At 37.2% G+C, this 71,135-nt stretch overlaps 7 protein-coding genes across 9 annotated transcripts; 4 read left to right on the forward strand and 3 right to left on the reverse strand.

The window, feature by feature from the left end:
* Positions 1-25,004: 25,004 nt before the first annotated feature.
* Positions 25,005-26,120, reverse strand: LOC137244420 (ATP synthase mitochondrial F1 complex assembly factor 1). The gene is made up of 3 exons (XM_067773412.1): positions 25,769-26,120; positions 25,393-25,717; positions 25,005-25,325 (listed from the first exon to the last, which is right to left on the reverse strand). Exons 1-3 carry the CDS (start codon positions 26,005-26,007, stop codon positions 25,062-25,064), a joined length of 828 nt encoding a protein of 275 aa, XP_067629513.1. The 5' UTR covers positions 26,008-26,120; the 3' UTR covers positions 25,005-25,061.
* A 7,086-nt stretch (positions 26,121-33,206) lies between these two features.
* Positions 33,207-35,882, forward strand: CCT1 (chaperonin containing TCP1 subunit 1). Its single transcript, XM_067762289.1, has 7 exons — positions 33,207-33,404; positions 33,739-33,892; positions 33,973-34,060; positions 34,112-34,345; positions 34,406-34,974; positions 35,032-35,212; positions 35,286-35,882. Exons 1-7 carry the CDS (start codon positions 33,332-33,334, stop codon positions 35,658-35,660), a joined length of 1,674 nt encoding a protein of 557 aa, XP_067618390.1. The 5' UTR covers positions 33,207-33,331; the 3' UTR covers positions 35,661-35,882.
* A 127-nt stretch (positions 35,883-36,009) lies between these two features.
* Positions 36,010-37,153, forward strand: LOC137237921 (tropomyosin alpha-1 chain). The gene is made up of 3 exons (XM_067762290.1): positions 36,010-36,339; positions 36,400-36,822; positions 36,888-37,153. The coding sequence occupies exons 1-3, from the start codon at positions 36,139-36,141 to the stop codon at positions 36,957-36,959; spliced, it is 696 nt and encodes a 231-aa protein (XP_067618391.1). The 5' UTR covers positions 36,010-36,138; the 3' UTR covers positions 36,960-37,153.
* Positions 37,047-39,131, reverse strand: Pfdn5 (prefoldin 5). Its single transcript, XM_067762291.1, has 3 exons — positions 38,932-39,131; positions 37,565-37,774; positions 37,047-37,491 (listed from the first exon to the last, which is right to left on the reverse strand). Exons 1-3 carry the CDS (start codon positions 39,025-39,027, stop codon positions 37,315-37,317), a joined length of 483 nt encoding a protein of 160 aa, XP_067618392.1. The 5' UTR covers positions 39,028-39,131; the 3' UTR covers positions 37,047-37,314.
* A 7,954-nt stretch (positions 39,132-47,085) lies between these two features.
* Positions 47,086-49,703, forward strand: udt (protein undicht). The gene is made up of 6 exons (XM_067773420.1): positions 47,086-47,262; positions 47,376-47,633; positions 47,704-47,861; positions 47,939-48,908; positions 48,980-49,129; positions 49,202-49,703. Exons 1-6 carry the CDS (start codon positions 47,217-47,219, stop codon positions 49,462-49,464), a joined length of 1,845 nt encoding a protein of 614 aa, XP_067629521.1. The 5' UTR covers positions 47,086-47,216; the 3' UTR covers positions 49,465-49,703.
* Positions 49,704-59,435: 9,732 nt separating this feature from the next.
* On the forward strand, positions 59,436-60,517 carry SdhD (succinate dehydrogenase, subunit D). The gene is made up of 5 exons (XM_067762295.1): positions 59,436-59,527; positions 59,600-59,655; positions 59,720-59,835; positions 59,908-60,095; positions 60,164-60,517. The coding sequence occupies exons 2-5, from the start codon at positions 59,613-59,615 to the stop codon at positions 60,384-60,386; spliced, it is 570 nt and encodes a 189-aa protein (XP_067618396.1). The 5' UTR covers positions 59,436-59,527; positions 59,600-59,612; the 3' UTR covers positions 60,387-60,517.
* PTPMT1 (protein tyrosine phosphatase, mitochondrial 1) lies at positions 60,384-62,536 on the reverse strand. Of its 3 annotated transcripts, XM_067762293.1 has the most exons (5): positions 62,474-62,536; positions 62,310-62,416; positions 61,923-62,066; positions 61,522-61,839; positions 60,384-61,021 (listed from the first exon to the last, which is right to left on the reverse strand). In XM_067762293.1, exons 2-5 carry the CDS (start codon positions 62,319-62,321, stop codon positions 60,878-60,880), a joined length of 618 nt encoding a protein of 205 aa, XP_067618394.1. In that variant the 5' UTR covers positions 62,322-62,416; positions 62,474-62,536; the 3' UTR covers positions 60,384-60,877. The 3 variants fall into 3 exon arrangements, with proteins under 3 accessions (XP_067618394.1, XP_067618393.1, XP_067618395.1); XM_067762292.1 differs by having other exon boundaries at positions 62,310-62,501; XM_067762294.1 differs by lacking the exons at positions 62,310-62,416; positions 62,474-62,536 and adding an exon at positions 62,130-62,271.
* Between the last annotated feature and the right edge of the window lie 8,599 nt (positions 62,537-71,135).

Below are 71,135 nucleotides of genomic sequence, written 5' to 3' on the forward strand. Positions count from 1 at the left end.
ATATTTAAAGGAATCGAGATAGATATAGACTTCCATATATCAAAATAATCAGGATCGAAAAAAAATTTGATTGAGCCATGTCCGTCCGTCCGTCCATCCGTCCGTCTGTTAACACGATAACTTGAGTAAATTTTGAGGTATCTTGATGAAAGTTGGTATGTAGGTTCCTGAGCGCCCATCTCAGATCGCTATTTAAAATGAACGATATCGGACTATAACCACGCCCACTTTTTCGATATCGAAAATTTCGAAAAATCGAAAAAGTGCGATAATTCATTACCAAAGACAGATAAAGCGACAAAACTTGGTAGATGAGTTGAATTTATGACGCAGAATAGAAAATTAGTAAAATTTTTACAATGGGCGTGGCACAGCCCACTTTTAAAAGAAGGTTATTTAAAATTTTTTCAAGCTGTAATTTGTCCGTCGTTGAAGATATGATAATGAAATTTGGCAGGGACGTTACTCCTATTACTATATGTACGCCTAATAAAAATTAGCAAAATCGGAGAAGGACCACGCCCACTTTTAAAAAAAAATTTTTTTAAGTAAAATTTTAACAAAAAATTTAATATCTTTACAGTATATAAGTAAATTATGTCAACATTCAACTCCAGTAATGATATGGTGCAACAAAATACAAAAATAAAAGAAAATTTCAAAATGGGCGTGGCTCCGCCCTTTTTCATTTAATTTGTCTAGGATACTTTTAACGCCATAAGTCGACCAAAAATTAACCAATCCTTTTGAAATTTGGTAGAGGCATAGATTCTATGATGCTAACTGTTTTCTGTGAAAACGGGCGAAATCGGTTAATGCCACGCCCAGTTTTTATACACAGTCGTTCGTCTGTCCTTCCGCATGGCCGTTAACACGATAACTTGAGCAAAAATCGACATATCATTAATGAACTTAGTTCACGTACTTACTTGAACTCACTTTATCTTGCTATGAAAAATGAACGAAATCCGACAATGACCACGCCCACTTTTACGATATCGAAAATTACGAAAAATGAAAAAAATGCCTTAATTCTATACCAAATATGAAAAAAGGGATGAAACATGGTGAGGTAATTGGATTGGTTTATTGACGCGAAATATAACTTTAGAAAAAACTTTATAAAATGGTTGTGACACCTACCATATTAAGTAGAAGAAAATGAAAAAGTTCTGCAGGGCGAAATAAAAAACCCTTAAAATCTTGGCAGGTATTACATATATAAATAAATTAGCGGTATCCAACAGATGATGTTCTGGATCACCCTGGTCCACATTTTGGTCGATATCTGGAAAACGCCTTCACATATACTACTACCACCACTCCCTTTTAAAATTCTCATTAATACCTTTAATTTGATACCCACATCGTACAAACACATTCTAGAGTCACCCCTGGTCCACCTTTATGGCGATATTTCGAAACGGCGTCCACCTATAGAACTAAGGCCCACTCCCTTTTAAAATACTCATTAACACCTTTCGTTTGATGCCCATATTGTACAAACAAGTTCTAGGGTCACCCCTGGTTCACCTTTATGGCGATATCTCGAAACGGCGTCCACCTATGGAACTAAGGACTACTCCCTTTTAAAATACTCATTAACACCTTTCTTTTGATACCCATATTGTACAAACAAATTCTAGGGTCACCCCTGGTCCACCTTTATGGCGATATCTCGAAACGGCGTCCACCTATGGAACTAAGGATTACTCGCTTTTAAAATACTCATTAACACCTTTCATTTGATACCCATATCGTACAAACGCATTCTAGAGTTACCCCTGGTCCACCTTTATGGCGATATCTCGAAAAGGGACCACCTGTGGAACTAAGCATCACTCCCTTTTAAAATACCCATTAATACCTTTCTTTTGATACCCATATTGTGCAAACAAATTCTAGGGTCACCCCTGGTCCACCTTTATGGCGATATCTCGAAAAGGCGACCACCTATACAACTATCACCACTCCCTTTTTGAAACCCTCATTAATACCTTTAATTTGATACCCATATCGTACAAACACATTCTAGAGTCACCCCTGGTCCACCTTTGTGGCGATATTTCGAAACGGCGTCCACCTATAGAACTAAGGCCCACTCCCTTTTAAAATACTCATTAACAACCTTCGTTTGATGCCCATATTGTACAAACAAATTCTAGGGTCACCCCTGGTCCAACTTTGTGGCGATATCTCGAAACTGCGTACACCTATGGAACTAAGGATTACTCCCTTTTAAAATACTCATTAACACCTTTCATTTGATACCCATATCGTACAAACGCATTCTAGATTCACCCCTGGTCCACCTTTATGGCGATATCTCGAAAGGGCGACCACCTATACAACTAAGCATCACTCCCTTTTAAAATACTCATTAACACCTTTCTTTTGATACCCATATTGTACAAACAAATTCTAGGGTCACCCTTGGTCCACCTTTATGTCGATATCTCGAAACGGCGTCCACCTATGGAACTAAGGATTACTCCCTTTTAAAATACTCATTAACACCTTTCATTTGATACCCATATCGTACAAACGCATTCTAGAGTTACCCCTGGTCCACCTTTATGGCGATATCTCGAAAAGGGACCACCTGTGGAACTAAGCATCACTTCCTTTTAAAATACTCATTAATACCTTTCTTTTGATACCCATATTGTGCAAACAAATTCTAGGGTCACCCCTGGTCCACCTTTATGGCGATATCTCGAAACGGCGTCCACCTGCGGAATTAAGCATCACTCCCTTTTAAAATACTCATTAACACCTTTCTTTTGATACCCATATAGTACAAACAAATTCTAGGGTCACCCCTGGTCCACCTTTATGGCGATATCTCGAAACGGCGTCCACCTATGGAACTAAGGATTACTCCCTTTTAAAATACTCATTAACACCTTTCTATTGATACTCATATTGTACAAACAAATTCAAGGGTCACCCCTGGTCCACCTTTATGGCGATATCTCGAAACGGCGTCCACCTATGGAACTAAGGATTACTCCCTTTTAAAATACTCATTAACATCTTCCGTTTGATACCCATATTGTACAAACGCATTCTAGGGTCACACCTGGTCCACCTTTATGGCGATATCTCGAAACGGCGTCCACCTGCGGAACTAAGCATCACTCCCTTTTAAAATACTCATTAACACCTTTCTTTTGATACCCATATAGTACAAACAAATTCTAGGGTCACCCCTGGTCCACCTTTATGGCGATATCTCGAAACGGCGTCCACCTATGGAACTAAGGATTACTCCCTTTTAAAATACTCATTAACACCTTTCTATTGATACTCATATTGTACAAACAAATTCTAGGGTCACCCCTGGTCCACCTTTATGGCGATATCTCGAAACGGCGTCCACCTATGGAACTAAGGATTACTCCCTTTTAAAATACTCATTAACACCTTTCATTTGATACCCATATCGTACAAACGCATTCTAGAGTTACCCCTGGTCCACCTTTATGGCGATATCTCGAAAAGGCGACCACCTGTGGAACTAAGCATCACTCCCTTTTAAAATACTTATTAATACCTTTCTTTTGATACCCATATTGTGCAAACAAATTCTAGGGTCACCCCTGGTCCACCTTTATGGCGATATCTCGAAACGGCGTCCACCTATGGAACTAAGGATTACTCCCTTTTAAAATACTCATTAACATCTTTCGTTTGATACCCATATTGTACAAACGCATTCTAAGGTCACACCTGGTCCACCTTTATGGCGATATCTCGAAACGGCGTCCACCTGTGGAACTAAGCATCACTCCCTTTTAAAATACTCATTAACACCTTTCTTTTGTTACCCATATTGTACAAACAAATTCTAGGGTCACCCCTGGTCCACCTTTATGGCGATATCTCGAAACGGCGCCCCCTATGGAACTAAGGATTACTCGCTTTTAAAAAACTCATTAACACCTTTCATTTGATACCCATATCGTACAAACGCATTCTAGAGTCACCCCTGGTCCACCTTTATGGCGATATCTCGAAAAGGCGACCACCTATACAACTACCACCACTCCCTTTTAAAACCCTCATTAATACCTTTAATTTGATACCCATATCGTACAAACACATTCTAGAGTCACCCCTGGTCCACCTTTATGGCGATATTTCGGAACGGCGTCTACCTATAGAACTAAGGCCCACTCCCTTTTAAAATACTCATTAACACCATTCGTTTGATGCCCATTTTGTACAAACAAATTCTAGGGTCACCCCTGGTCCACCTTTGTGGCGATATCTCGAAACGGAGTCCACCTATGGAACTAAGGATTACTCCCTTTTAAAATACTCATTAACACCTTTCTTTTGATACCCATATTGTACAAACAAATTCTAGGGTCACCCCTGGTCCACCTTTATGGCGATATCTCGAAACTGCGTCCACCTATGAAACTAAGGATTACTCCCTTTTAAAATACCCATTAACATCTTTCATTTGATACCCATATCGTACAAACGCATTCTAGAGTCACCCCTGGTCCACCTTTATGGCGATATCTCTAAAAGGCGACCACCTATACAACTACCACCACTCCCTTTTAAAACCCACAGTAATACCTTTAATTTGATACCCATATTGTACAAACAAATTCTAGGGTCACCCCTGGTCCACCTTTATGGCGATATCTCGAAACGGCGTCCACCTATGGAACTAAGGATTACTCCCTTTTAAAATACTCATTAACACCTTTCATTTGATACCCATATCGTACAAACGCATTCTAGAGTTACCCCTGGTCCACCTTTATGGCGATATCTCGAAAAGGCGACCACCTATGGAACTAAGGATTACTCCGTTTTAAAATACTCATTAACATCTTTCGTTTGATACCCATATTGTACAAACGCATTCTAGAGTCACCCCTGGTCCACCTTTATGGCGATATCTCGAAAAGGCGACCACCTATACAACTACCACCACTCGCTTTTAAAACCCTCATTAATACCTTTAATTTGATACCCATATCGTACAAACACATTCTAGAGTCACCCCTGGTCCACCTTTATGGCGATATTTCGAAACGGCGTCTACCTATAGAACTAAGGCCCACTCCCTTTTAAAATACTCATTAACACCATTCGTTTGATGCCCATTTTGTACAAACAAATTCTAGGGTCACCCCTGGTCCACCTTTGTGGCGATATCTCGAAACGGAGTCCACCTATGGAACTAAGGATTACTCCCTTTTAAAATACTCATTAACACCTTTCTTTTGATACCCATATTGTACAAACAAATTCTAGGGTCACCCCTGGTCCACCTTTATGGCGATATCTCGAAACTGCGTCCACCTATGAAACTAAGGATTACTCCCTTTTAAAATACTTATTAACATCTTTCATTTGATACCCATATCGTACAAACGCATTCTAGAGTCACCCCTGGTCCACCTTTATGGCGATATCTCGAAAAGGCGACCACCTATACAACTACCACCACTCCCTTTTAAAACCCACAGTAATACCTTTAATTTGATACCCATATTGTACAAACAAATTCTAGGGTCACCCCTGGTCCACCTTTATGGGGATATCTCGAAACGGCGTCCACCTATGGAACTAAGGATTACTCCCTTTTAAAATACTCATTAACACCTTTCATTTGATACCCATATCGTACAAACGCATTCTAGAGTTACCCCTGGTCCACCTTTATGGCGATATCTCGAAAAGGCGACCACCTGTGGAACTAAGCATCACTCCCTTTTAAAATACTCATTAATACCTTTCTTTTGATACCCATATTGTGCAAACAAATTCTAGGGTCACCCCTGGTCCACCTTTATGGCGATATCTCGAAACGGCGTCCACCTATGGAACTAAGGATTACTCCCTTTTAAAATACTCATTAACATCTTTCGTTTGATACCCATATTGTACAAACGCATTCTAAGGTCACACCTGGTCCACCTTTATGGCGATATCTCGAAACGGCGTCCACCTGTGGAACTAAGCATCACTCCCTTTTAAAATACTCATTAATACCTTTCTTTTGATACCCATATTGTGCAAACAAATTCTATGGTCACCCCTGGTCCACCTTTATGGCGATATCTCGAAACGGCTTCCACCTATGGAACTAAGGATTACTCCGTTTTAAAATACTCATTAACATCTTTCGTTTGATACCCATATTGTACAAACGCATTCTAGAGTCACCCCTGGTCCACCTTTATGGCGATATCTCGAAAAGGCGACCACCTATACAACTACCACCACTCCCTTTTAAAACCCTCATTAATACCTTTAATTTGATACCCATATCGTACAAACACATTCTAGAGTCACCCCTGGTCCACCTTTATGGCGATATCTCGAAAAGGCGACCACCTATACAACTACCACCACTCCCTTTTAAAACCCTCATTAATACCTTTAATTTGATACCCATATCGTACAAACACATTCTAGAGTCACCCCTGGTCCACCTTTATGGCGATATCTCGAAACGGAGTCTACCTATGGAACTAAGGATTACTCCCTTTTAAAATACTCATTAACACCTTTCTTTTGATACCCATATTGTACAAACAAATTCTAGGGTCACCCCTGGTCCACCTTTATGGCGATATCTCGAAACTGCGTCCACCTATGAAACTAAGGATTACTCCCTTTTAAAATACTCATTAACACCTTTCATTTGATACCCATATCGTACAAACGCATTCTAGAGTTACCCCTGGTCCACCTTTATGGCGATATCTCGAAAAGGCGACCACCTGTGGAACTAAGCATCACTCCATTAATACCTTTCTTTTGATACCCATATTGTGCAAACAAATTCTATGGTCACCCCTGGTCCACCTTTATGGCGATATCTCGAAACGGCGTCCACCTATGGAACTAAGGATTACTCCCTTTTAAAATACTCATTAACATCTTTCGTTTGATACCCATATTGTACAAACGCATTCTAGGGTCACACCTGGTCCACCTTTATGGCGATATCTCGAAACGGCGTCCACCTGTGGAACTAAGTATCACTCCCTTTTAAAATACTCATTAACACATTTCTTTTGATACCCATATTGTACAAACAAATTCTAGGGTCACCCCTGGTCCACCTTTATGGCGATATCTCGAAAAGGCGTCCACCTATGGAACTAAGGATTACTCCCTTTTAAAATACTCATTAACAGCTTTCTTTTGATACCCATATTGTACAAACGCATTCTAGGGTCACACCTGGTCCACCTTTATGGCGATATCTCGAAACGGCGTCCACCTGTGGAACTAAGTATCACTCCTTTTTAAAATACTCATTAACACCTTTCTTTTGATACCCATATTGTACAACCAAATTCTAGGGTCACCCCTGGTCCACCTTTATGGCGATATCTCGAAACGGCGTCCACCTATGGAACTAAGGAGATTACTCCTTTTTAAAATACTCATTAACACTTTTCATTTGATACCCATATCATACAAACGCATTCTAGAGTCAACCCTTATCCACCTTTATGGCTATATCTCGAAAAGGCGACCACCTATACAACTATGGCCCACTCCCTCATAAAATACTCTTTAACACCTTTCATTTGATACCCATATTGTACAAACAAATTCTAGAGTCAACCCTGATCCACCTTTATGGCGATATCCTTAAATGGCGTCCACCTATAGAACTATGACCCACTCCTTCATAAAATACTCTTTAATGCCTTTCATTTGATACCCATGTCATACAAACACATTCCATGGTTACCCTAGGTTCATTTTCCTACATGGTGATTTTCCCTTATGTTGTCATCATAGCTCTCAGCTGAGTATGTAATGTTCGGTTACACCCGTACTTAACCTTCCTTACTTGTTTTATTTCCTTTTGATAATGGATTGTTTCGCAAACTGTGATGGCACTATTACACTTTTATTCTTAGTTTGTTGCTCCCATATGAGTGTATGATTTCTTATGTCCTTGAACCAGATCGCAACACCGTTAGCCCTAAAATAAAATTATACATGAAAACTCTAAAATTTTTATTCGAGATCAACTCCGACTTACACTAAAACCAATCCAAACATGACAATACAAGTATAGAAAAATCGTTTAACGAAAGGATTTTGAAATAACGGTACCACTTCTCTAGTCATCGTGCGCAAAATACTACATAAACCAATTTGAAAGTTAATATACATTGATCGGGGTTATTTACATTAATACTACTTTGGGTGGCTTTCAGCATTTGTTTTTAGTAAAGGTCTCATACTTGTAACACCAAAGGATTGCAAATCCTTCCCATTATTATTAACACGACATAACCAATTTAGTTCTTTCCAACATTCTTCGTCGCGATGTATCATCAGTAGAAATTTTGGACTTTCTGGCAAATATAAAAGAGATAATAGGCTTATCCAACCAGGTGCTCAGAAGAGCATTCCAAGTATACGCCAAGAACGTATAACCAAGTTACCAATTATGGGTTCGTAAATCTTATGTTTGACCATCATTTGTGCGAGGCCTAAAAATTTAAATCATTAATATATTACAAAGATTACCAATCGTTAGCGATACGTATAACATAGATACTTAAAATGAGCCTATTAAATAAAAACCTGGATAAAAAACCATGGCGATACCGTTAAACATGCACATGTAGTTAATGATGGCCGCACGATTTGTTGATGTGCAAAATTCACCGAGATATGTGAGAGCAGCAGCATAACATGAAATATTTTCATGGTCCATATGGAAATAATTTATTTTAACTCTCACCAAAGTCCAGTCATGAACCGTAAAGCTAGGAAAACCCAAAAATTTTTCATCAACATGGAAGAAAAAGAGCAAACTATTGCCATTGCAGAGCTGCGCAAAAGCACCGTTCTTCTTCCAATTTTGTTGCATTAATAGCCCCACACATAGGATGAGGTGACCATACCTAAATCAGTAAACTTGTCTGAGTAAGTACACATAAAGATATTGTAAGCGAAGTAGTTTTTAAAATGATATTACCAGAGCTGGGCAAAAGGAGTTTCGTTGGATTTATCTAAAGTTGTTTTATTAAATTTAATTGCAGAAGAATAAAATTTCCAAGCCAAGATCATGTCGATCGTAAAATATCTTTACGCAAGAAATTAAAGTATCTAAAGAAACTCCTAAACCATAAAATAAAACAAAAAAAAATAAAAATTAAAAAACTAAAAATAAAATGAAAACGAAATAACATAAAACAAAAAAAAATAGATTACAATAAAATAAAAAAAACAAACAGATTTAATTGAAAAAAATAAAATAAATATAAATAAATAAAATTAAATTAAAAAATATAATAAAATCAACTAAAATAAAAGTAAGTGCGATACAAAATTTTTACAATGAACCAATCGAGACAGGAAATTATAAATGTGCTCACTGAAGCGCATGTGAATTTTCCACAATCGGCCACCACAACTCAATTACGCAAATTCCTGGCCAGTATTGTGCACAATGAGGATGCCGTCGAGACCGCTACCACTGCCAATGTTGGAAAAAATTTCGAAGCTGCCACTAACGCTGATGCCGTAATTAATGCCAGTACTACCACAAACGCCGATGCCGTCACTAACGCCTCTGCCGCCACCAATGCTGATGCCGCCATTAATGCCGCTGCCGCTACCAATGCCGATGCCGTCACCAATGCCGATGACTTTACTCCTAATGGTATTACAAATGTGAATACTACTGACGCTGGGAAAATGATATTGGGTAGAAAAGAGTAGAAATGCTGAAATTAATGCAACAGATCAAGGAATTGCAAAATTACACCTCGGTAAAAATTAAACGCAGATTAGATCTTGCTGACATTGAGCATACGTTGCCGAAATTTAATGGAGACGATGTGGCATACCCTGTCCACCACTTCATGCGGGACTTAGAGGAGATCCTCGATTCAACCTCTGGAAACGACGAAAATTTCAAATTACTTGCCCTTTGACGTTGCATGATCGGCACGGCACGAGTGTTTCTGAACACTACAATGGCATTGAGCTACGATGACTTAAAAAGCGCAGTTATGAAAGAATTTAATTTTTCCGTCACGCGACAAGAAACATATAAAATGCTGTCCCAAAGGAAATGACGCAAAACGGACGAAACATTGCATTGCTATGTCCTTCATATGCAAGCCATTGCCAAACGAGCCAACATCTCAGAAGAAGAAATAATTGACTTTGTCATCGATGGCATTGGGAATGCAGTGCCAAATGCTAACCTCTTGCTGACGGCTCGAAGTATTGAAGAGCTAAAAGGACTCATAAACCGCTATCAAAATAAATATTTTGTCCAGAGCGGCCCGCAAACTACAAAAATGCACATAAGAGCCAAACAAGAGAAGCGGCAAGGCAAAAAAGTGAAGTGAAATCATTATGTTTCGACTGCTCTCAACATGGGCACATAAAACCTAACTGCATATTTCCGCTAAGACCAGACGGGTCATGCTTCAAATGCTGGAAGGTGGGACACGACCATCGAGCTTGCCCGAACCCCAAAAAGGTACTCAAACGAAAAAACCAAATGGCTGCAGTAGCTGAAGCTGGTATCGATGCTGATGAGGAATTTGCCACGGTTGCTGCATATAATTACATAAGAGTCATGTTTAAGTTAAATGAAAGGGTAGAAACTAATAATTTATTTTGTCTCTTTGATTTCCGGTTAGGTTTATAAGGAAATCTGTGGACCCAAAACAGCTGATAAAAAGGAAGACGGAAATAAAATCCAAATATAAAGCGATCGGTGGAAATCTAATTAAATATCTTTGTAATATTAAATATAATATTAAATTTCATGATAAAATAAAAGAAATTGACTATCTGATGAACACATTAATCTGCCGGTTATTTTGGTATGTGATTTCTTAGACTTATTTAACATCAAATTAATTAGTGTCAATAAGCAACACATAAGTGAAAACAAGTAAGGAAGGTTAAGTTCGGGTGTAGCCGAACATTACATACTCAGCTGAGAGCTTTGGAGACAAAATAAGGAAAAATCAACATGTAGGAAAATTAACCTAGGGTAACCCTGGAATGTGTTTGTATGACATGGGTATCAAATGGACGGTATTAAAGAGTATTTTAAAAGGGAGTGGACCATAGTTCTGTAGGTGGACGCCATTCGGGATATTGCCATAAAGGTGGACCAGTGGTGACTCTAGAATGTGTTTGTACGATATGGGTATCAAACTAAAGGTATTAATGAGGGTTTTAAAAGGAAGTGGCCCTTAGTTGTATATGTGAAGGCGTTTTCGAGATATCGACCAAAATGTGGACCAGGGTGACTCAGAACATCATCTGTCGGGTACCGCTAATTTATTTATATATGTAATACCACGAACAGTATTCCTGCCAAGATTCCAAGGGCTTTTGATTGCGCCTTGCAGAACTTTTTCATTTTCTTCTACTTAATATGGTAGGTGTCACACCCTTTTTACAAAGTTTTTTCTAAAGTTATTTTTTTGCGTCAATAAACCAATCAAATTACCATGTTTCATTCCTTTTTTCATATTTGGTATAGAATTATGGCATTTTTTTTCATTTTTCGTAATTTTCGATTTCGAAAAAGTGGGCGCGGTTATAGTCGGATTTCGGCCATTTTTTGTACCAAGATAAAGTGAGTTCAGATAAGTACGCGAACTGAGTTTAGTAAGGTGCTCAATAAAACTTAGAAAAATCGGATGAAGAACACGCCCACTTTTAAAAAAAAATTTTTTTTAAAGTCAAATTTTAACAAAAAATGGAGTATCTTTACTTATTCCATTTTTTGTTAAAATTTGAGTTTTAAAAAATTTTTTTTTTAAAGTGGGCGTGCTCTTCATCCGATTTTTCTAATTTTTATTAAGCACATACATATATAGTAATGGTAGTAACGTTCCTGCCAAATTTTATCATGATATCTTCAATGACTGCTAAATTACAGCTTGCAAAACTTTTAAATTACCTTCTTTTAAAAGTGGGCGGTGCCACGCCCATTGTCCAAAATTTTACTAATTTTCTATTCTGCGTCATAAGGTCAACCCACCTACCAAGTTTCATCTCTTTATCCGTCTTTGGCAATGAATTATCCCAATTTTTCGGGTTTTCGAAATTTTCGATATCGAAAAAGTGGGCGTGGTTATAGTCCGATATCGTTCATTTTAAATAGCGATCTGAGATGAGTGCCCAGAAATTTACATACCAAATTTCATCAAGATACCTCAAAATTTACTCAAGTTATCGTGTTAACGGACAGACGGACGGACTGACGGACGGACATGGCTCAATCAAATTTTGTTTCGATACTGATGATTTTGATATATGGAAGTCTATATCTATCTCGATTCCTTTATACCTGTACAACCAACCGTTATCCAATCAAACTTAATATACTCTGTGGGCTCTGCTCAATTGAGTATAAAAAGCAATTGTTGTCAGGTTACGATATCCGCCCAATTCTCAACAAGCAAAGAAATATTACTAATGCCTTCAATGTACCAAATGCTGCGGCGTCTGGGTGTATGCAATATTAAGACTAGTAACCCCTTATGTAGTATGGTACCTGTTGATACTGACATTCCAGATATTTTTAGTATAGATCCGGATATAACAATAGATAATAACTGTCTTGATATAAATCCTAAACTTTCAAAGAAAGAATATAGTTGCATGAAACTATTAATTGAGAATAGCTATGTTAAGAATAACGTTGAGGTCGAACCACTTAAATACCACATGAAAATTCATCTGACAACAGATGTGCCATTCCATTGTGCTCCTCGACGTCTGTCTTATGCTGAAGGAAATAACGTGCAATCAATAGTAAATGAATTGCATACGGAAGGAACAATAAGACCAAGAAATTCGCCATACACCTCCGCTATAGTCCTGGTACGAAAGAAAAACGGAAAGACTCGTATGTGTGTGGATTATCGACAACTACCCATTGCCCCTTATTCGAGTTCTTAGAAAATAAAAAATATTTCTCCGTACTAGACTTAAAAAGCGGGTTTCACCAAGTGGAAATGTCACCCGAATCCATTCCATACACTGCCTTTGTGACCCCTAATGGGTTTAAAGAATGCCCCTGCCGTATTCCAACGATTTATTAATACAGTGTTCCGAGATTTAATATACATGGATGACATTGTTATCGCCACGGTCGATTTTGAAGAGCACAGGACCCTATTGAAAACCGTTTTGGAAAGATTGTCTTTGAGAGGACTAAAACTTAACCTATATAAAAGCAAATTTGGATACCGGGAAATTGATTATCTCGGGTATGAAGTGACCCAATCGGGAATCCGGCGAAATGGATCCCATATCCGAAGCATCGCTAACTTCCCAATACCTAGCAATCAAAAGCAGCTGCTGTCTTGTATAGGATTATTTTCATATTTTCGACGTTTTGTACCGTCATTTTCTCAGATTGCTAAACCCCTACAGAATCTGCTGAAAAGAAACACTGACTTTAATTTTGACAAAAACTGCCTTAATGCCTTTAATGAATTGAAGAATCGCCTGACTAATAGCCCAGTATTAGCTATTTATCACCGAGGGAAGGAAACTGAGTTACATTGTGACGCAAGTTCCATTGGATTTGGTGCAGTTCTCTTACAGCGACAGGATGACAAAAAATTTCACCCTATATCTTACTTTTCAAAAACTGCTTCCAGTGCCGAATCCAGATACCATAGCTTTCAGCTTGAGACTCAAGCAATAATTTATGCCCTAAGGAGATTTACAACCTATCTTGAGGGTATGCAGTTCAAAATTATTACAGATTGTAATTCGTTAACCATGACTCTTGAAAAGAAACAACTTAACCCTAGAATTGCTAGATGGGCTCTCGAACTTGAGAACTATAACTATAAAATACAACATAGGAAGGGCATGTCTATAGCACATGTCGATGCTCTGAGTAGAGCGCAAATTGCACACATCCTTAACATTGAGGAAGTTGAATTTCAAGTTCAGATCGCCCAGGAACGCGATGAAAATATAAGTCTTCTTCGAAACCGTCTTGAAAATGGTTCAGTGATGGACCATGAGCTGATTGACGGCCTTGTATACAAATGGAAGCCTAATGGAAGGAAAACGTTGTTTATTCCAGGCGAAATGGAATCTAATCTAATACGGCTGATTCACGAAAAATTAGGTCACCAGTCAGTCGATATGACTATTGAAAAGCTAGTAACGTATTACTGGTTTCCCCCAATATGCGAACGAAGGTAGAAATATTTATCCGAAATTACTTAAAGTGCCTTATGTATGCTACCCCTCCTCGCTCCAAGGAGAGGAATTTATATCCCATCCCTAAATCTCCCTTGCCGTTCGATACGCTCCATATTGACCACTTCGGCCCCCTGCCGTCTATAAATTCAAAACGAAAACATATTCTAGTTGTGGTCGACGCTTTTACCAAGTTTGTGAAACTGTACCCAACTAATTCGACCAGCACACGAGCAGTAACTTGTGCCCTCGAAAAATGTATCAGCTATTACATCCCTATAGTTTAGTGATTTTATGTCTAAGCGAAATATCGCTCACGTGAGAGTAGCCACCGCCTCTCCTCAAGCGAATGGCCAAGTGGAGCGGGTTAATAGAACCCTCAAGACGATGTTAGGTAAAATTACCGATCCGATTAACCATGCCGACTGGTGTAAGAGGTTACAAGAAGTAGAATATGCTGTGAATAATTCCGTACATAGCACGTGTCGAGATACTCCTAGCCGACTTTTGTTTGGAGTTGAACAACGGGGTTGTATAGTCGATGAGTTTACTGAATATTTTCAAGAAAAGTTATGTCCTGATGATGATCGAAATTTAGCATCCATCCGTGCACAAGCATCAGCCGCTATCAAAGCCCGACAGGATTACGACTCGAAACGACAGCTCGAGGATGGAACTATTTGTAAGAAATATGAGGTAGGCGATTATGTGATGATAAGAAATATAGATACGTCTGCCGGAGTCAATAAGAAATTTATACCTAAATACAAGGGACCGTACGCTATTCATAAAGTCGTATGCCCCTATTACGGTATACAACTCAACTTAGTTGGGTTGTAATTAAAACAACTCAACTATCAGACAACTCAACTCCTATTTGGTATTACGAATTACAACTTATTTCAGTTGAAGTTGAATTGGTGTTGTCAACCTAGGAAAGTGATGATTTGACAGATAAATGAACAGCTGATCAATTTATGGCAGAAATTTAAGCATTTGCAAAAGTGATTTTATTATTACAAGATATTATATGATATGAAATCTATTTTATAATGGCGAAAATGTTGGTGATTGACATGTCGCGAATACGGAAAACATTCGCGTGATCATTCCCATCCCTTGAAACTACCAAGCACCAAGTAAGAAAATGTTTAAGTGACAAATGATGAGCTTCTAATGAAGTTATTTTTGCAGATTTGAAAGGAAGCATTTTGCTCATTACTAAACAAAATTAAGGACCATTTCCGCAAATGCTTTCGAGGGAAGGCTTGTACCTACCCCTATTTTAAAATTATGCGCCACACTCAGCTTCCCTGCTGATGGCAGCTATCAAAAATGCTGTGGAAATGATTTTGGTGTTGGACTGGTTTTAGATATTATTGAGGAGCATATTTGTGCGAAGTGCTTTAAAACCCAAAGAGCAAAAATTGCATTTTACTCTAAAACAGGATTCCCAGGAGGACTCATATTCGCATAATTTCACCTATTTTGGCTGCATCCGAACAGCCTCGTTCAACTTCGGAATGTCGCTATAAATGTGTACAAAATTGTTGATTATTGTTTGATTAAAAAAGGTTAAAGTACCAGCTTTAAATTTTTTGTTTTTTTTTTTTTTTTTTGGTAACGTTTTATGAGCCCGTGCACCATCTAACTCTTGCTCGTAGATCTTTCAAAGTTCTATCAGGTGCTTCCAATGATTTCTTGTGTGCCATAGTACACTCTTCACATACGACGAGCTTACATACTTTAAGAAGTTTTGCCGTTCCAGATGTTATCGAAATATTACATATTGGTTTTTCATTTACCTGCATATTCAAAGGCAACTTTAATGCGGAATGTGCTGTGCGACCGCCGCATATTCCGGAAGAAGCGAGTGCCAATGCAACGTTATTATCTGACCGAATTGTTGCTAATTTGCTTTTTTTTTTTTTTTTTTATATCATAAACATGACCAACAGCAACGGTCATTAAATTTCGTTAAATTTGATGTTACAAATGTGTTTAATCCATCACAATCATAATGGTATTCACGCTCCAGTTCTCGATTGAACATATCATGCTTGGATTGGCATGCCCAATTGTACTAACGATTTTTTTGACATCGACAAACAAATGTCGTCAATCCTTATCAATGTTTCATTGTAAATTTGCAATGTGAATTCCAATTCATAATTTGCAGTATTTCGACGCATTTGGTTTAAAATATCATCTGTATATAATCTTTGAAATTATTCCATAATTCCAATGGATTACAATTATTATCGAAAATAATGTTCGTATTTGATATGGACTGGCTATTACAGCTGAAACGGCAAGCGTATCTTCCCAATGCTTATCATCCTCTAACAAATTTAATTGTTGACATCCTTCACGATATGTAGCGCACAATTCACCATTGATTGTTCTTAAAGCTTGAAATGATGTTAGTGCACGAAAATTAATTAACAACAATCGGTAAAAACACTCAACATTATGATGGAACTGCATAAATGCGTCCTAATGCATCTGTTGATAACACATTAGGATGACCTTGAACTGGTTTTCCTTGTTTTCGCCTTTGAAATGTTTTCCTGGATTTATCCCATGTGAAATATTGTGGCACTTCTGCATATAGCAATGTTCTTGCAAAATCGTCCGATTGACATAAATGAAAAAAAGCAGTCAGAGTTGTAGACGGTGCACTTGTTGCTCTAAGCGCTGCATTTTCAGGAGTAAAACAAACGCGTTGGCCAATTTCAAGGTGCGTTTGTGTATGTGTGCTGCAGCATCTCTCATAAACAATGTACAAACCTCGGTGTTTATGTTTACGCCCCTTCGAAAAAAATTTGCAACACAGCAGCACGACACAAATCGAAAAATTCGTTATTTTTATTCAAAAAATCTTGTACACATGAAATGATCTTGAGACGCTCGTCACCCAGAGAAAAATTACCACTCATTAGCACAGATTCCTTGTGATACCCATATTGAAGTATTCATTAACAGCTTCCATTTGATACCCATAATGTAAAAACACATCCTAAGGTTATTCTGATCCACGTTTTGGGCAATATCTCGAGACCCTACCCTGCAAAAATTGTTGGATTACGTGTTCCATTTTCTTCATGTTGGAGTACTCTAAGAATACTCATTTGCAATGCGTTTGCGGACCACCATCAGCCGATCATTGCTCGTTTTTTAACGACCGTGATTACGACACGATGACGATCGAACAGAGTTGCCAAAAGTAAAACATTGCATACAAATAACTGATAATAATATTTTACTATGGCAACTCTGATAAAATGCAACCGCGCATTGGTTTTATGTATACATTAGGGTGGGTCGATTTAAAAATCGCTCATTGCTCTATGAAAACCGTATTCTAGGGATCAAAATAAGAAACTTTGCTGAAGGAACCATACCTCTAAAACGAATTCTGGTGTCCCCCAATTTGGGTCGAATTTTTGGGTAGGGGCAAATTTTGAAAAATCCCACTTTGCTCCACTCGAGTCCAAATGTATGACCGACCCACCGATGGCAGTGGCACACCCCCTGGAACCCCCCTGGGGGTTCACCATACAAACATTTCAAATTATTTTATTGGAAATTTTTTTTATTTGTTTATACGTAATAATAAAATGCTACGTATACGCAGTGGTCCACCTCTTTTCAGTTGGTATGGATATGTTTGTGCTGATTTTTTCATGTAAAGTGTAAAACCGGCGATTTTTTGAAATGTTTATATGGTGAACCCCCTGGGGGGTTCCAGGGGGTGTTAGTGGGGGTCGGTCATACATTTGGACTCGATTGAAGCACTCTAAATGGGTCAAAGTGGGATTTTTCAAAATTTGCCCCTACCCAAAAGTTCGACCCAAATTGGGGGACACCAGAATTCGTTTTAGAGGTATGGTTCCTTCGGCAAAGTTTCTTATTTTGATCCCTAGAATACGATTTTCACAGAGCAATGAGCGGTTTTTAAATCGACCCGCCCTAATAACCGTGGCTACCGCCACGGTGATGCACAATTTTTTTGATGGGTACAAACACAACAACAACCACATGAAAATCGCCAAATTCAACTGCAAATATCTCCGGACAGAGATAAAATTTTTCTTTTCCGCCATCGGATAATTGTTCTCGAGATTAATACGCGTCTTTTGACACCTCTCTCGATATTTTTGGTAGCGTATTGGCAGTCGACCTCTCAACTAGACTATTACCTTAAATTCACTCCGATAATTCTTTCCGACACAATTCCTCTTTAGTACATTGGCAAATGATCCTCTGTGCGTGCTCCATGGAGTACTACAGTGAAAGTACTTTGGAAAGTACTCTCACGTATGTACTCTATAGAATACTCACAAACAAAGCGAGAGTGGGATCACCTACTCCTCTCCTAGGACATCGCAATGTTAATTGGAGCACATTTTTTGTATGAATACAGATTATTTTTGGAATACTCCTATACTCCCAAAGGAGTATTCCTTACATTATTTATGGAGTACTCGCGTTTTTTGAAGGGTAGTCACCCAGATGTATGAAATTTACCCTCTGCTAAAGAACTCTTCAACAGCTTCCATTTTGTACCCATATTATACAAACACATCGTAGGGTTATCCGGGTCCACGTTTTGACCTATATCTCAAGACCCTATAAATTTTTTAAATTTTTTTTTGCTAAAAACCTCCCCTTTTGATTCCTATAATACGAAAAAAGAACGAATAAAATTGGCTTCGTATCGGCCCCAAAACATGGACAGGAACGAACATCATTTCATTTTTATATATATAGATAAAACAAAATAAATTATTTCTCCCGCGACGAGTATCTCTTCTGTCTCCAGGAGTGCTCGCGAATTTTTCCATAAACACTCAGATTATTCAAGGGAGTAATGCAAATCCTCCTAATAAAAGACATGCTTCTACGTTTCGATGAGTGAATCTCATATCGAGACTATACGTGGTCGAACTTAGAATTTAGGACAAGGATTAAACTATGGATACCTGGGTTGGTGTTGCATTATCATTCACTTACTCTTATTTACCAAGATTACTTGAAACACAAACCTCCTTCCTCTGCTTCAAAATACGGGTGCCTATAGAAATACTTTCTGAGCATTAAAGGGCCTAACCAGCGCAGGCTACGGGCTTTTGCTCTTCGGAAGAATTTTTTTTGGAATATTTTAAGTACTATTCCATCTTCTTTAGACAGTGTTTATGATGCTGAGCCGTATACAAGGTTAGGTATTATAAGTGATTTTTGTTCATCGAGGAAGAATATTATTTGTCTAATTACCCGTTTAGACGGTTAAGCGCCAATTAAGTAAGTAAGTAATTATCCTTTTGAAATTTACATCACTTGTTGGCAAGGGTGATTGTGCGTTTGATTTCTTATTTCCGATTGATATCCTTCAGCTGAGACGTGACTGGCGCGAATTCGGTTCTTTTTATGACAACAAGTATTCATCTTCATCTCGTTCGGCGCAATGTCCACCTTTTAGTCCATTCATGCTGTCAGCAATCGCCAGAATTTGTACTCTCTTATGTCGCCAGAATCAGCTTAAGGAAATCGGATGATAGGAAGCCGCGTTTTGAAATCCAAATTTGGCAGGGAAGTCAAACTTTGCATTGCAGCATAAAAGCATTTATTTGTCGGCTGTCAAAAGCTAATTTCAAGACGGCAAAAAATTTGGTGAACATTTGGCCGACAGAAGATCAACCACATCTGAAGACGCGCTGAGAGTTGTCCATCAACTCGTTGACTTTCGCAGACGGATTCGAGGCCTCTTTTCACAGATTTTATGATCGTCTTTAGATTGGCTGATTTTTAATCTGTAGGCATGCCTTCCTCCTACCATATTCCACCAATATGTTGATGCATGTTCTTTATCAACTCTTCTTCTCCGTGTTTAAAGAGATCGACAGGTAGCTCGACCATAACCCGCACCGTAGCCGGCATCCCATGACAATTTGCGGGAGGAACCCAACAAATTAATGACGATTTGATACGGATAGTGGCGTTACGCTCTTTAACAGCCGTTTAGTATTTTCCTTATCACAAAACCAACATCAAGGCTGCGAATAAGCTTACCTTGTAATGGCCACTACGGTAGGCCAGGTTAGGCGGTATTTTCCTTGTGCCTTAATCCTTGCCTTCTTCTGCAATAGTTCGGAAATTCGAGCTACATATCCTGTTGTTGTTGGTGAAGCAGTGCTTCGCCCCACCTAACAGCCGTGACCGATCACAAATTGTCATCAATATCCTCTAACGGGAGTCCAAGGAAACTTGCTGTTTCAACAGGGGTGGACCATAAGGAAAGTGGTGTAAGAGGCGTTGGTTCCACATTACAATTAAAGAGATGGTTGGTGTAATGTGGGGACACATTGCAAGCGGGACATACATTTTGTATGTCGGGGTTGATTCTGGATAGGTAAGAGTTTAACCTGTTACAGTATCCAGAACGAAGTTGAGCAAGAGTGACACGCGTTTCCTTGGGGAGTATGCGTTCCTCTTCCGCGAGTTTTGGGTACTTTTCTTTGAGTACTGGATTCACCGGGCAATTCCCGGTGCCTGTTTGTGGAGTTCACCAAGGACCTGCTTATATTTTTTCGCTTCATACGGCTGGGTTCTCAGGTGCCGTATTTCCTCAAAATGCTTACGGAGATGACTCCTTAAGCCCCTAGACGGTGCTGGTTCATCAATCAGATGTCTGTCGGGATGCTCAGGTTTCTGGGTATTCAACAGGAACTGTTTGGTCAGCATCTCATTTCTCTCCCTGATGGGGAGTATTCTCGCCTCATTATGCAGATGGTGTTCTGGGGACATAAGAAGACAGCCCGTGGCAATTCTGAGAGCAGTATTTTGGAAGGCCTGTAGCTTCTTCCAGTGGGTAATTTTTAGGCTTGGCGACCATATGGGTGACGCGTAGCACGTAATCGGCTGGCTAATTGCTTTGTATGTAGTCATGAGCGTTTCTTTATCTTTTCTTCAGGTACTGCCAGCGAGGGATTTGAGGATTTGGTTACGGCTCTGAATTCTCGGAACAATTGCGGCTGCGTGCTCACCAAAATGTAGATCCTGATCAAACGTCACACCCAAGATTTTGGGGTGTAGGACAGTCGGTAGCGTAGTGCCATCGACGTGGATGTTCAAAATGGTCGACATTTGGGACGTCCATGTTGTAAATAAGGTCGCGGAAGATTTAGTCGGTGATAATGCCAGGTTTCGCGAGGCGAAAAAACTGGAGAGATCAGGGAGGTAGCCGTTTATTTTATTGCATAGCTCATCGATCTTTGGGCCTGGGCCTGTGGCCATTATTGTGCAGTCATCGGCGTAGGAAACGATTGTGACTCCTTCCGGTGGTGAAGGTAGCTTAGATATGTAGAAATTAAACAAAAGTGGGGATAGGACCCCACCCTGTAGCACCCCTTGTTTAATTCTCCTTGGTTTTGATGTTTCGTTTCTAAATTGCACCGATGCCTGCCGACCACCCAGATAATTTGCGGTCCACCTTTTAAGACATGGGGGAAGGGTAGACCCTTCTAGGTCTTGCAGTAACGAGCCATGGTTGACCGTATCAAAAGCTTTTGATAGGTCTAGCGCTACGAGTACTGTTCTATGGTGGGGGTATTGATTTAAACCGCAATTTATCTGGGTGCTAATGGCATTTAGCGCGGTGGTAGTGCTATGGAGTTTTCTAAAGCCATGCTGATGAGAGGCTAGCTGCAAATTTGCTTGGAAATAAGGGAGCAAAATGGCTTCAAGCGTCTTTGCTACTGGCGATAGGAGAGATATCGGGCGATACGACTCTCCTATGTTAGCTGGTTTCCCAGGCTTTAGTAGCGGGACCACCTTGGCCATCTTCCATTTCTCGGGTATGACAAAGGTGGAAAGAGACAGTTTGAAGACATGCGCTAAATATTTGAAACCCTCTTTCCCTAGGCTTTTAAGCATCGGCATGGCTATGCCGTCTGGGCCCACTGCTTTGGATGGTTTAGCGCGACTAATGGCGTCCTCAACCTCTTTAGCGGTGATGGTGATTGGTGACGCGCTGAATTTGTGTTTATGTGCGTGTCAGTTGGTCCTCCGTCTATCTTTGTCGACCGTAGAATGCATTATATATTGTCGGCAGAAAGCGGTCACGCATTTTTTCGCATCCGACAGCACTTTGACGCCAAAGGCGATGGAAACTTTGTCTTTGTGCTTAGTCGGATTCGATAGGGACTTTACGGTGGACCAAAGTTTACCCACACCGGTAGAGAGGTTACAACCTCTTAGGTGCTCCTAGCCCGCTTGTGTTCATCCACAAGCAATCTGATGTGTTGGTTTATATCCCTTATTTGGAGGTCGCCTGGATCAAGCTGTCTTATAAGGTCACGTTCTCTCGCTAAGTTTGCGGCCTCCGCCGGGAAGTGGGCCTGATTTCGGGAATTCTCCCGGCGGGAATGAAACGTGCCGAGGCGGATTCAATGACCTTGCGGAAGGCACGCTCCCCTTGGCGGGCATCAGTCGGCCTAGGGAGGGCAGCAAAGCGGTTGTCTGTAAAAGATTTATATTCTTCCCACTTTCCTTTTTTGAAGTTTATGAAAGTGCGTTTTTCGGTGACGATGAAGTCGGCGGTACGCTCGAGCGAAATAAGTATAGGCAGGTGGTCGGATGCCAATGTTACCATCGGCTTCCAATTGACGCAGTTTACGAGTTCTGCGCTCATGATTGAGATATCTGGCGAACTGTGACAGCTTCCTACCATACGTGTGGGGGCGTCTCCATTTATTGTGCAGAACGTCGTTTCTTCTATTTGATCCGCCAACATCTCACTACTACTGTCCGCCCGCAAATTTGAATGCCATAGATCGTGATGGGCATTGAAATCGCCTAAGATAAAGCGATTGTTGCCAGTGAGTAAGGCTCTGATATTAGGGCGGTATCCACTGGGGCAACAGATGGCAGGAGGGATGTAGATGTTGATGATTTCTAGGTTTGCATCACCTGACCGGACAGATAGGCCTTGACGTTCTAAGACATTGTCCCTGCGGTCGATGCCAGGATCAAAAATATAATATTGCACAGAGTGGTGTATGGCCGCCTCCATTTCCGCTCTCGCGGTCTTTTCTGTGGACATTATACCCAGAGCAGGTCTGCAATGCAGATCTTGCTGTGAGTTTAGTCTCTTGAATCGCAGCAATGCGGATGTTGTGCCGCTTCATGAAATCGACTATCTCCGCTTAGGCGTAGACTACGGGACGCCCTTGGGCGTGAACAGCAAGGAGCCTTTAGGAGATTTATAAAAGTTACGTGGACGTCGGGTTTTGGGATCAAGCCCAGAACAACCTGTCCGATGCAACCATCCCTTACACGAGACACACTGAACAGAGTATGACCGTCCTAAAAAGATTCTTTTCCGGCAGATGCAGCAAAACCATTTCTCAGGACCGGGGTCAGGAGACGGACGCGGATTGGATTCGATACCTTCCCGGAGCAAGAGAATATGGAGCAGTCCTGCTGCAAGGAGCTGCTGGGAGGATGACAATTTGTGGGAGGGACGCAACAAATTAAATGGGGTTACACTGAAAACTCAGTCCTTGGTCGGGAAAAATCCCGAGTCGCTCCGGTACATAGAACCGACTGCCTTGGGAAGCTACATATCCTCAAATCTTATTTTGTACAGCTTCTGGCGTAGTCGTCATAAAGAAACACATCTCACCCGTGCCTTGCTTTTTAATTAGTACTGTGTTTTAAAAGACTCGTTCCAAGCCCAGCACACCCCATATAAGGAATCTACCACACATGCGAACAATTTTTTGTTCTTATTGCTCGGGTTATCTTTTCCTATATCAGTCTTCCAATCCTAACAGAACTGATGGTTTTGCTCAATGTAATTTGTCCCAGTTCTATAACCTAACAATCCTTATTGCCGCGAATAAGAGAACCAACAAAATTAATCACTAACCAATAACACCAGCGGGTTAGGGGGTTAGAATATACCCGCGGTAGGTATACTTGTTGTTGTTGTTGTTGTTATTGTAGCGATAAGGTTGCTCCCCGAAGGCTTTGGGGAGTGTTATCGATGTGATGGTCCTTTGCCGGATACAGATCCGGTACGCTCCGGTACCACAGCACCATTAAGGTGCTAGCCCGACCATCTCGGGAACGATTTATGTGGCCACATTAAACCTTCAGGCCATCCCCTCCCTCCCCACCCCCAAGTTCCACGAGGAGCTTGGGGTCGCCAGAGCCTCGTCTGTTAGTGAAACAGGATTCGCCGCGGATAGGTGAGGTTGACAATTGGGTTTGGAGAAGATATATATTACGCTGGCAACCTGAAGGGTTGCGCTACACACCCCTTGAATCTGGTATTTTAGTCGCCTCTACGACAGGCATACCTACCGCGGGTATATTCTGACCCTTTATCCGCTGGGGGAGGTATACTTGTCGTAAGAGGCGACTAAAATACCAGATTCAAGGGGCTGTGTAGCGCAAACCTTCAGGTTGCCAGCGAAATATATATCTCCTCCAAACCCGATTGTCAACCTCACCTATCCGCGGCGAATCCTGTTTCACTAACAGACGAGGCTCTGGCGACCCCAAGCTCCTCATGGAACACTGGGATTTTAATTAAGCCGCTGGTTATTAATTCCTCATTATCAAATGTTATGATATGCATGTTCTTCGACTTGGTTCTGAGCCGCCTGGGCAACTTAGTGAGACCCCAAAGACACCAAGAACATATTTGCCGTTAAAGCTGGAGTCATGACCTTTTTTTAGCAGAGAATGTCTTTAATTCCCTTATTTATACTTATTGCGAAATGTTTGTGTTTTATAAATAATAAATTATTTTATTTTAAATTTTTAAATAAGGCATGGTTCTAGACCAACTGAATATTTTCTACTTCTTTAATTAGATCCATATGTTTAAATTCGTTTGGATTTTTATTAAACTTTTCTAAGAGCTTCAGTTTATTTTCATCGCTCTTGTAGTAAAACATTTGCAATTCATTGGCCAAACATTGTGCTTCCTTTCCAGTCAATACGTTTGCATCATATTCACCACGCATCAGTACTAGCCCTTTGTCTTTAAACTCTGTATAATGAACCAATGTTAAGCATTCGGGGGCATTTTCAGCGTGCACCTATAAAATTAGTTTGCATTTTTAAGTTATATTAAAAAACAGTTATATCAATCCACTATCTATCTACCTGATAAGCAAGCAGTGGTGTGAAATGCACTGCATTCGCTGCAAATTGTAGCATAATAAACTCAAATCCTTCGCTACGTGGTAAGGGGAGCAGGAACACCGGGTATTTCTTAGCATGTTCCATAAGTATTTCAAATTGAGTTACAGTCAAGGTAGCCGCCAGCACATCTTTAGTCTTATGGTATTCGAACCAAATTTTGGAAATTTCTTCAGCGCTCTTATCTTCGATTAGGTCTAGTTTCATAATATCCGCAAGCTTTTTATATGGTATTTCATTTATTTCTTCTTTAAGTGGTTGTTTAGGATTCAAAAGTTCTGAATATGTCCTGTATATGAATTTTTAATGTGATCGTTTGATGACTTAAAAAAGCTCCTACCTTGCTTGACTTTTGCCTTCCTTAATAGGATTCACAACTTTGTCTACACGACTAAGAAACTCCTCGGGTGATGTTTTCTGAAGTTTTGCTATTTTTTCTGCATACTTATCAAGATAGGGATTTTTCTCCTTCATTTGATCCAGCGCCTCTTTGGCGCGCCTCATTGCTGACATGCTTATGGTTCTTGTTATAATATTATTGACTGGAACAAGATGCAAGCTACTGCGAATGCAGGCCATAACACGCGCTGAAGATTATGAGAAGATGAAATGCACTCAGTCGAAAAAATTTGAGTAAATCCAAAAAATGGTATATAAAAATCTTTTGCTGTCAGTTATTCAATAATCAGCTCTTTTTCGGAACTTCGAAGTTCGAAAGCCATTGTTAGCAGTGTCTTAGTTAAAGGCCCAATTAATGGAGACTTATAACCATAGAATCATAACCAGATAAAACAGCTGATCGAACCTACCTTATGGAAATCAATTTAATCGATTAATGGTGCCATACCATAACGCTAACGCCATAACCATACCACAGCCAACCAATTGGTTTTTGGTTTATCGCCATATCCATAACCTAAAAATATTTGAGTTGGTGAATTTAACTACTTTTTGTAGATTTTATTCATTGTTTTGGATACGTTATGACTAAGATACTTATTTTTGGTGGAATGTGTTCGTAATTATTTGCTTTTTCTTCATTTTTATGGAATTTGCACGATTTTTAGGCTAAGGCACCATTAATCGATCACAGTGGAGATGATTACAGATATGGGTATGGCTACGACTATGGCGTTAGGGTTATTGAATTTTAATTAGCCCTTAAAGGATACGAAGCGAACTTTTTGAGCTTGGACTGCAAGTAAAGCAAGTGGCAGTAGAGGCTTTGTCAGAAAACAAATTGCCGCCGTACTTCACATTTACAACTTTGGCAGAGGAAATATAAGCCGTCATCCAGTGAGTTTTACAGCTCCGGAATGCTCTGGATTATTGAAAGACTTGAGAAGCAGAGGTCGTGATATTTTCGCACAGGTGAAATGTGATAGGTAGATGTCGCCGCTGTTTTTCATTTATTATTATTATTATTTATTTATTACGGCCTAAAGACTAGTTCGTAAATTAGAATATATTACAGTTTTTTATCTTATAGCTAAGGTTTTACAATATTCATATAAATTAAATAAAATTAAATACTGTTATTTGATGGCAACTTTTTCAGTTCTAAAAAACGGTAATTTGAAATTATGTTTCTTCCTCGTATTTATGTTGTGATTTTGCTCATATTTTTATTTAAATATTCAGGTACATTTCCATGTTTGATATTAAATATGAATTTCATGGAGTGGAACAAATATTTTGTTTCACACTTAACCATACGGCGAAAGGCTAAGCAGCGGCATCTATTTTTGAAAAAGTAGGTTTGTTAAAGGCAGCGTTGCCAAACTAAAGACAAGTAATTAACAAATTAGCTGGTTCACAAATTGAACCAGACTTCTATCTGGATTTATCTGGCTGAAATCGTTGTTGTTGCATTTACATGCAAAATTATTTATCTGGCTCAGGATATTGCCACTGGATGATGGCTATAAAATATGAAACATCACCATATTTCAGAATTTGATTTAAAAACAACGTATCTCAGACTTTGGTTGTAGAACGCCCTACGTCAGATTTTTTCCATGAACGCCACAGCTAATGTTAAAATAGTCGTGTTTTCTTATTTACACGCGTATACGTTTACGTTTGCGCGTTAAAATGCGCTTATCCTCTCTTAGATAAAGCTTAGGCGGTCCATCTAGTGGCAAATAGCTACACAGCATGTTGTACCGAAAAGCGAAGACACAAACCTCTTTTGTATGGCTGTGTATAACCTATAGCTGAATCGGTTGCGGTGAATGGTGAAGACATACCATTTATAGAGGTAATACATAGAGATGAAACATAGTCAATTATTTCAGGTGCATCTAAGTATAATGCGTATTGAAATTTAAGCTGCAGACCGTGGTGCTTTATCGGTAACCGTATCGGTAACAGAGCTGTAAAAAGATTGAATCAATTGAGTGTGCATTCTCTCAGCATTCTAAAGTGTGTGTGTTATTGAATGGAAAATATAATTCAATATAGAGTGGGAATATAGGAACCATTCCCAATCTTTAATGAATGTAAACTTGAAATGAATGCATACTTCTTTTTCCATTCAGTACTAAATACTTTTTCCCTATGGTTCTTTTTTTGTATACTTTCATTGCAATCAGATATGTTAAATCAATTTAGAAGTTTTGTAGCCAAAAATTTATCAATAGAAATAATAGCCCCTTCTAATTATTCAAGTAGTTTAATATTTAAGAATTCATGAGCTTAACACCGGCTTATAATAATTGAATATTCAATCATTATTTTTGAAAAGAAAGAGAAATTTACTGGCATACTGCGATTTTAACATTTCGAATACCGCCACATAATCATCATCAGTCAATTTCGAATGTTATCAAAGGCTTCACTGATATTCGAACCGTGAATCACACGGTGAAACTGCAGTTGCCTTAAATCATCGAAATATGCCAGTAAATGTTTCTTTCTTTTCAGTTTCTCTTTAAACTTCGCAAAGACAATCAATTGCTTTTTTGTTATATGTGAAAATGGTTCTATATGTTCTACTTATTTTGCGGTTGTAGTAAAGTGGATATTGTAAACACATTGTGCATTCACCAAAAAGAATAATTTGTGGATATTTTTTGCCGATAATACAAGAAAAACAGATACTTGAGTTTAAGTCGTTTAAATTTAAATACATCAAAGTACATAGATCTATCAGCGATTTCGTTGGAGCTTACTAATTCCGAGAATTTGATAAATATATGTCTAATTCCATGGCATCGTCCTACAGGGATTCAGGCTTTTTCTATTCACTTGAGTCACCTTCCCAGTTTTCCTTCATATGTGCCACGAAAAAAAAATGTTTCATTGGGAGAAACTCTTCAGAGGTTATTAATTTCCCTCCCCACAAAGAGATTGACTGGCTCCATCGGATTACAGTTTTTTACAGCTTAAGATGACAGTGTTTGACGGAATATAAATATAGACCCGAGTGATTAGTCTCTCTGCCTATTTGCGTGACATTTTTAGGTTGAATTCTATCTTACTTGAGCAGATTTCTATTCAAAGTTAATTTTCTTTTCTATCAACAAAGCTACAACTACCTATAGAGCCTACTTTAAATGACTGTAATTACAAACTATTGTGTTTAGAAGAATATTTTTCGTAGAAAATAGAGAAAAATAGTATATTGCTGTTGCAATTTGGAAACCCACAAACCATTTTCTATACAGTATTTGGCCATAAACCGCTAGGAAGAATATTTGAAATAACTTGAGAGCTTTTATAATATATATCTTTCAATTGTTTAATCAACAATTGAGGACGTTCAAATGTAGATTAGTACTTTTCCCTGCAAGCCTTTTATATGCCACATTGGCAACATTTATTTAGAACGATGACAACTTTCGGAACGGGATGTTGAAATATTTGTAACTTGCTTTTTTTATTATTAACAAGTAAGGAAGGTTAAGTTCGGGTGTAACCGAACATTACATACTCAGTTGAGAGCTATGGTGACAACATAAGGGAAAATAACCATGTAGGAAAATGAACCGAGGGAAACCCTGGAATGTGTTTGTATGACATGTGTATCAAATGAAAGGCATTAAAGAGTATTTTATCAGGGAGTGCGCCATAGTTCTATAGGTGGACGCCATTTAGGGATATAGCCATAAAGGTGGGTCAGGGTTGACCCTAGAATGCGTTTGTACGATATGGGTATCAAATGAAAGGTATTAATGAGTATTTTAAAAGGGCGTGGACCTAAGTTCTATAGATGGACGCCTTTTCGAGATATCGCCGTAAAGATGGACCAGGGGTGACTCTAGAATGCGTTTGCACAATATGGGCATCAAACGAAAGGTGTTAATGAGTATTTTAAAAGGGAGTGGGCCTTAGTTCTATAGGTGGACGCCGTTTCGAGATATCGTCATAAAGGTGGACCAGGGGTGACTCTAGAATGCGTTTGTACGATATGGGTATCAAATGAAAGGTGTTAATGAGTATTTTAAAAGGGAGTAATCCTTAGTTCCATAGGTGGACGCCATTTCGAGATATCGCCATAAAGGTGGACCAGGGGTGACCCTAGAATTTGTTTGTACAATATGGGCATCAAACGAATGGTGTTAATGAGTATTTTAAAAGGGAGTGGGCCTTAGTTCAATAGGTGGTAGCCTTTTCGAAATATCGCCATAAATGTGGACCAGGGGTGACTCTAGAATGCGTTTGTACGATATGGATATCAAATTAAAGGTATTAATGAGTATTTTAAAACGGAGTAATCCTTAGTTCCATAGGTGGACGCCGTTTCGAGATATCGCCATAAAGGTGGACCAGGGGTGACCCTAGAATTTGTTTGTACAATATGGGTATCAAAAGAAAGGTGTTAATGAGTATTTTAAAAGGGTGTGGGGCTTAGTTCTATAGGTGGACACCTTTTCGGAATATCGCCACAAAGGTGGACCAGGGGTGACTCTAGAATGTGTTTGTACGATATTGGTATCAAATTAAAGGTATTAATGAGGGTTTTAAAAGGGAGTGGTGGTTGTTGTATAGGTGGTCGCATTTTCGAGATATCGCCATAAAGGTGGACCAGGGGTGACCCTAGAATTTGTTTGTACAATATGGGCATCAAAAGAAAGGTGATAATGAGTATTTTAAAAGGGAGTATTCCTTAGTTCCATAGGTGGACGCCATTTCGAGATATCGCCATAAAGGTGGAGCAGGGGTGACCCTAGAATTTGTTTGTACAATATGGGTATCAAAAGAAAGGTGTTAATGAGTATTTTAAAAGGGTGTGGGGCTTAGTTCTATAGGTGGACGCCTTTTCGAGATATCGCCATAAAGGTGGACCAGGGGTGACTCTAGAATGAGTTTGTACGATATGGGTATCAAATTAAAGGTATTAATGAGAGTTTTAAAAGGGAGTGGTGGTAGTTGTATATGTGAAGGCGTTTTCCAGATATCGACCAAAATGTGGACTAGGGTGACCCAGAACATTATCGGTTGGATACCGCTAATTTATTTATATATGTAATACCTGGCAAGATTTTAAGGGTGTTTTATTTCGCCCTGCAGAACTTTTTCATTTTCTTCTACTTAATATGGTAGGTGTCACAACCATTTTATAAAGTTTTTTCTAAAGTTATATTTCGCGTCAATAAAACAATCCAATTACCTTACCATGTTTCATCCCTTTTTTCGTATTTGGTATAGAATTATGGAATTTTTTTCATTTTTCGCAATTTTCGATATCGAAAAAGTGGGCGTGGTCATAATCGGATTTCGTTCATTTTTCATACCAAGGTAAAGTGGGTTCAGATAAGTACGTGAACTTAGTTTAGTAAAGATATATCGATTTGTGCTCAAGTTATCGTGTTAACGGCCATGCGGAAGGACAGACGGACGACTGTGTATAAAAACTGGGCGTGGCATCAACCGATTTCGCCCATTTTCACAGAAAACAGTTATCGCCATAAAATCTATGCCCCTACCAAATTTCAAAAGGATTGGTTAATTTTTGTTCGATTTATGGCATTAAAAGTATCCTAGACAAATTAAATGAAAAAGGGCGGAGCCACGCCCATTTTTAAATTTTCTTTTATTTTTGTATTTTGTTGCACCATATCATTACTGGAGTTGAATCTTGACATAATTTACTTATATACTGTAAAGATATTAAATTTTTTGTTAAAATTTTACTTTAAAAAAATTTTTTTTTTTAAAAGTGGGCGTGGTCCTTCTCTGATTTTGCTAATTTTTATTAAGCGTACATGCAGTAATAAGAGTAACGTTCCTGCCAAATTTCATCAGGATATCTTCAACGACTGCCAAATTACAGCTTGCAAAAATTTTAAATTACCTTCTTTAAAAAGTGGGCGGTGCCACGCCCATTGTCCAAAATTTTACTAATTTTATATTTTGCGTCATAAGTTCAACTCATCTACCAAGTTTCGTCGCTTTATCGGTCTTTTGTAATGAATTATCGCACTTTTTCGGTTTTTCGAAATTTTCGATATCGAAAAAGTGGGCGTGGTTATAGTCCGATATCGTTCATTTTAAATAGCGATCTGAGATGAGTGCTCAGGAACCTACATACCAAATTTCATCAAGATACCTCAAAATTTACTCAAGTTATCGTGTTAACGGGCGGACGGACGGACGGACGGACGGACGGACGGACGGACGGACGGACATGGCTCAATCAAATTTTTTTTCGATCCTGATTATTTTGATATATGGAAGTCTATATCTATCTCGATTCCTTTATATATGTACAACCAACCGTTATCCAATCAAACTTAATATACTCTGTGAGCTCTGCTCAATTGAGTATAAAAATTTAGAACAATTTTAATAAAAATGCTTCTTCAATTAACTTCTTTGTGCTTTATTACTATTTAAATATCGAAAAAAACTGGTCATTACGGACATAATTAAATTTTTGTGTAGATAGTTTGAAGTGGCTTTAATTAAATGCAACCATGTGATATTTGAGCGGGTTTTGTGCATGTAAGACATTTTCCATAATTGATTGGTACTAGAAAAGTGTGTGCACACTCAGCAAAGGCTGCATTCATTTGAATGCTTATTCTGTGTTGAAAAATGCTTGTGTTTCATTCAATTACATCATTCTTTCTTCGAAGAGTTCAAGAGTGCATTCTTTTTTTCCCACTACTGAATGAAGAATGGGTTGACTTTTAAGCCACATTCTCTAACAAGGAATGAAAGAATGAAGAAACAGCATTCTTAAATCAATGATTTAAAATTTCAAATGATTGCACACTTTTACAGCTCTGATCGGTAACCTTATAACAGCTGATTCGACCAACCTTATGGGAATCAATGCAATCCATTATTGGTGCCGCTAAGATCGTAACCGTATCGTAGCCAACCTATTGGTTTTTGGATTACTAGCCGGAGTCATTGGTGCCGTGTGTCGTATCGCTGTATCCGTATCCCTAACGTAATCAGCTGTTTATCGTTACGACGGTAAACCAAAACCCAATTGGTTGGCTACGATACGGTTACGACCTTAGCGGCACCAATAATAGATTGCATTGATTCTCATAAGGTTGGTCGAATCAGCTGTTATAAGGTTACCGATACGGTTACCGATAAAACACCAATGTCTCCAGCTACTGTCGTAACGATAAAAAGCTGATTACGTTAGGGATACGACTACAGCGATACGACAAACGATAGCAATGACTACACCTTTAGGAGTACTAATTTTCTGCGGAACAATTTCATGTTCGCTTAAAGCGCTTTGTATTTGGCAACTCTGTTTTGATGATATTTCGAAAAATGTTAATGAAGACGCCAGACTTTCTATAAAGTTTCGAAGTTGAAACAAGCCCACATTTATTTCTACAGCATACCAACAGTGAGTCAGGCAAACTCCAATCTACGAAGCTAATTTTAATTACAGAATTTATATAAAAAACTTCGAACTAACGTGAAGAATATGTCAACAATTGCTAGCCCTTTATCCATTGCGGGTACCAGACAATCCGGAGCTTCTGTTCGTACACAAAATGGTGAGAGTTGAATTGTGATGGAAACATCTGTGCGTATCTATTATTGGCAGCCGGTAATGTATCTACATATCGAAATCACCATGTGATATGTACTTGGAATATTGCAATAATTTATATTATTTATTTAACAAATTGTGCAATAATAGGATGCGTATTGAACAAAATATATTAATGTGAACTAACTTTATGTTTTGAAGCAATTTAAAAAACATTATGTTACATTTGAAAAAGTTAGGTTATAATCTCATGTAGAAAGTGCTAGTACGTTTACAAAAATGTCTTGGGATAAGAATTTTAAATGATATTCAATTTATTTCATTCAATTTACTTTCAGTTATGGCTGCAAGCTCTATTGCGAACATAGTAAAAAGTTCACTGGGACCCGTTGGTTTAGACAAAATGCTGGTTGATGATATTGGTGATGTCACTGTTACTAATGATGGAGCAACAATACTCAAATTATTGGAGGTCGAACATCCCGCAGCAAAGTAAATTTAAATATTTTGTAGAAAACAATTTTATATTGCACAATTGCAGTTTTTAAACTATCAATTTTGTTATTTAAAAGGGTTCTCGTTGAACTGGCACAACTGCAGGACGAAGAAGTTGGTGATGGTACAACGTCAGTTGTTATATTGGCAGCAGAATTGTTGAAGGTATACTTTTGTTAATTTTTAGTAGTTTAGTTTTTCATACGTATTATTCAGAATGCTGACGAATTAGTGAAACAAAAAATTCATCCAACTTCAATAATTGCCGGTTATCGTTTGGCTTGCAAAGAGGCTTGCAAATACATATCTGAGCATTTAACGGCACCTGTAGATGAGTTGGGACGTGATTCTTTGATTAATATTGCAAAAACATCAATGAGTTCAAAGATTATTGGAGCTGATGCGGATGTTTTCGCAACAATGGCAGTGGATGCCGCACAAGCTGTGAAGGTACTTTTTTTTATAAATAATAAGAGAATATAGTTAAAAATATTATTTACTACATTTTAGATCACGGACTCAAAAGGCAATCCATCATATTCCATTAAAGCAGTAAACGTTTTGAAAGCTCATGGAAAGTCTGCACGCGAATCACTTTTAATTCCAGGCTATGCTTTAAATTGTACTATCGCTTCTCAGCAAATGCCGAAAAAGATCGTCAATGCTAAAATTGCTTGTCTAGATTTTTCTCTGCTGAAGACAAAAATGAAAATGGGTGTGCAGGTACTTATTAATGATCCAGATAAATTGGAAGGTATTCACGCACGCGAAATGGATATTACAAAAGAGCGCATTAATAAGATTTTGTCGACTGGAGTGAATGTTGTACTGTGCTCGGGTGGTGTTGATGATCTATGCATGAAGCATTTTGTTGAAGCCGGTGCTATGGCTGTACGCCGTGTGAAAAAAGGTGATTTGAAGATTATTGCAAAGGCTACTGGAGCAGCGTTCCTCACGTCCTTAACCAATATGGAGGGTGAAGAGAGCTTTGAAGCATCTATGGTTGGTGAAGCAGCCGAAGTAGCGCAAGAGCGTATTTGTGATGATGAACTCATCTTAATTAAGGGTCCAAAAGCTAGGTAGTACATTAATTTTTTAGACTTACATATATAAAATAACAAATGTTTGTTTTACAGAGCTGCTGCTTCCATTATCTTGCGCGGACCTAACGATTTCTATTGCGACGAAATGGAACGCTCTATCCACGATGCACTGTGCGTTGTCAAACGTGTATTGGAAAGCAAAAAAGTAGTAGCCGGTGGTGGCTGTGTTGAAGCTGCACTTTCAATTTATTTGGAAAATTTTGCAACTTCTCTAGTGAGTTAATTTTGATTACATGTACATAATCTATTAAAAGCATATTATTATTTTATTGTTATTCGTTATGTAGAGCTCACGTGAACAATTGGCAATCGCTGAATTCGCCAAATCTTTGTTGGTCATTCCGAAAACTTTAGCCGTCAATGCTGCTAAAGATGCAACTGACTTGGTGGCCAAGTTGCGTGCATACCACAATTCAAGTCAAACAAAAACAGAACATGCGCAACTCAAATGGACTGGTTTGGATTTGATTGAAGGCGTTGTACGTGATAACAAAAAGGCTGGTGTATTGGAGCCAGCGATGTCAAAAATTAAATCACTTAAATTTGCAACCGAAGCTGCTATAACTATTCTGCGTATTGATGATATGATCAAATTGAATCCTGAAGAAAAAGGTGGCAAAAGCTATGCAGATGCCTGTGCTGCTGGGGAATTAGATGGCTAAACAATTGAATTGCTGGCAATCGAGCAATTTGTCTTGCTTTTTTCTATATACTAAGTATTTACACCTACATTTAATCGTTTTACGTTTATATTTTTATTTCAATAATGAGCATTAATATTGATCAACATCGTCGCTATTATTCAACTACATACTAAATGTTAACTACACTTGCTGCATAATTATATTTATAAACATTGAACTTAATATATTCTGGAATACAAATTATCGTTTTTTAATAAACCCTCATTGAGTGGGAAAATCTTAGATCGTTTACACTTGCATACTGCAGATGTGATTTCGTTGTTTTCAAAAGTTTCTAATGGTATGTGTTCACATTGCGTTGTGCGCACTTTACATTTGGGTCTAAAAATAGCATATACAATATGGATCTATAAATATAGTAAGAAGAAAAGTATTGAGAAGAGAAGTGGAAAATTTACGTAGCACGAAATTTTTGTTTAAATAAAATTATTACAAAATGTCTGAAAATAACGCAGTTCCCATTGAGGATTTGAATAATAATATACAAAATGATTTAGTGTCACCTGCAGAAGAGCAGGTTCCACCACAACAACAAAGTAATGAACTATTAGACATAGTATTTACTTTAGAAAGTGAAAAGCAAGCGCTCTTAGAAGAATCACGTAGAAGATTGACTACACTACGCAAAGAATTAGAGGTTAGAATTGTTAACATCAGATTATAAATTTACTAAATTAAAGTTAATTGCTATTTGCAGCAAAGTCAAAATGAAAATGACCAACTCAAACGTAAAGTAGCACAATTAGAGCAATCATTGAAACAATCTGTTTTGTTGGGGGGTGTTGATGCACCGAAGTCAAGACAAGAACAAGAGGAATTATTATTAAAAGCGAAAACTTTGCTCTTCGAAAAGACCAAAGTTTGTAAACAGCAAGAACAGCAGATTGAAGTATTAAAGAATCAAGTAGTTGCTATGCGCGATGTGGTACAAGTGACTAAAGATATGTTAAATCTTAAGACTGCTGAATGTGATCACATGCAAGTGCGTTTAGAGAAATCACAACAATGGATACAAGCTGAAAAGGATAAATGTACTATAACCGAGAAGAAATTAGCGATATCAAAGGGAGTGTACGACAAACTACGAGCCGAATATGATATACAATCGAAAATTTTTAAGGTAGTTGGGTACTTTGAAAATACGTGTAAACAATCTAATCTTACAATTATGTATACCTTTTTCAGGATCTAAAAGAAGTTTATGAACAAAAAATTAAAGTGCTGAGCGCTGCCCTAGAAGAGGCTAAGAAAAAGTAGACGCTATAAAACTCAGGTCCTCAGGTCCTATCCGACTTTTACCAAAACCGGCGGCAGAATTCTGTGAACGTGTTATACTCGCATTAATCGTGTTATATGTACATATATGTATATTGTGATTAATTATCTCTACATAAATAAACATTAAATCAGATATCAATGTATGGGAACTTTAGCCTTGTTTGGTTTTTAAATACTTATTCGTTTTTATTTTGAAGCTAATTTTCTCATTTCAAACATTGTGGTTCATATGAAACTTTTAATCCTTTCAAAAGATGGGCGTAATTCTTTTTTCAGTTGCAATACGCAGGTTTGTTATAAATATTTAGCAGTTTGACGATTCCAATGCATGCAATTATGCGGTTTGTTGTTGGTGCATCTGTTTTGCGAGTGCCATTTGTTTCATTTCCATTACTCCAGCTACAGCATTAAGAAATCTACTTTTCTGTATTTGAATTTTTTCAATTTTCTCAATTTGTTCTTGTACATAATCAACACGGCGCATGAAATAATCCTTCGAGTCTTCCAAATTCTAAAATCAAAGAATTTTACAACGGTTATTACTTTGCAGTCCTTGTACATGTTTTTAATGGGAAAGCACGAACCTTCTCGACATAATAGCCTGTCCCAACATCTATTACAAAGTTATCGAGATCCTTAATGCGCCCTGGCACGTACATACTACTCGTTAGTGGTACCAATATTTGACGATCCTGCCATTCAGGCTGAAATGATTCGAGTGCTTCCTTGGAGCTGGCATATTTTGTTTTACAGCTATACAGAGTTTGTAATGAATCTTGAATGCTGCCGATTTCCTAGATAGTGAATAGTTGTAAATATTAAAGCTATTTTTTTTTTTTTTTTTTGGGATTTGATTGCATGGAGGAGGACCTTCTTATATTTGAAAGTCCCAGTTCCAGGTTATTGTCCAATGCATAAAATGATTAATTTCTGGATTAACTTTCCATAGTATGTAAGTAATTTAGGCTCCACTAATACACAATGGTAATACCAACTGGCCAGAACCATGTGTAGTAGCTTGCTATTTGTATTTAATTATGTGCTTTGTTAACTGGTTTTTTCATGGCACCACGCCAGGTTATTTTCAAATTATAGTTATATGTATGTTTGATTATTTATAAAATTTGTGTTTATGTCCAATTTAATTTGGTAAAGGTCTTTAATTTGTTGATATTTTCCAAATCTTCATATCACAATAGTTTCAATTTTTGTTAATTTTCAGTTTGAGTTGGTATTTTTGTCCACTTTCTTTGTTTAAATATCACTTTTTGGTTGTATGATTCAAATCCAATTTGTCTAATCCGGTAAGTTTTATCTCGATTCCACCAGTCCATTCCATTGTTGTTTTTGTCCAATTTTGGTAATTATTTTTCGTTTATTTAATTTGTGTATTTTGTAAGTTTTAATTTAATATATACAGATTCCCCAGTCCATTCCATTGTTGTTTTTGTCCAATTTTGGTAATTTTCGTCTTTTCCGTTATTATATTTTATATTTATTCAGGTTATGTGTACATGACTGTACATTTTAGTTACTCCGTTAAATTGTCCAGTTTATTTCCGAGAATTTTATTTCCATTTGTATGTATGTAAAAACATTAATTTTCAGTGGCTTGTTGCCAAGTGTCTTCAATGATTTTCCCGTTACGACAGTTTTACGTAAATCGAGTTGGTATTATGTGGCCCACGCCAGGTTATCCATTTCATTTGTTATTTATATGCACAATTTGCATATTTTTACAATACAGCGCACAATTTGTAAGTATTTTTAATTAATATTGTCTTTTCGACTCCCGCACTATCCGCCATTTTATTCTCAAACCGCGTGAGTAAAGCCTCTTGATAGCACGCGGTTGAGTTGTGGGGAAAACCGAACTTGACGCGACGACGTCAGAAAACGAAGAATATTAAAGCTATGATGATAGGCAGCTGTATAAGACACATGTACAAACCTTTTCCATTTCTTGTCTGATCTGCATCAGTTGCTCTAAATTAAGTTTGGCCAAGTCGATTTGTTCAGTTTTATCATTGCTACTATTCGCTGACATTTTGTAATTTGTTCAGGGCTTATTAATAATGGCTTAAATGGAAAAAGTATTAACAAATGCCGATGAAAACTCGTGTTAATAAGAATTACTCACAAACGAATGATTAAAGAAGTAAGGAAGTCTAAGTTCGGGTGGAACCGAATAATTCATACCCAGCTGTACACTTGAAATGCTGTTGTTGTTTGTTTTGTGTGCTTAATAGTGTTACAAGGCGGCGCGGAGTCAGGGTGGTGGTTTTGCACTCCCAACATGAATCAGTGAAGTTATAATTGCATATTAAAAACTAAAGAAAATTCTCGAAAAACTGGCGTGGTGCCCTTTTAAAGAACTGAATTAATTTTATATCTATAACGGAACACGACGAAATGTTGCTGTACATGGTTCTGGCCTCTATGGTATTACCCAGGCATGCTTAACCAACGAACCGATATCATTTCATTACGATAATTAACGTTAATAAACGAAACAAAGTCATTTCGTTTCGTTTATTAACGTTAAGAACGTCAAATTAACGAAGTGATTTTGCTTCGTTTTCTGCCATATCAAAACGAAATCAAATCGTTTATGTTGATTATTAATTTCAAACTATGCTGGCAAAGCTGATTGATGGCGGAGTCATTAAAGGTGAAGGCATTAGCCAAGCTGATTGCAACTTTTCTCATGAATTTTGACAGTACGAACATTTCTCAGAGTATTTTGACATTACCACCAACGAATTACACAAACAAATTACATGGAGTTCGTGTGTATGTCCGCTCGCTGTTAGCACCTTACTGGCTTCACCATGGCTATAGCATTGCCAGCACAATTCAAACTTTAAGTATCACGTTTTTGTTAACGTTTTTACCGTTAACGAAAGCTTTTCGTTTCGGTTAAAAACGAGATACAATTTATCTTGATAATTTCTTTATCGATAATATTTCGAAGTGTTTCAACGGAAACGGTGGAAATTTTTTGATAAATGATTAGCTTAACGTTAAGGTGCATCCCTGGTATTACCCATTGTAAAAGCAGCTGTCATCAATATAAAGAAGCATACATAGATGAATAAAGAAGCACTGCATTTGGACAAGCAGTGAAAATTGAAGAAAGCACACAATTTGAGGGATAACCTAGTGTTTTATAAGCTTAATGCTTTAACCACTAATTTCTAAAGTCAAAAGGGGCGGTGCCATGTCCATTTTTTAAATTTGAAGCTTTTCCTATTTGCCGTTATAAATCCACTTGGGAAATGAAATAACATTGATATAAAGCTCTTTTTTGCAAAGATATAACTTGTTTTATTCGGCGACGAACCTTTTAAAAATCTTTTATATAAAAGTAGGTGTGGTACTATACCGATTTCGTAAATTGTTGTTCAAAGCATTCCCTATAGTAAAGGCAACCTCTGCCGAATTTTGTTACGATAGGTTTAACGATTTTTGATTCATGATTAATAATATTTGTAAAATTGGTTTTATCACAAGTGGGCGGTGCCACGCCCATTTTAAACATTTTTTTTTTTTTTCAAATTTTTATCAAGTCTCAATATCAGTCCACACGTCAAATTTCAACATTCTAGGTGTATTATTTACTAAATAATCAGGTTTTTTGTGTTTTCCTAAATGTTATAAATGTAAAAAGTGGGCGTGGTTATCATCCGATTTCGTTCATTTTCAATACCAATATATTCTGGGTCCAGATAAGCTCGTGTACCATATTTGGTGAAGATATCTTAATATTTACTCAAGTTATCGTGTTAACGGCCAGACGGGCGGACGGACGGACATGGCTCATTCAATTTTTTTCGATACTGATGATTTTGATATATCGAAGTCTATATGTATCTCGATTCCTTTATACCTGTACAACTAACCGTTATCCAATCAAAGTTATAATACCCTGTGTACAAGCACAGCTGGGTATAAAAATAGATTATTCGAATACAGAAACGTCAATTTGTGAAATATCAAACTTCGAAAAGTACGCTTGATAGGGATGCCATACTGTCGTTATGATGTCCCTGGCCATTGTGAATCCATAATCCATACAAGTGGTGAATGTTTGAAAAGAAAGTTCACAATAGTAAATAGCCTGGACATTGTGAATTCATACTAGTGAAAAATCTTTCTATTCCCCCATTGCCTACCTAGCTGTCAAATAATAGCTGACAGGGAGAACGGCTGTCGCGAATGGCCAGAGAGTTTGTTTTTTGCTCGCGGTTATTAAATTGAAGTGCCATGAATTGCCCATTTGTGTTAAAAACTAATTTTTCTTTTAAATGTGTATTGAGGAAATCAGACTACATATTAATATTTATTTCTTAAATCTAGTTAATAGATTAAATTTGAGCAGCCAGTTAAGCAAACATTTTAAAATATATAAATACTGCAATATACCAATCGTCTACAAAAATGTTTGAAAAACACTATTGAGCAAATTATTTTAGTAATCGAACAGCGATTGAACAGGTGATCGAGGCTGTTTGCTATTGTGAACGTTTTTATCAAACATTCGCCACTTGTATGAATTCACAATGAGCCTGGATCACCTGTTAAATCGCTGTTCGATTACTTAAACCAATTGCTCAACAGTGTTTTGCAAATATTTTTGTAGACGACTGTAGGAACGACAATGGAGTAATAGAAAGATTTTTCACTTATATGAATTCATAATGTTCGCAATGTTTGCAGAGCTGTGAAAGGATGTAAGGGGATGTTGACATTGTTCAGTTTTAGAAACAAGAAAGCCTATACAATTTTTGTGATTGTAGCAGCATAAGTGTGACAAGAAAAAATTTAAATTTAGCTACATTCGATTATTGAATACAAAAACAAAAACGTTTTAAAAGCAATATATCGGCACTCTGATGTTCTAGCCTTTTGTAGCAATATAGGAGTTGTTACGGTCTGCTGCTACGGTCTACGGCTACGATCCACTTGGGAGCGTGTTCACGCGAACACACCTAGCGATGTGGCGAAAGTTGCGATAAAAAGATATCGAAAAACAAGAAAAATACAGACCGGCCATCACTAGCGGAAAAAATTGCATGCGTTTCCGGGCTTAAAAACGAGAAAGGTGGAAAAAATTTTTGTGAAGCTAGAAATATAGAAGACATTCATATTTCCTTTTTGCTTCACGACAACGCAAACGAAGAAATATTAAAAAAGCTACATTCACTGAAACAAAGAAAGAAAAGAAGCGACATTTAAAGCCGACAGCAGTGAAAAACCACCAATACTGACTGGTAAAAGTGCCCCTATTAATTGCACACTGCTTGCCGTTTAACTGAGTCCCACATTCTTATCGACCAACTACCCGGTCAGCACATTGGTAAAATAAGTGTTGTAAATAATTTTACGCCCTTTAATTGTGGCGAAGCTTTTAACCAGTATCGAACAGTTTGGAATCTTCCGCTTTTTGCAATTTCCTGCGGACCAAAAAGGACATTTAAGAAACATTTAACGAATCTTGCTGATACGATAGCATCGACAAGTCCGAATTCAAATAACAACCTTTTAGTAGTACAGGGTCAAGCGAATTACTAGAAGACTCTTAAACCAACACCCCCGCCTCCAGGGCCAGCAGTACGCTGCAGCGTAATACAACGAACACCCAATTAGCACCAAGTCATCCAGGTCGTAAAAGTCAACACGAAGTTTTTATTGTCACCAGGTTCACTCGATCACCTCGAACCACGAGCGCAACCACCACCAGGCGGTACCACCGACCCCAATACTACTAGCGCATCTTTATTAGATGCGTTCATACCGGCGAAAATACTACTAGCGCATCTTTATTAGATGCGTTCATACCGGCGATAATACTACTAGCGCATCTTTATTAGATGCGTCCACACCGGCGATAATATTACTAGCGCATCTTTATTAGCTGCGTACATACCGGCTATAACCATACTAGCGCAACCCTTATCCGCTACGACCATATGGGCTACAATAAACCAGCTACAATGACAATCACAGGGCAGCGAATATAGACCTGCGGCCATTCCAATTGCGATAACGAACATCAGCGGTTAAAGCGGTGAGTTCGTTCCAATACTGAACTAAAATTATGTATTTGTAGCCTTAACCTTGTCTTTTAAAATTATATTTTTGACTCTGCAACATTATATAATGTTAATATACCAACATACGCAAATCTAAGGCCATCACCCTAGGGTAGAATTAAAACGAATGTGAATACGAATGCAACATGCATAATGTCCGAAGGAAATGAAAAGTATAAAAACAAAAAAAAAAAAAAAACCCCAAAAAAACAATTCTTGTTGTACGTTCGAAATTGTTGCATACTGAAAAAAAATTAACAAACAAAAACAAAGCATATCTTAATGGTCATAGGTGTGCAATTTATACTACCTGTGAAACAAAAAAAAAGTGTTTCAGGTATTAAAATTTGCTTTGCGTTACGGTAGAATTTTACTATTACGTTTTTTAATCGATGCAATCGTTGCGGATATGATTTTGGAATGAGCAAAAAGTGTTGATATTGTTTCGGTAAGGAATAAAGTTTTATTGGTAATTCAAGTTCAGTTGCATTATCAGTTAAAATGCATTAAATCTATATTAAGAGACGCAGATAACAAGTAATGCGGATTAGCTTGCGTTATCAAAACAAAGACTTTTTTTTGTATACATTTTTGTTGACTGAGTTGAACTAAACCCGAAACAATACCAACCCTGTCTGTTACATGTAAAACAGTTTACGTTTCACTTGAACAAGTAAAACGATTTCATTAATTGTACTATAAGTTTAAAAGGTTCATGTTTTACCTGAACCTGTAAAACAATTTCGTCGAGTTTACAATAAATTTAAAAGTTCACGTTCTACCTGAACTGGTGAATGACTCCGGTAATTTTACCAGGAATTTAAAAGCTTACGTTTTACTTGAACTTGTGAAACAATATTTTTTTGAGGGGTAGGATTTACCCCAAGTTTAGTCCTAGTTGCGTTTTTAACAAAATTCTTAGTGCATAGTACATATTAGTGTCATTATGCTATGTGTAATACCAAATTGATGTTCTGTTAAACTCAAAGTAAGTCTAATACAACAACCTATTAATTTTGTAAGGGGGCCCCAATTATCAGAAGTTGTATACAAACTGTACAGCCCTAAAATAGGTTTGTAAAAACAAAAAAAAAAGAGAAGGCATTTAACCAAATTCCTACAAAAAAAAAAAGAATTTTTTTTATTACATATATAGTATAGTAGATTATAAAACAAACCAATTATTATTACTTTCAATGAACCGTCGCAAAACGCGGCTCACAATAAATTTTTCTAGAAACTTACAAAAAGGAATAGAGTTCCTCTTCAATTAGGCACGCATTTTCGATTGCTATATTTTTTTTTATAAAATTATTTATAAGCATAAATATATTCAGAAACCTTGCAGTAAGAAAAGAAAAATAAAAGCTATGTTAGCAATAATGGATATTAAATAAATTTGTTAACAATATGGGAATGCTGGCGTCACCATTCATTTAGAAGGCACGTAGGGCATACAGGTAAGGGGCCACCGAAAATTAGGTGCGTCGGTGGCCATGGATTTTGAGGGTGGGCTAAGCACCGGGCGTCGCAACTACACCCGCGGCGCCCCTCTATATATTCGGCCCTTTTTGTTTATTTTCCTTTTGGTGCTTTTATTTTATTTTCAGCAGTTTTTTTTTTTAATTTTAATTTCAGAGTAGTAACCGGTCATGTCCGGTTCGGTAAATTTTCTTGCGTCAGTCTTTTTTTTTGAATTTGAATTTTTAAATGTTGGAATGTTAACGGTTTGTCCGTGGCATCCGGTTCGACCGGATGTCGTTTTAATTTGAATTATAAGCGTTTTGAGTCGGTCTCTGCGCTTCTGTCAGTTTGTTTTGAATTTGACAGCTGCTCGTTTTGATAGGCATGATAGGAACTTTTTTCTGTTTATGGCGCAGGAACAGTAAGGTTGGCAAGGACCCGCCCCAGCCGACAATGACTAGCCACTGTGCACCACAAAATCATGCCGACCGCCTTCCTTACTGCTTCCATCGTAAATGCGTTTCCATAACAGAGTATTACATATATGGGTTTTTCAGTGTGAGTTTAAACTACAGTTAAAGGGCCAATTAATGGTGATTTATAACCATAAAACCATAACCAGATAAAACAGCTGATCGAACCTACCTTACGGAAATCAATGTAATCGATTAATGGTGCCATACCATAACCATACCATAGCCAACCAATTGGTTCTTGGTTTCTTGCCATATCCATAACTTAAAAATATTTGAGTTGGTGAATTTAATAACTTTTTGTAGATTTTATTTATTGTTTTGGATACGTTATGACTTAGAGACTTATTTTTTGTGGAATATGTTTATAATTTTTTGCGTTTTCTTCATTTTTATGAAATTTTCAGGATTTTTAGGTTAAGGCACCATTAATTGATCACATTGGAGATGTTTATAGATATGGGTATGGTTACGATTATGGCGTAAGGGTAAAGGGCCAATTAAACTTCCTTATTCCTTAAGGAATTTTAATTGGCCCTTAATTAAAGGCCGCGGCACAATAACATTTTTCATAAAGATGCGTTTCACACAAGTTTATGCAATCCAATAACATTGCCACAATCAACCCAGATGTTGCGTTTGTAAATATGGAGGAACTTCAGACTTGGCAATTGACGTTTATTTTGCCTTGCCCATTCACATAATAAATTTCGCGAAACACTGGTATAAACATTCTCCCTATACAACAAATATACTTGCAGTTTTTACTTGCAAAAAATGTTAGAAAATTTACCAACCAGTGGGAAAAATAATTTCACTTGCAAAGCGTGCCAACACCCTTAGCCAAAACAAATGTCAAATTCTGCTTCTTATGCTTTGCTTGTAACAGAGTTTGGGAGTTGGCTACTTTTCAATATCAGATGGCGCTAATGTCGCTCATTATTCCGTTCTCCATAAAAATACGTGCAATCTATTCATAATGCATAAGCATGTGGTAAATTCATCTATATGAAAAACTGCTTATGTGTCGGAGCTGTAAGCTAAGATGAAGCGCACGATGCTGCAGTTGACTGAATGTGTTTGTATGGGGATCGTCAAATAGGTTATTCTTATGTTTTCGGGCCCTTTAATAAAATAAATTTAAACAAAACTTTCACAAACTTTAAATTGTGTAAAAAAGTAAACAAACGCAGGGTTGTATGAAACGCAAAACTTAGTTGATTCAAAAGTAGGTTGCACACCGGTTTACATTATTCAATTCTCAGAAATTTACTGGAAAATCGGTCAGTGCAAAACGCTTTTGACAGCAACTTTGTTGAAAGAGACAGTTTCCTCGGACTTTCATCTGAGATAAGCCTATTGCTACAATAAGTACAAACACTAAAGGGCGCATTACTGATACTTAGCAGACTTGACTTGACTTGGCGTAAACTTGGCAACTTAGCCACGATTATACTCCACTTAGCGCATAAAATCTGGCATCATAATCAATAAATATCAATTTTTATGACAAAATGTCAAAATGAGATGGAAACAAACAAATGGCATCTCAAAAGGTAAACGTCACTTAGAACTTACATAGAAAATCAAAAATTAACAGACTTCTAAGTCAAGTTAAGTGTTGCTAAGTTTTGAGTTATCAATCAACAGAACTGTAAGTGACAGTTCTCAAGTCAAGTCTATGGTAAATGTCTGTAATGGGCTCTTAAGCCATTATGATAAATCCATGGCGGAACGATACAAGGTGGCAGCATGGGACAGCTGATTATAACCTTTTTTTATTTGATTTGATGCATCAACTTCCAACGTGGTACAATTTTGACATTTGTCCATCGAATTTACAAAAACAAAGTGCATGGAATTTGTATTTATGTTTGTAGGTATGTCACCATGCTGCCACCTTGTATCGTTCTGCCATGGATAAATCCTTCCGTTTTGAGGTCCATGAATGTGTTTTTTTTTTCGAAAAATTATCGTTACGGCTACGTCAAAGCCGATAGCTGCAATCTTTTCGATTTTTCCTATTATATGGCATCACCTTATGTATTGAACAATTAATTGTCATCCTTTCTTTGTGTTGTTTTCCAGTTGTACAAATCACATAGCATAGATTTTGTATTTTTTAATTTTAGTTAATTATTTAAGAACAATCTTTTAAGAAATTAGTTTTAAAGTACAAAGTAGAATATAAATGTTTAGGTAAAATGAATATATTACAATTTGTGTGGTCTCTAAAGGCGTTAACCATAGGTAAATAAAATTATTGCTGCCACACCCTGCCTGTTTTAAGCATTTGGTTTTGGACGTTGACTCAAGCTTAGCTTGTAATCATTTTCAATATTTTTTTATTTATATAAATATAGTTTGGGCGCAGTACAACCAATTGGAACCAAACAAATGTATAATACCGAGAATTTTGCAGGGAAGTTGGTTTTCATGGGAGACTGGCTACCCCACACAGACAGTTATAGATGCGACGTCAATGTCACGCCGTGGTGTGTGTGTAACCATGTCTGGACACGGTGATGAGTATTCATTTGTATTTAAGGAACGTGCCGCGAACTGTTATCATTGTGTACGAACAGTGATAAGAACACTGAATGTCTTTGAAAAGGTTGAAGGTAGGAAAAAATACTGTACTTATTAAAACATTGTAGGTACTTAAAATCATAACGTTTGTATTATTTGCAGGATCCTGTGTTTCTATACCAACAGGTACGGAGCCAAGTGTTGAAAATGTTTGTAGAGGAATCAGGGACGATCAACAACTAGTAACATTATTTAATGAGAATTTTGTACCAATTAACTGCCGCTCATCACTGGAAGGTGTATGGCATTTTACATATCAGGTAATATTAGAATCGTATTAACATGCTATTGAATAACCGACATACAATCCTATAAAATGTGTATTTAAATCATATAGAATCGCTTCCGATTTACTGGTGTATGCAACAAACCCGATGCACGAATTCAGTCATGCCAAACTGCTGGAACGCAATTCTTGATACAAAATCAAAAATTTAATGTTAGCTATCAACAATGTGAGGGTATGGAGGGTACATTTACGGGTATAGTTGAATACAGTTGCTTAGGCGATTGGTTTGTGGGTAAAAATCATTACTTTGCGGTGGCTAACACGAAAGAATCACGAAAAGATGAAAAATACCGTTGTTTCCTTAAGAATCGCGATGATGATTTGTATATTGGAGTTTCGATTACTGCTGAATGCAATACATTAAAAACCCCTGAAAATTCACCAGAGCGTCTTAAACTTACTCCCGTGAAAGCAGAATACGTTGAACCTGGTTGTACATTGCCACAAAATTTTTCGGGTGAATGGGTCAATACTGCAAATATAGATGCCGATGTATCTATTAGTGAAACTCACATCAATGAAACATACTATCCAGATAGAGCACGTTATCGAAAAACTATCTATGTGTGTCGGGAACGACGGGATAATCGTATAATGATGGCTCGTCTTACGGTAGATGGTTGTCAGAAAGATTATGTCTGTTTTGATTTTCAACCACGCCATCATAACATCATACGTTACCGAAAGGGGTTAGCTGTTATAAAGGATGATTTCAGTACGGTTTGCTCTTGGGTACAGTTTAAAAATGCAGAGGCGTGGAAATATGACTTGTTTCTCGCAAAGAATCCAGTGCCAGTTCGTTGCCCAGTTGCTGGAAAATTCAATTTTACACAACGTGGCGAACATCCGTTTAAAACAAGAATTTTAGGAGGTGTAACGCTAAGTCCTCGTCCAAATATACATTGCAAGCAAAATATATCGGATATATCAGTTTGTGATACGGATCAAAAGGAAATGGCTATTGACGAGAATTATTGTTTGTCAGTAGATCATTTGGGAAGACCGGTGGATATATACAGTATGTGTAGAATGATATATAATACTAAGAATTTTATCGAACTTATATGCAATGTAAATAAAAAATTTTAGGTGACCCCGATTATCGCATGAAATGTATTGGTTTTTGGAAAGAAAATCTGAAGTCGTATCTTATAACGTATGATGATTTGGATCCTCTCTCCAAATATCGCTGCTGGGTATATCAACGTGCAGATTTGAATCGAGTTCTAATGTCACAAGGTTGTTATCGATAGTTATAATTATTTAAAATAATAAGTAATTTATATTTTAATTTAAAATTATGCTTTACAGCGGTTGGTGCATTTTGTAAATTAAACCAAGATGTCACTTCATGGAATCATACAGAAGGCGCTGCAGTTGCCATTGATGCCATAGAATACGAGCGTGAACGTGATGATTGTCCAATGTACTTCGACGATGGTGCCTATCCGTGGAAGGATTCGGACGCATCCAACATCATCTTCGATTGGGACTTTTATAAAGCATCTGCTAGTCCTTTAATATCGTACTCAAATGTTGCTCTTTTAAGTACCATTGCTTTCATTATGATATAGTTTTTAAATCATGTTAAAGTCAACTCTAATAGAGGGGAAGATTATGAACATGCTCCGTGTAAGGAAATTATTTTATCAAGAATCTCCAAATTTTGAATAAACCTTAAATAATCGTCGTGTCTTATTAGCTTTTAAGCGAAAAAGTGTATGAATTTACTTCAATTATGTACGTATAAATTCCGTCCATTGTAAAATAGCATTCATTTAATTGATAATAAAATAAAAAATTTTTGAGCTTACATATATTTGTCTATATTTATGCCCCTATTACGGTATACAACTCAACTTAGTTGGGTTGTAATTAAAACAACTCAACTTTCAGACAACTCAACTCCTGTTTGGTATTACTTTTTTTTTTTTTTTTTTAGGAATTGAATCTTTCAATTGCAAAAGATGGCAAGAGGACCCTGAATTTGCCGCTTAAATCGCCTTAGACGTGCCTAAGCAACTGACACATGTAACAAAGTAAAAACCCGTAGCACAAAGATGTTTTCTTGTAAATGTTAAGTTTTAATATATGGCTTAGTGCCATGTGCTTTTTCAAGATTTGTAATTCCTCGTCAATTATATTTTTGTGTCAGTATTACTGTGTTTGCTCTGTTCATGAATTTTTATATACATTTATATAGTAGCTTTAAGTTACAGCTTACTATTTTCTCTCCCATCCAGCTATTGCAATATGTAGTGATTCTTTTTTTTTTTTTTGTATATGTGATGATTTGTTTTATTTATGTAAATTTCTAATGTTCATTTCCTACAATAACAAACATGCCAAGTGGTACCCCCAATACAATTCTTGCTGTTTGGGTTTTAATCCACTTCGCACAAATATGATCCTTAATAATATCTAAAACCAGTCCAACACCAAATGCATTTCCACAGCATTTTTGATAGCTGCCATCACCAAGGAATCTGAGTGTGGCTCATAATTTTAAAATAGGGGTACAGCCTTCCCTCGAAAGCGTTTGCGGAAATGGTCGTTAATTTTTTTTAACTGCTTCCTTTCAAATCTGCAAAATAACTTCATTTGAAGGTCATCATTTGTCAATTAAACATTTTCTTACTTCGGAGTGGAATGATCACGCGAATGTTTTCCGTATTCGCGCCATGTCAATCACCAACATTTTCTTCATTATAAAATAGATTTCATGTCATATAATATCGTGAAATACCAAAATCACTTTTGCAAATGCTTAAATTTCCGCCACAAATTGATCAGTTTTTCATTTATCTGTCAAATCAACACTTTCTTAAGTTGGCAACACCAATTCATCTTCAACTGAAATAAGTTGTAATTCGTAATACCAAACAAAAGTTGAGTTGTCTGAAAGTTGAGTTGTTCTAATTACAACCCAACTAAGTTCAGTTGTATACCGTAATCATGGATTAGATTGATACGAATCTTTTGTTTACGCTCTCATATTTTCGCTCTCACGAGGGATTTATCTTCTAGTTGTTGCTGGCAACAATCACAAATAAATCCCTCGCGCCAGCTGAAGCGGGTGGCAGAACAAAAAATGTACCAGCCAAAACGAAAAACGTGCCAAAAATTTTGGTAAACTTTAGTTTGACCTACAACTGTAGAATAGCGTTCAAAAATTATGGCAAAAAGGATAAAAATACTTGTTTTAGTGTAAGTATTATTAGTTCGAAGGCGGAGGGTAAATATTATTTCCCATTCAAAGGTTATCACTAAAACTGGTTTTGTAAATATGAACTCCCGATGCAACCAGTCCATTTTGATCGCAGAACCTGGAACGCCAGACATGTAGGATAAGCCCTATCCATTAAATAATGTTAACTATTATATCATCATGGCGGCCACCGTGGTGTGATGGTAGCGTGCTCCGCCTATCACACCGTATGCCCTGGGTTCAACTCCCGGGCAAAGCAACATCAAAAATTTTAGAAATAAGATTTTTCAATTAGAAGAAAATTTTTCTAAGCGGGGTCGCCCCTCGGCAGTGTCTGGCAAGCGCTCCGATTGTATTTCTGCCATGAAAAGCTCTCAGTGAAAGCTCATCTGCCTTGCAGATGCCGTCCGGCCAATTTGTAGGGAAAAATCAAGAGGAGCACGACGCAAATTGGAAGAGAAGCTCGGCCTTAGATCTCTTCGGAGGTTATCGCGCCTTACATTTATTTTATTTATTATTATATCATAGGTCCGATTTACTGAAATTTCAAAAGAATATATGATTTTCACTGCGAGTTAAATGCAGTTACAATATTTGACTAATTAATTTAATCGAAATGTTAGTTTTACTTAGATTTGTTTATATTTAACTATAACTAGTCGTATTATTGTAAAATAACTTTAAGGAAATAAATATTTTACGACTATCATTTTATTAAATGATTGAAACTATAATCGCCGAAATGTATGTCAAAAATCCCCCATTTTCAGATCTATTCATTTTTGTTTGGAGTGGCATCATTGATAAATGTTATAAAAAATGTGTATTTTGACAGCGCTCTCTCGAAACAAAGAGTTGCAAACATTGTTTACTATATAGTTTGGCAGCTTAAAGGCTCCATTACTGATACTTAAGTCCCCATTACTGATACTTAGCATAGACTTGACTTGGCGTAAACTTGGCAACTTAGCCACGATTATACTCCACTTGGCGCATAAAATATGGCATCATAATCAGCGTTGAAATTTATTTTTAAATAAATGTCAATTTGTTTGACAAAATGTCAAAATGAAATGGTATCAAACAAATGGCATCTCAAAATGTAAACGTCACTTAGAACTTACATAGAAAATCAAAATTCAACAGACTTCTAAGTCAAGTTAAGTTTTGAGTAATCAGTAACATGCAATGTTCATTTAACAGAACTGTAAGTGACAGTTCGCAAGCCAAGTCAAGTCTGATTACTCAAAACTTAACTTGACTTAGAAGTCTGTTGAATTTTGATTTTCTATGTAAGTTCTAAGTGACGTTTACATTTTGAGATGCCATTTGTTTGTTTCCATTTCATTTTGACATTTTGTCATACAAATTGACATTTATTTAAAAATAAATTTCAACGCTGATTATGATGTCAGATTTTATGCGCCAAGTGGAGTATAATCGTGGCTAAGTTGCCAAGTTTACGCCAAGTCAAGTCAAGTCTATGCTAAGTATCAGTAATGGGGGCTTAAGTAGAGGTTATGTTGCGAATAGAGTAGAAGGCAGTGGACTAGGCAGTCGAATGTCATATAATGAAGGAATGGTGTTCGGAGTTTTTTCAAAGTTAAACAAAAAATGTTAAAAGCTTTAATATAAATAAAACTATTGTTTTAATAACAACAAAAACGCCATAGATCTTCTGTATACATTAATTGGCAATGATTATCTCACTTTAAAATTTGAATTAAATAATCTAAAGTTTTTTTTTGAAACTGAGTCGAGAACTGTGCGTGTGAATGTGCGAATTTTCACCGATCAGCTGTTAGTTGCGCTACTTGGTTAAATTTACAATGGTTGCAAATCCATTCATCTATGCCGTAATAGGGGCATATATGTGTGCGCATATTTTGGTTCTACCTATTAGGTTTGGTTTGGTGGTCACCACACTGCTAACGATTTAGTATGACTATATGAAACCTTCAAGGAGAACAATGTGGAACTTAGGGTCGCCAGAGCCTCGTCTGTTAAAAAAACAGGATTCGCCACTGATAGGTGAGGTTAGCAATTGGGTTCGAGAAGCTATATATAGCTCTGGCAACCCCTTGAAGGGATTGGATCAATTTGGTATTTTAGTCGCCTCTTACGACAGTCATACCTGCCACGAGTGTATTAAGCCCCTAACCCACTATCTTCAATGGTTATGTGGATACATGACAAGACGTGAGTGGTCGCCCCTTTTGGATGGGGAAGAAACATTATTAAGGCACTAGCCCATCCATCTTGGAAATGATTAACACGACCACATTAAACCACCTAGGCCATCCGGTTCCCCTCGCCGAGTGCCATGAGAAACTTGGGGTTGCCAGAGCTTCGCCTGCCTAATATATGTATGTAACATTCATATTTGTAACAGCATTACCCTCGCGTAGGTGAGGTTGACAATTAAGTTTCGGAAGCTCTGCAGCTATAAAGCTATGTGTTGCGCTTATCAACCCATTGAATCCCATCCATGTATATATTAGCCGTGTTTTTTTTTACACGCGTATACGTTTCGTTTGCGCGTGAAAAAAAAACGCCTATCCTCTCTTACACAATGCTTAGGAGACCCATCTATCGGCTGTGGTTAAACAACTAGCTACAGCAACAGGGTGTACCGAAAAGCGGAAACACAACCCTCTGTTGTATTTCTGTGTATAACATATAGCTGAACAGTTGTGATAAATAGTGGACGCCCATAGAATACATAGAATTAGTGCAGAGGGTGAAACATAGACACATATTTCAGTTACATCTGAGTATAATGCGTATTGAAATTTAGTAGTACTAATTTTATGCGTAGTAATTTCAGAGGTGTATTTAAAGTTTGTCGCTTAGCAGTCCATATAAGGTTTAAGCGTAAACGTATATATATGAAAAAAAGCACAGCTATTATTCCCGTATTCACCAACCCCTCCCCCTGCTGGATAGTATGATGTTTAGTAAGGTGGTAGCTTTATTTGACTATCGATAACAAAAATTGTGTGATTGGCAATGCGGCACGTGTTTGACATTTAACAGTTTTTTTACCTGTTTAGTAAAAGCCCCGACACATAAGCACTTTTTCATATAGATGAGTTTAACACAAGTTTATGCATTATGAGTAGATTGCATGCATTTTTATGGAGAACGGTAGAATGAGCGACACTGGCGCCATCTGATATTGAAAAGTAGCTATCTTCCAAATTTTGTTACAAGCAAAGCATAAGAGGAAGAATGTGACATTTGTTTTGGTTAAGGGTGTTGACACACTTTGCAAGTGAAATTATTTTTCCCACTGGTTGGTAAATTTTCTAACATTTTTCGCAGGTAAAAACTGTAATATAAAAAATGAATACGACACAAAATATGTTAGCAAGTATCTTTGTTGTAAGGGAATAATGTTTATACCAGTGCTTCGCGAAATTTTGTATGTGAATGGGCAAGGCGTTATAAACTTCAATTGTCACGTCTGAAGTTCCTTCATATTTACAAACGCAACATCTTGGTTGATTGTGGCGATGTTACTGGAATGCATAAGCTTGTGTTAAACGCATCAATATGAAAAATGTCATTATGGCACCGCCTTAAAAAATATAAATCATTGTTTACTATCAAGGCGAATTCATTACAGGTGGTGTTATCCAATCAACTGATTGCTTCGTCTTGATAATTTTCCATACAAAGCCTTGTACAACAAAATGTCAGCTAATCGAAATCTATGAAATTTTTCTTTTGACTTGACATTCATCTGCACGGCGAATTGATTGAATTCACTTTGACACCACCTGGTATAGATTCGCCTTGGTTTACCATCAAGATGCAATTACAAGGTGACTGACGTTGACAGCTTCTCTTTCTAATCCGCCATCTTGAACTCCCAGTCTGAAATTCAATTTGCCTCTTTGCAAAACTACTTTTTCGTTCAGAGGAAAAATCGTAGTAAAAATCACACAAATAAATTTTCCTGGAAAAATATACAACGGCATCACTTTTTTCTGTAATTCTGTTCTGTGTTGACTTTTATATGATTCAAAGTTGTGACAATGTTCAAAAATAATTTTGTTTATTTAACAAAATTATAGAAATTTGAAAATTTTTGATAAAAAATGAAGGTATTTTGTTTGAAATAATAATTATAATACACATTAAAATGATTCTCCTAATTTGGGTCAATTGCTTTTTCTTTCCAGGTGTTTTTTTCCTGTTTTTGCCGTTCTAAGCCGTCTTCCGAAAGTACTTCTTCAGCCTATCGCAACATGGTCGGAAGACGAAACTATCGCCTTGCCAATATCTCAGAGGTTGCAAAATTGAATTACCAATTGGGTGGGATAGCGTTTTAGAGGCTTTATTTTTTTTGGGCCAGGTACACCTTTGTTAACCCTCGCGTTAAAGTCGGCAAGTGCGTGGTTTTATATAAAAGTTGAAGTGGTGTTATGTACCTAGTGGCAGAGGTAGTGCTTGTATGTGCATTGCAAGCGCTTGTACAATGCAATATTGTTCGTCGGTAGTGCGTAGATTAATGTCATAAAGAACTACCCCCGGATCCCACACCAAATTGAAGCTTATCTACCTCGGTCTGCGAGCAATAGTGTTAGATCACACATTGTAATGCGGTCCATCAGAAAACCTTCAAATAGTTTATGACTGAATGACCTTGCCTGGTTTTAGCCTCAAACACATTTTATACTGATGTCCAGTTTACCCGTAGGTTATTCGATGGTGAATGACGTTTAGAAAGTTTCATACTTGTGTGCATTTTTTATTAAGGTTCAACATTCTTTAATTTTTATCAGTGGAGCAGTGAGACGTTCGCTATATGATGTTGCAGTCACAATGATCGTATTGGAGCCGACTGCCTGAGTAATTTTGGTAATGCCCTGGTTACCGGGTAATTGGATAGCCGGATATTATCCCAACTTCAAATCAAATACATACCGTTATCTTTATTCAGAAAGCCCAAACAATTTGTCGAAACTACACTAAGCACAGGTTTTGCGTAATGCTCGGGTGTCTGAGTTTTTTGGTACTCGAGTAATACCCGGGCAGTTGGATCCCGACACCTAAGTACTCGGGTACCTCATTACTCAGGTAAAATTATCAGCCCTACCTCCCATCAAACGCATGGCAAACTATAGGAGCACACTGGTATTTTCATCGTCAGCGCCTCGGTATGGAACCTTCCACCACTTCATCTACAATCATACGTCATCTTGAAAAGGAGCACTCTCTGCTCTTTTAAACGTCCGAGATAGCGAAAGTTATTTCGGCAATGTAGCTGCTAATATTTAAATTAACCGGCAGCATTAGGGCGGGACTGTGGTCTTCATTACGTTGCTCCATACAGTGCGCTGTTTATTCTTATAAATGACTAGCAGACCTGGCAGACATTGTTCTGCCTTAAATTTGGTCTATCTGCATACATTTTATTAAGCTTTTCCGTCTAACTCTGCCCTCCCCCTCTTCACTTTTTCCTTATCCTTTTATTCACTCCTTTCTCCGCCTTTTCCCTTCATCTATCTCTATCTTCGTCTCATTTTATCACCTTCTTAGTCTCCTTCTTCTTCTCTCTTTTCTCCTCTCTCTTCTTCCCATTTTTCTTCATCCCTTATTGCCAGTCCCAGAGGGTGGTATGCATTTTGTTCCAGTCCCATTCCGAGTCCCAGTCCCACTCCGAGTCTCAGTGCTAGTCCTGGTCCTAATCCCAGTCCCAGTCCGTCTCTGGTCTACCTCCCAGAAAAAAGGATCGTAAATACTAATATAGGCAAATTTATATACCAAATTTCAAGCAAATCGAATAGGAAGTATGTAAATAGGTATGTTGGTATTATTAATTCATGTATTTATTTCGGCTTCGCATGCAAGTTACCACGCTCAACCACTGCCCATTTACACCATTCACACGTTCGATCAACACACGCGCCGCAACGTCAGCACATTTTGTTTCCCATCGATCGTTGCATGCGCTGCAGCGTAAGCATATTTGTATTTCATCATGAAATGCAATACCAATAATTTAGTAACGCAACGCTTGTGGGAAATCAAGGCCATGGTCATTCTCACCTGCATTCTAACACACTTGCGTAAGGGTTGCGCCGCTACCGCCGGCGCTGAGGTTTCTTTGTCAAACCGCCAAGAACGTTTGGGCAGTTGCTGTCGGGGATCCGTACGACTAAGTCGATTTTTTAGTTATATACAACCATTTTTGAATAAAGTATATTTGTTAACTTTAAATTTGAGTGCTTACTAATTTAAAATTCTTAGTTTGTTTGGAGCGAGTTGGCTCCTTAATTTTTTTAAGTGAAAGGATCTGAGATCCTTAAGTTGCATATTTATCAGTTTTGCCAGGTTGATGCGACTAAATCGAATATCACAATGAAAATTACTTTGAAGCTCTCAGCAACAGCTTTCATTTGATATCCATATTACACACCCATTCTAGGGGTATCCGGGTCCACGTTTTGGCCTATATCTCGAGACCCTAGTCACCCAACTAACCCTGTACTAAAGCACACATCAACAGCTTCAATTCGATACCCGTAAGGTAAAAACACATCCTAGTGTTACCCTCATCTACGTTTTGGCATATATCTCGAGACCCTAGTCACCCAGGGGTATGAAAATTACCCTCTACTAAAGCACTCATCAACAGCTTTCATTTGTTATCCATATTCTATAAACACATGCTAGGGGTACCCGGGTCCTTTTTTTGGCCTATATCTCGAGACCCTAGTCACCAAGGGGTACGAAAAATACTCCGTATCAAAGTACTCATAAATAGCTTCCATTTGATAACCATATACAAACTCATCCCAGGATTACCCAGGTCCACGTTTTGATCTCAAGACCCTAGAATTTGTGCGTCGATCGCAACCAAACCATAATAATAACCACCGGGTGAGGTATACGCAACTTATGTGAAAGTTTGAACAAAATCGACCGACGCATCTCTTCAAACACCGGCGACCAACTAACACACATTTTAGCCTTTCTTTTTATATATATAGATTTTGCCCCTCGGAACACAAACCAAGCGACGCATCTCTGGTTTTGCTATAAAAAGTTTCTGAGCGAGAACTAAGCAGCCCTAGCAGATGCAGTTTAAGAGTTTGCATAAAACATGCAAGGCCGGCCACTTAGAGATATATCTCTATTATTTCTTCAAATGCTTCTTGTACCTAATGTTCTTGAATTCATGTGTAGTATGGCAAACTTGAAGTATATTCGGAGAGCCTCTCATAAACTTGTATTAATATTTGAATGAAAAATGTAAAAAAAAATGCACTTAGTGCTTTGATACAAAAAAGTACCAAATTTAATACTATTTCACAAACGGCCTCTTCTGTTCTTCCCCTTTCTCTCATCATTCGTATTGTAAGGGAGTTTTCAAAATGAGCTGTCACTACATTACCACCTTGTCTCTATTACATCATGGTTTACTATATAGTTTGGCAGCTTATTTTGAGGTTATGTTGCGAATAGAGTGGAAGGCAGTGGACTAGGCAGTCGAATGACATATAATGAAGGAATGGTGTTCGGAGTTTTTTCAAAGTTAAAAAATGATAAAAGCTTTAATATAAAATAAAAATAGGTAAGTCTAGTTGAGGGTCGACTGCTAATACGCTACCAAAAATATCGAGAGAGGTGTAAAACGACGCGTCTTGACATCAGTATTAATAATCCGAAGGCGGAAAAAAAAATTTTAACTAGTCCAAAAGATATTAACGAAAAACCGAAGCAGAGCACCTTTCTGCGTTGGCGGCCTCCGGCCGCGCTTAAAAAAATCACCCTGGGCTACGCCATGGCAAGTCTGGGTGTGTGGTATAACCGTGGCTACTGCCACAACAACAACCACATGAAAATCGCCGACTTCAACTGCAAATATCTCCGGACAGATATAGGATTTTTCTTTTCCGCCTTCGGACTATTGTTCTCGAGATTAATACGCGTCTTTTGACACTTCTCTCGATATTTTTTGACGCCTATTAGCAGTCGACCCATCAACTAGACTTTTACCTAAAAATATTGTTTTAATAACAACAAAAACGCTTTATATATTCTATATACATAAAATCGTAAGGATTATTTCACTTTAAAATTTGAGCTAAATAATCTAAAGTTTTTTTTGAAACTGAGTGGAGAACTGTGCGTGTGAATGTGCGAATTTTCACCGATCAGCTGTTAGTTGCGCTAATTAATGGCGGAACGATACAATGTGGTAGCATGGGACAGCTGATTATAACCTTTTTTTATTTGATTTGATACATCAACTTCCAGCGCAGTACGATTTTGACATTTGTCCATCGAATTTACAAAAACAAAATACATGGAATTTTTATTTATGTTTGTAGGTATGTCACCATGCTGCCACCTTGTATCGTTCCGTCATGCGCTACTTGGTAAAATTTATAATGAAATAAATTTCAACAGCCGAGGTTGCAACAATATTTATTTGGTAACAATTTTATATTTTACTAATTTTTATACCAACTGATTTTATATCGCAGATATATACTAAAGATGGCACTATCAGTAATGCTCCGCAATGCCGGCAGGTTGAATGGTGAACATTTATTCATACAAGTGTATTATATAATAGAGTAAAAATCTTTTTATCCATTGTTTAGTTGTTGGACTCGCAAAGGCCCCTGCCCAGCTCTCATTACAATTAAAAACAATGACCACAACTGGTGCTATTTCAGCTAAGAGCTTGAAGGCGCTCACAACAATTAAGAATACACAGGTAAGCAGGAAGCCTTTGCCGTTACAGTACAAATTTTAATAAATTTATTATTCAAACGCGTTCAATATGCAGTGCTTGCAAAAGAATTTTTCATTAAGTTCTGTTAAAATGGCAGCAGCTACGGGTAACCATACGCCATTGTGGACAGCTGAACGTTTGATTTCACTTTCGCTATTAGGAGTTATGCCAGCTGCATTCATACATCCCTCGCAAACCCTTGATGCCCTACTTGCTATTTCAGTGGTACTTCATTCTCACTGGTAGGAAGTGTTATATTTTATAATTAACTATGAATATTTAATCTTATCCATTGCTGTTTTATCTTAAGGGGTGTGGAGGCCATAATCACAGATTATGCTCGCCCGCAAGTTGTTGGACCTTTATTGCCAAAAATTGCACATGGTGCTTTGATTTTATTATCAATTGCAACGCTTGGTGGACTTTTCTACATTATTCAAAATGATGTCGGAATTGCCAATTCTGTTAAACAGGTGTGGAAGATCAAACCCGCCGGTAGTGCAATCACTACCGAGGTAGAATGCAAAGACTAATAGTTTTTGATATTTATTTAGTTTTTAATTAAATTATTACTAATACACTAAAACTTTACGGAAGGGAAATTTGCATAGTACATGCAATATTTAGAAACAATGCGTTAATAAAGCGTTATTGATCGTATAAATATGGATACTTCTTTAACTTTGGTATATTATGCAGTTCCCCTATTTAGGCACCATTGAAATCTTTGATACCTCTCTGGCCACTTAAACAAAGCACAAGAATGTAATTCAAGTAATTTTTCTATTTTAAATTAAACCTAAAAACATTTGAATAACAACTATCTATGTATTACATTTTTACGTATCTTTACCGTATACAAAAAGGCACTAATCAACCCATTTTCGTAGCCGCATTTTCCACATATTTCGGTATAGCATAGTAAAATACACCTTTACTAAAAACTTGATCGAAGAGTTAGTGCGAAAATAAAATGTTTTTTTAGTTGCGGCCTTCGTGAATTAAAATAAATATTTTTTCATAATCATATATTTTTAATGATGTTATGTACTTTAACATTTCTTTGGTGGAATATCCGTAAAGCGTCCCATTGCTTTGTATGTAATAAGACATGAGGACGACAGGTACGCATGTGATCCACAGCTTGTTCGGGCGTCCAACCATTTTTCTATTATAAAAATAAGAATATTAATAATTTATACAGCTTCCCGGGCCTAGTAACACAATAAAAGGAAGGGGTTCAAAAACTTCTATTCACAGTGGTGAAGCCGTTTGGCAATATCTACAAGGTGCATTACCGCCGTAGAAAGCTTTTAAGTAATCTGTGGTCCGCAAATTTGTAAAAAAAAATCAAGTAACACAACCTGAACTTGCAGACCCGAAAAGCGGACAGTGGCTGAGTTAAGCACGTGACACCCTTACCAGAGTCGATCAACCCTGTGATCCAACATTTTAAACAAATTAAGCTACGTGCCAACCAAAATGGTTTCTTTCATTAGAAATAAGACAAACCCATAGCAAGAATACCGCTTTCATTGAGTTTCTAAAATTTTAACCAGAAATATTCGCTCTAGCTTTCCAACAATTCACCAATTGTCTAGGCAAGAGTGAGAAGCTTTTCTTGTTACATTTGAATATTGCCAAAGTCAACTGATTTCTTTTTCTCACCAGCATCAAATAACATCCAACAAGTGTAGCACTACGCGTGCGCCCTGCTTTGCAATGCACATAAACAGTCCCAATGTTTTCTGGAGCTGTCGTTGTACTTAATCCCTTTATACGTTTATTAAGAGGTAAAAATTTGTTCATAAACTCAACACCATTATAAAGTTTATCTTGATCGGGTGATTCAAATATATCTGTGGTGGCCAATTGAAGAAATTCAATTCCAAGTAATTTCCATTTTGGCGCGTCATTGGAGAACATGGTTAGCTCGTAGTCTTCGTTCATAGAAACGACGGCTTTCATATTTTCCTTGGAAATTAACTAATAAATATTTGTAAAGAATTAAATGATTTTAGTACAAGGTATATTTGATGATATGAATGAAAATGTATGTATGTACTTACTTCGTTGGCCTGATTACGAAAGGGCAAGGCTCCCAAAATAACATTTTCGTCAATACGATCATACCAATTTCTAGTTGTAGCCTTTTCCATTAATACATTGTATAATAGTGTAGGGTAGAAGGAAACGCGGGCGAGCATTGCAGCCTATTTAGAAGGAAAACATATTAGTAATTAAAAAGCGAAAGTTTCACACCAATGTGCACATACATATATGTAAATATAGCTTATCGAGCGTACAATCAACAATTCGTTACAACGCCAAGTAGGAGAGTAAATATTTGGACATACTCTCTAAGCTTGGAGGTATTAAGCCCTACATCTGTACAACCAGTTTTGAAAGTATACTTAACACCTGTACATCCAAATACTGACAGTTTCTATACTTACACTCATTTCCATGCCGTGTAAAGGTGATTCCCGATCAATTGGTAAACAAAACGGGGATAAACAAAAGCTGCTTGATTCCTTATCTGTGAGTCACCAACATAGTGTACCTATGTATGTGTGTTCACTAAGCGATAAACGTCAAAACTACAAACAGCCTCGCTCACCTGATGGAAATCTCAGGTCTAGAGTCGCATTTTTGGTCTCAACGACAACATTTTTGACTACCAATCGTATCGACTTTTTCAATTTTTCAATCATTCGGCGCACTCGGTAATGGTATCCATTTTGAATTCGCTGTCCTTCCGAATCCAGCGAGTGCCTGTCAGAATGCTTGACAAATAAGTCAACACACTTGGAATTGTACACTATGGTCACCAACTTTGATGCATTGTGACCTCTGATGACATGATACGAAACTTTTATTCTCTCTCAATTCGTTTCCAGGAATGGGTCTTGAAGTTCATTCGATTGTAAACAAAAGTTCGTTCGTTTCCAAGAATGGGTCTTGAACATCAGATGGCTATAGAGTTGCCTAAACTACCAAAAAAAAAAACTCCAAGAAATCTGTTCGGTTTCATTATTTTCAAAAAATCAGCAAGTAAGGTGATAAAAACTTATTAAAATTTATAAAAAAGGCAAAGTTTTGTAGAAATATTTTGTGGTAGATAAGTGAAAAAATATGAAATAATATATTTCGATTGCGTTGCTTTGCTTTGTTGCGCTGGCACCGCCATAAGATAACAATGAACGGCTAGCCCCTTTTTCACTTTGATGCGACCAAAATGTTTATTTACATACATATGTATATCCACATACAATAAAAAACGCAAAAAATTTATAAGAAATTACGAAATTAGATCACTTGGTGAAGTATCTGCGTTGTCGTCCGCAAAAGGCTGCTAATTATACATGTTGCGTTAACCTATACATATACCTACAATTTATCTCAGCTGTCAAAAGTGGAATGTTGCAACGCTCCACAAAAACCTGGCCTTTATGCATCCATTTACATCAATGCGAAGACTAAGAAGCTGACTTTTTCTCCAATCGAAAGCTGCTATCAAAACCCGTTTCGTGTGCAGCCCTTCGATGAAAGGTGTTGTCACTGATAAATTTTCCACGGGTGAAAAATAGTTATTTTTTCTTCGGATCTATAATCCTGAGAAAAATTCGAGTTTTTTGATATCCCATTTAACAATATTGAGTAAGTTTTCAGTGAAAATTATAAATTAAACCTTTACCATGTAAAATACCCCAAAGTTGTTCTGAAACGCCCAAATTTGATTTTGAGTATGATGGTATCTATGGCCAATATTATAAAAAATGCACATTTTCACGCGCTCTCAGAGAGCGAGAAGTTTCATATCATGTCATCTGTGATGATGACAAAGTGTGATCTCTTCTGCATAAACGTCAAAATTCCAAAGTGATTGGATCACCTGATTCGTATTTGACTATCGCTGTCTCATTCTGTATCTCTTTCTATCACCCGCTGAAGATAGGCGCCGCAATATTGAACAGCCTGTCAAAACGTTGAGAAGTAGCCATATTGAACAGCCTGTCAGGCAGTTGACAGATAAGAGATCACACTTTGTCATCATTCACAATGCTTTGATGTATTTATTTAACTGATGACATTTATTTATTTGCGGATTCCTATTAATTTACATAATAAATACAAAAGTCAAAAATCTTTGTGTACAATACATTTACACACAATGTCAAAAACATTGTATATCTTACCAAGTAGCGCAACTAACAGCTGATCGGTGAAAATTCGCACATTCACACGCACAGTTCTCGACTCAGTTTCAAAAAAAAACTAGTTTATTTAGCTTAAATTTTAAAGTGAGATAATCCTTACGACTTTATATATATATAGAATATATAAGGCGTTTTTGTTGTTATTAAAAAAATCTTTTTATTTATATTAAAGTTTTTATCATTTTTTTCAACTTTATTTTAACAATTTAATGCGTTTTAAAGCATATAAACATTGTAAATTTTACCAAGTAGCGCAACTAACAGCTGATCGGTGAAAATTCACACATTCATACGCAGTTCTCGACTCAGTTTCAAAAAAAAACTTTAGATTATTTAATTCAAATTTTAAAGTGAGATAATCCTTACAAATGTATGTATACAGAATATATATGGCGTTTTTGTTGTTATTGAAACAATAGTTTTATTTATATTAAAGCTTTTATCATTTTTTTTTTTTTAACTTTGAAAAATCTCCGAACACCATTCCTTCATTATATGACATTCGACTGCCTAGTCCACTGCCTTCCACTCTATTCGCAACATAACCTTTACTTAAGCCCCCATTACTGATACTTAGCATAGACTTGACTTGGCTTGGCGTAAACTTGGCAACTTAGCCACGATTATACTCTACTTGGCGCATAAAATCTGGCATCATAATCAGCGTTGAAATTTATTTTTAAATAAATGTCAATTTGTATGACAAAATGTCAAAATGAAATGGAAACAAACAAATGGCATCTCAAAATGTAAACGTCACTTAGAACTTACATAGAAAATCAAAATTCAACAGACTTCTAAGTCAAGTTAAGTTTTGAGTAATCAGTAACATGCAATGTTCATTTAACAGAACTGTAGGTGACAGTTCGCAAGCCAAGTCAAGTCTATGCTAAGTATCGGTAATGGAGCCTTTAAGCTGCCAAACTATATAGTAAACAATGCATATAAATACAGCCATATACATATACGTTTTGACATTACATTTCATACACGTTCGTATTTGCCATTCTCATTGTTTCTAAATTCGTAAACAATGACTGCAGTTATTATATGATTTTCAATTTACTTCAATGGAATTCTTAAGCCCCCATTACTGATACTTAGCATAGACTTGACTTGACTTGGCGTAAACTTGGCTACTTAGCCACGATTATACTCCACTTGGCGCATAAAATCTGAAATCATAATCAGCGTTGAAATTTATTTTTAAATACATGTCAATTTGTATGACAAAATGTCAAAATGAAATGGAAACAAACAAATGGCATCTCAAAATGTAAACGTCACTTAGAACTTACATAGAAAATCGAAATTCAACAGACTTCTAAGTCAAGTTAAGTCAGAAACGATATAATATAGAGACATTGCATAGACTAAAAATCGTGTGAGGCAAGCTTCACAAAATTCTAGTAGGCCACATTCACCACTTACCACAGCAGTATTTGTTAAACTACCACTGTCTGTATTTGTTATTTAATAATTATTTGTACACTTTTTATTCAGCTAATGTGTTCAGAATTTTAACTTTTACTCACTAAAACTCAAATCAGTGTATTTCTCTGCTTAAATTATGTTAAAAATTGTGTTAAAGTTTTTGGTGTGGTGAAAGTGACCTACTAGAATTTTGTTACGCTCCGCTGCTTTCCACCGAAGTTCGCGCATGCAATATCTTTATATTCAAAAATTTTTGGTTAAGTTTTGAGTAATCAGTAACATGCAATGTTCATTTAACAGAACTGTAAGTGACAGTTCGCAAGCCAAGTCAAGTCTATGCTAAGTATCAGTAATGGAGCCTTTACCACTAAAATTGCTCTATCAATAAAATGTAACAGAACAATGACATTTCACTTAGGGGATAATTTAGGCGGGGCAATTCCTTAGTTTCATTTACGGTTTACTGACTTTGCCACAACACGAATTTTTAACCGTTCCTTACTAAAAACAAACTGCGCTATACATTTTATTTCATTGCAATGAAGCAAAATTAGGTTCACAACGTTTTATTGATGAAAGACATAGACTTATCCTAGAAATTTGAAAATGTATTACCCAAAGGTACACTTTATTTTTGTAAGTGCAGTTTGAACTAAAGGCAAATGTCTCCTTTATTAAAATTTTATATAGGAAACTAGGGAAATGCTTTTTACAACGAATACGACACTTAAATAAAATTTGGTCCTTTTTTCGATGAATTTTGGTCCGAAATGAAAACATGGTATGGCAACCGTGTTTGAGAATGCATGTCACAATGTTGCATTTTTCAGACCTAAATTTTTTTAAAATAATGAAATAGTAGTATGCAAGCGACTGCCGTAGTAGTAGACATGTACATTAATATTTGCTGTCATCCGGTGGCAAAATCCTGAGCCAGATAAATAATTTTGCATGTAAATGCAACAACAACGATTTGAGCCAGATTATTCCAGATAGAAGTCTGGTTCAATTTGTGAGCCAGACAATTTGTTTATTATTTCTTTTTAGGTTGGCAACGCGGCCTTTAATAAACCTACTTTTTCAAAAATAGATGTCGGTGCTTAGCCTTTCGCCGTATGAGTTAAATGAAAAACAGCGGCGATAACTGCCTAACACATTTCACGTGTGCGAAAATTTCACGACATCTGCTTTTCAAGTCTCTCAATGATCCAGAGCATTCCCGTGAGAATTGAGCGTGAGCCGGAGCTGTAAAACTCACTGGAAGACGGCAATTATGAACAAAGTTTAAAACTAAAAAGTTTTCTTTGAAATATAATCTAACAGAAGATGGACACGAGGCGTAGCTTCATTAAAGCGTATTAGGCACAACATAAGAAATCTAGAGGGGTAGAAAGTTTTTAGCTGCGTGCCATATTTTGTAAGCGTCTACGAAGCTACGCCTCGTGTGAAACTTGCCGAAGTTTAACTTTGTATGAGATCCAACATTTTTAATTAATAATAAATAACACATAAAGCAGCTGCGCTTAAGGGGACTTTTGCATCGTTTTGGCACTTGCGTTGCGTCTACATCTGACGCTCTTTAATTGCTTCAATAAATAAGCAACGCAACGCCAACGTTGAAGCAAAACACAAATCATTAAAAACTTACGTTCTTCTTGAAGTTTCTTGCATTTTAGAAAAAAAACGAAAAAAAAGAAGTTTCTATCGCCGTTCAACTAAATAAAAACATAATTTTGTATTCATGTCGATTTTGTGATCGATCTGCAGAGACGGCGGAACATATCCTACTGGAATGCGCCGCAATCTGATGAGGGCACAACAGACCAATGGTCGCAGTGCAATCCTCAATAAATTTTCGATCTATCCATGGCAGGGAAACTTTTAACGTGCTTTATTTCAAAGTGACACTTTATTTGACAAATCACTGAACGATTTATTTCAAATAAATTGCTTGTTTTCGTTAACCGAAGATGGTGAAAACGGCCCCTGGAATTGTTACCTTATATACCTACAAGAATACTGACTATCATATGACTATCATCTGATTGTCAGAAATGTCAACCTAACGATCAGCGCTTCATACAAACTTTCTATCACAAACTTAAGGGGACTTGCGCAAATGTGATGTAAACAACTGTGTACGTGTAAGTTTTTGTCTCCTTCTTATACACCAACATGGCCTACTGATTAAGTATATAGCCGTACTGCTCACTCTCATTCCTTTTCCTGGATCAGTGCTGACACTCTAACTATCAAAAAGTGTCATAAATGATAGTTTACTGTAGATATCAGGTTTAACTGTTATACTATCATAAATGACCATTGTTATATTCCGCCAAAAATGAAACAATGCTTTTTGCTTTTTATTTACTTTATTTCATTACATTTTTAATTTTGTACGTGATAAAAGCATATGTTTCTTATTTGTTTAAAATAAATAGTTTTATAAGAATTCGAGTTCAGAATGTTCAATTTAAATTCAGAATATAACAAAACAACAGAAGAGCGCTTTCCTCATGCGGAAACATGTTTAAAAATGAATCACCACTAACCACTATTATTTTTCGCGTATCAATTTTTTGAGTGCGCCCCACACATTCCGACAGCTTTTGGTATTTTTTAATATTATTTTAGATTTTTTTTCTTTTAGCAAGGAGCTTTGAAATGAATTCATTTTTTAAACTTATTTTTTATATGGTTTTCGTAGGTTGAAAATGGCGGAATTTAAAAAATAACAAAACAACCGTGATAATCATTTGATTGTCATATGACAGTCAGTAGTGACAACATGATTAAATCGGATAAACTGTTCTCGCATACATAAAATTCCGTTGAGAATTATGTATCTGTCTCACATGCATAATGGTATCTGCTGTATGTTCTTTTGTTCTGTACCAGGTGTCCGAAGCTTTCCCAGTTTGAGTTCTTTTTCATAATTATAGGCTGTCGTTGGGTACATACGGACATGCGTGAGCGAACAAAGGAACATACATAAATTTGAGTATCAATGTTTACGTCATCGCAGGATCAGCATTGTCAATTACAAGTGTGAGTGTATTAGTAAAACTATCAGCGTTTCTTGTAGGGATAGTGAGAAAGTTAAGATATAATACATATGTATAAAATGCTAGCATGTATAAAATCATTTTTATTATATAAAAGTAGTATGACATTGAGATTTTAGTTCTGCTATTTTTAACACAGAGTTATTTTTTAACATAAAGTAAGAAGTAAAAAAGATGATTAATGACGGGTTTCATTAATTTTCTTTGAGGAATAAGTTCGTAAAAATAAAAATTATTTTATTATAAAGTATATGCGAAGTCCCATAGATAAAAGGTGTAATGTTCCTGCTATTCAACCCAATTCTAGTAATGATTCGACCGCTGTAACAACAACTGCACTCGCAGCCCCAATCACAGCCCCTGTTTCTGAATCGGTTGCTTTAGAAACTGGTGCTCCTAGGGAGGTGACTGCTGTTCCCCCCCGTAGGTCCATTTTTGTATCACGGCTCCACGCATCGCTGACGGAAGCTGATATATCTAACTACGTATGCTCAAAGCTTGGTGTTGAACTTAACAGCAATATTAATGTTTATAAGTTTAATTTTAAGTCTGGGAGAGAGATCTCTTCTTTCAGAATCTTAGTTCCTGACACATTTTTTGATTGAGTACTCGATTCTACTTTCTGGCCGAAGCACTCTGTGGTGCATTTGTTTACTAGAAAGTCGAACCGTGACCGCGCTACTTTAAATGCATCAAAAAACTTGCCAGACAACACTCCAGAAGTGGTACAAACTTAAATTATGTCTTATCAAACGTAAATAGTATCTCACTTAGTATATTTTATCAGAACGTTAGGGGGTTGAATACCAAACTAACGGAAATTTTTCTACGGAGTAATGAGAGTTCTTATGATGTACTCGTTTTTACTGAGACTTGGCTAAAACTAACAGTTTTTAATGCTGAAGTTTTAGTTCGTTTCAAGTGTTTAGAAAAGACCGACTGGCCAGAGATGGTGGAGGTGTGTTAATTGCCGTTCACACTAGGTTTTCCGCGGAGGAACTACATTTTCCTGACTTTGAGGATGCTGAGCTTCTTTGTGTAAGAGTAAAACTTTCCTCAACCTACAAATATTTTATAACCAACTACGTTCCCCCACAATCTGACATTTCCTTATATTTGAATCATTCCTCAATAGTGAAATCTGTGTGCAGTACTGCCAGGGCCTGTGATTATGTCACTGTACTTGGCGATTTTAATCTGCCATGTGTGTCATGGAGTCTTATCGATGGGAAGCTAGCCCCTACTTCTTCTCGTGCTATCGACTATGATTTCCTAAACGAGTTTGCAGATGTTGGACTTTTTCAAGTTAACAACATTCAGAATAAATTCGGTAAATGCTTGGATTTAATTTTCTCAGACGATTCAAATTGTTTTGTAAATCGATGCGACCCCCTTGCCCTGCCTGAAGATGTGTATCATCCTGCTCTCGCGATGTTTATGGAATCTTACAATTTATCTGAGCGTTCCTCCAACGTAATGCGAAAGACCCCTCACCGATTTCTGTTTAGAAAAGCCAATTGGTCTAAAGTAATACTCGAAGTATCGAGAATAAATTGGCCTGAGTACGATGGGGATATTGATGACAGTATATCCCATTTTAATAATGTATTACACGGAATATATAAAAAATGCATACCTACGTCCGATACCACTGCTATATCATCATCGGCTTGGAGCACTAAAGAATTGAAACGCTTGAAAAATCAGAAGACGCGTTCATTCAAACGTTACAAACTTTCTGGATCAATGACTGACTATGCGGCCTACTCAATTTTACGTCACAAATATAACACATTGAACAAAATTTGTTACAAGAACTATATCAGTAGGATTAAAAGTCACATTTTTGTCAACCCTAAGTCGTTTTACAGCTTCGTTAATTCAAAAAGGAAGATAAAACGGTTTCCTTCTACAATGAAGCTAAATGATCAGATTTCCAACGATAGCTTCGATGTTTGCGGATTTCTTCGAATCTAATTATTCAAACACCTATGATTACCCGCCATCGAATTATCCTTTCAGATTGTCTCCTCTGGATTCCCAGGCAGACCCATATATATGTACTGATGATGTTTTAACTCATCTGGATTCCGTCGGTAGTGCTGAAATCTTGTGCTCGATACTTATATTGACCTCTAACCTGTTTGTTTAATGCGTCCCTGAAGCAAGGGGTATTCCCCAAGAAGTGGAAAGAATCATTCATTATACCACTGCATAACAATGGAAGCAGAACGTGGGTTATAAATTATAGAGGAATAGCCAAACTCAACACTATTCCTAAGCTATTTGAATTGATTATCACAAAACAGATTGCTTTTAGACTATCTTCATTAATTGACTTTTCACAACACGGCTTTTGCAAGGGTAAATCAACGGTGTCCAACTTGCTCGAGTTTACAATCTTTGTATCCAACAGGTTTAAGACTAATTGTGAAGTTGATGTTATTTATACTGATTTTAGTAAGGCATTTGATAAAGTTTCTCATTCTATACTTTTATTCAAACTTGATCGGTTAGGATTTCCTCCTTTGCTTCTATCTTGGGTTTCTTCTTATGTGAGGAA

Source organism: Eurosta solidaginis, chromosome 1 (genome assembly GCF_040869045.1).
Source record: "Eurosta solidaginis isolate ZX-2024a chromosome 1, ASM4086904v1, whole genome shotgun sequence".
Lineage (NCBI taxonomy): Eukaryota > Metazoa > Arthropoda > Insecta > Diptera > Tephritidae > Eurosta > Eurosta solidaginis.

Excerpts from the sequence above, each read along its gene's own strand:
- LOC137244420 (XM_067773412.1), bottom strand. The coding sequence starts at position 26,007 with ATGGCCTGCATTCGCAGTAGCTTGCATCTTGTTCCAGTCAATAATATT. Across the intron at positions 25,718-25,768 it reads GAAGGCAAAAGTCAAGCAAG|GACATATTCAGAACTTTTGA; the intron begins GTAGGAGCTTTT and ends ATTCATATACAG. Across the intron at positions 25,326-25,392 it reads CACCACTGCTTGCTTATCAG|GTGCACGCTGAAAATGCCCC; the intron begins GTAGATAGATAG and ends CTAATTTTATAG.
- CCT1 (XM_067762289.1), top strand. The coding sequence starts at position 33,332 with ATGTCAACAATTGCTAGCCCTTTATCCATTGCGGGTACCAGACAATCC. Across the intron at positions 34,975-35,031 it reads ATTAAGGGTCCAAAAGCTAG|AGCTGCTGCTTCCATTATCT; the intron begins GTAGTACATTAA and ends TTTGTTTTACAG. Across the intron at positions 35,213-35,285 it reads AAAATTTTGCAACTTCTCTA|AGCTCACGTGAACAATTGGC; the intron begins GTGAGTTAATTT and ends TTCGTTATGTAG.
- LOC137237921 (XM_067762290.1), top strand. The coding sequence starts at position 36,139 with ATGTCTGAAAATAACGCAGTTCCCATTGAGGATTTGAATAATAATATA. Across the intron at positions 36,340-36,399 it reads CACTACGCAAAGAATTAGAG|CAAAGTCAAAATGAAAATGA; the intron begins GTTAGAATTGTT and ends TGCTATTTGCAG. Across the intron at positions 36,823-36,887 it reads TACAATCGAAAATTTTTAAG|GATCTAAAAGAAGTTTATGA; the intron begins GTAGTTGGGTAC and ends TACCTTTTTCAG.
- Pfdn5 (XM_067762291.1), bottom strand. The coding sequence starts at position 39,027 with ATGTCAGCGAATAGTAGCAATGATAAAACTGAACAAATCGACTTGGCC. Across the intron at positions 37,775-38,931 it reads TCAGACAAGAAATGGAAAAG|GAAATCGGCAGCATTCAAGA; the intron begins GTTTGTACATGT and ends TTCACTATCTAG. Across the intron at positions 37,492-37,564 it reads CAGGCTATTATGTCGAGAAG|AATTTGGAAGACTCGAAGGA; the intron begins GTTCGTGCTTTC and ends CTTTGATTTTAG.
- udt (XM_067773420.1), top strand. The coding sequence starts at position 47,217 with ATGAATATATTACAATTTGTGTGGTCTCTAAAGGCGTTAACCATAG. Across the intron at positions 47,263-47,375 it reads TCTAAAGGCGTTAACCATAG|TTTGGGCGCAGTACAACCAA; the intron begins GTAAATAAAATT and ends ATATAAATATAG. Across the intron at positions 48,909-48,979 it reads AAGACCGGTGGATATATACA|GTGACCCCGATTATCGCATG; the intron begins GTATGTGTAGAA and ends AAAAAATTTTAG.
- SdhD (XM_067762295.1), top strand. The coding sequence starts at position 59,613 with ATGGCACTATCAGTAATGCTCCGCAATGCCGGCAGGTTGAATG. Across the intron at positions 59,836-59,907 it reads CAACAATTAAGAATACACAG|TGCTTGCAAAAGAATTTTTC; the intron begins GTAAGCAGGAAG and ends TTCAATATGCAG. Across the intron at positions 60,096-60,163 it reads GTGGTACTTCATTCTCACTG|GGGTGTGGAGGCCATAATCA; the intron begins GTAGGAAGTGTT and ends TTTTATCTTAAG.
- PTPMT1 (XM_067762293.1), bottom strand. Across the intron at positions 61,840-61,922 it reads TTCGTAATCAGGCCAACGAA|TTAATTTCCAAGGAAAATAT; the intron begins GTAAGTACATAC and ends AATATTTATTAG. Across the intron at positions 61,022-61,521 it reads TTGGATGTTATTTGATGCTG|AAAAATGGTTGGACGCCCGA; the intron begins GTGAGAAAAAGA and ends TTTTTATAATAG.